This window comes from Heterodontus francisci, chromosome 6 (genome assembly GCF_036365525.1).
Source record: "Heterodontus francisci isolate sHetFra1 chromosome 6, sHetFra1.hap1, whole genome shotgun sequence".
Lineage (NCBI taxonomy): Eukaryota > Metazoa > Chordata > Chondrichthyes > Heterodontiformes > Heterodontidae > Heterodontus > Heterodontus francisci.
In genome coordinates, this window is record NC_090376.1 from 41,898,404 (window position 1) to 41,970,492 (window position 72,089).

General features: G+C 43.5%; 1 protein-coding gene across 2 annotated transcripts; it reads left to right on the forward strand.

Moving 5' to 3' along the window:
- The first annotated feature begins 10,324 nt into the window (after positions 1 to 10,324).
- katnal1 (katanin p60 subunit A-like 1) lies at positions 10,325 to 40,800 on the forward strand. 2 transcript variants are annotated; one of them, XM_068032831.1, is made up of 11 exons: positions 10,325 to 10,409; positions 12,639 to 12,814; positions 16,815 to 16,978; positions 21,571 to 21,736; positions 30,860 to 30,987; positions 31,075 to 31,180; positions 35,346 to 35,504; positions 36,400 to 36,526; positions 37,385 to 37,519; positions 37,879 to 38,005; positions 38,429 to 40,800. In XM_068032831.1, exons 1-11 carry the CDS (start codon positions 10,343 to 10,345, stop codon positions 38,625 to 38,627), a joined length of 1,554 nt encoding a protein of 517 aa, XP_067888932.1. In that variant the 5' UTR covers positions 10,325 to 10,342; the 3' UTR covers positions 38,628 to 40,800. The 2 variants fall into 2 exon arrangements, with proteins under 2 accessions (XP_067888932.1, XP_067888933.1); XM_068032832.1 differs by lacking the exon at positions 10,325 to 10,409 and adding an exon at positions 10,534 to 10,594.
- The last annotated feature ends 31,289 nt before the right edge of the window (positions 40,801 to 72,089 follow it).

The window sequence follows — 72,089 nt, forward strand, 5'->3', positions numbered from 1 at the left end:
GGCTGGGACTCTGGAACATCAGGCAGCAATCAGGCTGGGTCTCTGGAACACCAGGCAGCAGTCAGGCTGGGACTCTGGAACACCAGGCCACAATCAGGCAGGGACTCTGGTACACCAGGCAGCAGTAGACAGGGACTCTGGAACACCAGGCAGCAGACCGGGACTCTGGAACACCAGGCAGCAGTCAGGCAGGGATTCTGGAACACCAGGCAGCAGTCAGGCAGGGACTCTGGAACACCAGGCAGCAGTCAGGCTGGGTCTCTGGAATACCAGGCAGCAGTCAGGCTGGGACACTGGAACACCAGCCAGCAGGCAGGCAGGGACTCTGGAATACTAGGCAGCAGTCTGGCAGGGGCTCTGGAATACTAGGCAGCAGTCAGGCAGAGACTCTGGAACACCAGGCAGCAATCAGGCTGGGGCTCTGGAATACCAGGCAGCAGTCAGGCAGGGACTCTGGAACACCAGGCAGCAGTCAGGCTGGGGCTCTGGAATACCAGGCAGCAGTCAGGCAGGGACTCTGGAATACCAGGCAGCAGGCAGGCAGGGACTCTGGAACACCAGGCAGCAGTCAGGCAGGGACTCTGGAACACCAGGCAGCAGTCAGGCAGGGACTCTGGAACACCAGGCAGCAGGCAGGCAGGGACTTTGGAACACCAGGCAGCAGTCAGGCAGGGACTCTGGAATACCAGGCAGCAGTCAGGCAGGGACTCTGGAACACCAGGCAGCAGGCTGGCAGGGACTCTGGAACACCAGGCAGCAGTCAGGCAGGGACTCTGGAACACCAGGCAACAATCAGGCTGGGACTCTGGAACACCAGGCAGCAATCAGGTTGGGGCTCTGGAACACCAGGCAGCAGTCAGGCTGGGACTCTGGAACACCAGGCAGCAGTCAGGCTGGGACTCTGGAACACCAGGCAGCAGTCAGGCTGGGACTCTGGAACACCAGGCAGCAGTCAGGCTGGGACTCTGGAACACCAGGCAGCAGTCAGGCTGGGACTCTGGAACACCAGGCAGCAGTCAGGCAGGGACTCTGGATCACCAGGCAGCAGTCAGGCTGGGACTCTGGAACACCAGGCAGCAGTCAGGCTGGGACTCTGGAACACCAGGCAGCAATCAGGCAGGGACTCTGGAACACCAGGCAGCAATCAGGCTGGGAATCTGGAACACCAGGCAGCAGTCAGGCTGGGTCTCTGGAATACCAGGCAGCAGGCAGGCAGGGACTCTGGAATACCAGGCAGCAATCAGGCAGGGACTCTGGAACACCAGGCAACAATCAGGCTGGGACTCTGGAACACCAGGCAGCAATCAGGCTGGGACTCTGGAACACCAGGCAGCAATCAGGCAGAGACTCTGGAACACCAGGCCGCAATCAGGCTGGGACTCTGGAACACCAGGCAGCAATCAGGCTGGAGGTCTGGAACACCAGGCAGCAATCAGGCTGGAGGTCTGGAACACCAGGCAGCAATCAGGCAGAGACTCTGGAACACCAGGCAGCAATCAGGCTGGGACTCTGGAACACCAGGCAGCAATCAGGCAGAGACTCTGGAACACCAGGCAGCAATCAGGCAGAGACTCTGGAACACCAGGCCGCAATCAGGCTGGGACTCTGGAACACCAGGCAGCAATCAGGCTGGAGGTCTGGAACACCAGGCAGCAATCAGGCAGAGACTCTGGAACACCAGGCAGCAATCAGGCAGGGACTCTGGAACACCAGGCAGCAATCAGGTTGTGACTCTGGAACACCAGGCAGCAATCAGGCAGGGACTGGAACATCAGGCAACAATCAGGCTGGGACGCTGGAACACCAGGCAGCAATCAGGCAGAGACTCTGGAACACCAGGCAGCAGTCAGGCTGGGACTCTGGAACACCAGGCAGCAATCAGGTTGTGAAGCTGGAACACCAGGCAGCAATCAGGCAGGGACTCTGGAACATCAGGCAGCAAGCAGGCAGGGACCCTGGAACATCAGGCAGCAATCAGGCTGGAGGTCTGGAACATCAGGCAGCAATCAGGCTGGAGGTCTGGAACACCAGGCAGCAATCAGGCAGGGACTCTGGAACACCAGGAAGCAATCAGGCTGGGACTCTGGAACACCAGGCAGCAATCAGGCTGGGACTCTGGAACACCAGGCAGCAATCAGGCTGGGACTCTGGAACACCAGGCAGCAATCAGGCAGGGACTCTGGAACACCAGGCAGCAGTCAGACAGGGACTCTGGAACACCAGGCAGCAGACAGGGACTCTGGAACACCAGGCAGCAGTCAGGCAGGTGTCTGTAACACCAGGCAGCAGTCAGGCAGGGACTCTGGAACACCAGGCAGCAGTCAGGCAGGGATTCTGGAACACCAGGCAGCAATCAGGCAGGGACTCTGGAACACCAGACAGCAGTCAGGCAGGGACTCTGGAACACCAGGCAGCAGTCAGGCTGGGACTCTGGAACACCAGGCAGCAGTCAGGCAGGGACTCTGGAACACCAGGCAGCAGTCAGGCAGGGACTCTGGATCACCAGGCAGCAGTCAGGCTGGGACTCTGGAACACCAGGCAGCAGTCAGGCTGGGACTCTGGAACACCAGGCAGCAATCAGGCAGGGACTCTGGAACACCAGGCAGCAATCAGGCTGGGAATCTGGAACACCAGGCAGCAGTCAGGCTGGGTCTCTGGAATACCAGGCAGCAGGCAGGCAGGGACTCTGGAATACCAGGCAGCAATCAGGCAGGGACTCTGGAACACCAGGCAACAATCAGGCTGGGACTCTGGAACACCAGGCAGCAATCAGGCTGGGACTCTGGAACACCAGGCAGCAATCAGGCAGAGACTCTGGAACACCAGGCAGCAATCAGGCAGAGACTCTGGAACACCAGGCCGCAATCAGGCTGGGACTCTGGAACACCAGGCAGCAATCAGGCTGGAGGTCTGGAACACCAGGCAGCAATCAGGCTGGAGGTCTGGAACACCAGGCAGCAATCAGGCAGAGACTCTGGAACACCAGGCAGCAATCAGGCAGAGACTCTGGAACACCAGGCAGCAATCAGGCTGGGACTCTGGAACACCAGGCAGCAATCAGGCAGAGACTGTGGAACACCAGGCAGCAATCAGGCAGAGACTCTGGAACACCAGGCCGCAATCAGGCTGGGACTCTGGAACACCAGGCAGCAATCAGGCTGGAGGTCTGGAACACCAGGCAGCAATCAGGCAGAGACTCTGGAACACCAGGCAGCAATCAGGCAGAGACTCTGGAACACCAGGCAGCAATCAGGCAGGGACTCTGGAACACCAGGCAGCAATCAGGTTGTGACTCTGGAACACCAGGCAGCAATCAGGCAGGGACTCTGGAACACCAGGCCGCAATCAGGCTTGGACTCTGGAACACCAGGAAGCAGTCAGGCTGGAGGTCTGGAACACCAGGCAGCAATCAGGCTGGGACTCTGGAACATCAGGCAGCAATCAGGCTGGGTCTCTGGAACACCAGGCAGCAGTCAGGCTGGGACTCTGGAACACCAGGCCACAATCAGGCAGGGACTCTGGTACACCAGGCAGCAGTAGACAGGGACTCTGGAACACCAGGCAGCAGACCGGGACTCTGGAACACCAGGCAGCAGTCAGGCAGGGATTCTGGAACACCAGGCAGCAGTCAGGCAGGGACTCTGGAACACCAGGCAGCAGTCAGGCTGGGTCTCTGGAATACCAGGCAGCAGTCAGGCTGGGACACTGGAACACCAGCCAGCAGGCAGGCAGGGACTCTGGAATACTAGGCAGCAGTCTGGCAGGGGCTCTGGAATACTAGGCAGCAGTCAGGCAGAGACTCTGGAACACCAGGCAGCAATCAGGCTGGGGCTCTGGAATACCAGGCAGCAGTCAGGCAGGGACTCTGGAACACCAGGCAGCAGTCAGGCTGGGGCTCTGGAATACCAGGCAGCAGTCAGGCAGGGACTCTGGAATACCAGGCAGCAGGCAGGCAGGGACTCTGGAACACCAGGCAGCAGTCAGGCAGGGACTCTGGAACACCAGGCAGCAGTCAGGCAGGGACTCTGGAACACCAGGCAGCAGGCAGGCAGGGACTTTGGAACACCAGGCAGCAGTCAGGCAGGGACTCTGGAATACCAGGCAGCAGTCAGGCAGGGACTCTGGAACACCAGGCAGCAGGCTGGCAGGGACTCTGGAACACCAGGCAGCAGTCAGGCAGGGACTCTGGAACACCAGGCAACAATCAGGCTGGGACTCTGGAACACCAGGCAGCAATCAGGTTGGGGCTCTGGAACACCAGGCAGCAGTCAGGCTGGGACTCTGGAACACCAGGCAGCAGTCAGGCTGGGACTCTGGAACACCAGGCAGCAGTCAGGCTGGGACTCTGGAACACCAGGCAGCAGTCAGGCTGGGACTCTGGAACACCAGGCAGCAGTCAGGCTGGGACTCTGGAACACCAGGCAGCAGTCAGGCAGGGACTCTGGATCACCAGGCAGCAGTCAGGCTGGGACTCTGGAACACCAGGCAGCAGTCAGGCTGGGACTCTGGAACACCAGGCAGCAATCAGGCAGGGACTCTGGAACACCAGGCAGCAATCAGGCTGGGAATCTGGAACACCAGGCAGCAGTCAGGCTGGGTCTCTGGAATACCAGGCAGCAGGCAGGCAGGGACTCTGGAATACCAGGCAGCAATCAGGCAGGGACTCTGGAACACCAGGCAACAATCAGGCTGGGACTCTGGAACACCAGGCAGCAATCAGGCTGGGACTCTGGAACACCAGGCAGCAATCAGGCAGAGACTCTGGAACACCAGGCCGCAATCAGGCTGGGACTCTGGAACACCAGGCAGCAATCAGGCTGGAGGTCTGGAACACCAGGCAGCAATCAGGCTGGAGGTCTGGAACACCAGGCAGCAATCAGGCAGAGACTCTGGAACACCAGGCAGCAATCAGGCAGAGACTCTGGAACACCAGGCAGCAATCAGGCTGGGACTCTGGAACACCAGGCAGCAATCAGGCTGGAGGTCTGGAACACCAGGCAGCAATCAGGCAGAGACTCTGGAACACCAGGCAGCAATCAGGCAGGGACTCTGGAACACCAGGCAGCAATCAGGTTGTGACTCTGGAACACCAGGCAGCAATCAGGCAGGGACTGGAACATCAGGCAACAATCAGGCTGGGACGCTGGAACACCAGGCAGCAATCAGGCAGAGACTCTGGAACACCAGGCAGCAGTCAGGCTGGGACTCTGGAACACCAGGCAGCAATCAGGTTGTGAAGCTGGAACACCAGGCAGCAATCAGGCAGGGACTCTGGAACATCAGGCAGCAAGCAGGCAGGGACCCTGGAACATCAGGCAGCAATCAGGCTGGAGGTCTGGAACATCAGGCAGCAATCAGGCTGGAGGTCTGGAACACCAGGCAGCAATCAGGCAGGGACTCTGGAACACCAGGAAGCAATCAGGCTGGGACTCTGGAACACCAGGCAGCAATCAGGCTGGGACTCTGGAACACCAGGCAGCAATCAGGCTGGGACTCTGGAACACCAGGCAGCAATCAGGCAGGGACTCTGGAACACCAGGCAGCAGTCAGACAGGGACTCTGGAACACCAGGCAGCAGACAGGGACTCTGGAACACCAGGCAGCAGTCAGGCAGGTGTCTGTAACACCAGGCAGCAGTCAGGCAGGGACTCTGGAACACCAGGCAGCAGTCAGGCAGGGATTCTGGAACACCAGGCAGCAATCAGGCAGGGACTCTGGAACACCAGACAGCAGTCAGGCAGGGACTCTGGAACACCAGACAGCAGGCAGGCAGGGACTCTGGAACACCAGACAGCAGTCAGGCAGGGACTCTGGAACACCAGGCAGCAATCAGGCTGGGGCTCTGGAATACCAGGCAGCTGTCAGGCTGGGACTCTGGAACACCAGGCAGCAGGGCAGGCAGGCACTCTGGAACACCAGGCAGCAGTCAGGCTGGAGGTCTGGAACAGCAGGCAGCAGTCAGGCTGGGACTCTGGAACACCAGGCAGCAGTCAGGCAGGGACTCTGGAACACCAGGCAGCAGTCCGGCTGGGACTCTGGAACACCAGGCAGCAGTCAGGCTGGGACACTGGAACACCAGGCAGCAGTCAGGCAGGGACTCTGGAACACCAGGCAGCAGTCAGCAGGGGTCTGGAACACCAGCCAGCAGTCAGGCTGGGACTCTGGAACACCAGGCAGCTGTCAGGCAGGGACTCTGGAACACCAGGCAGCAGTCAGGCAGGGGTCTGGAACACCAGGCAGCAGTCAGGCAGGGACTCTGGAACACCAGGCAGTAGTCAGGCAGGGGTCTGGAACACCAGGCAGCAGTCAGGCAGGGACTCTGGAACACCAGGCAGCAGTCAGGCAGGGGTCTGGAACACCAGGCAGCAGTCAGGCAGGGACTCTGGAACACCAGGCAGCAGTCAGCAGGGGTCTGGAACACCAGGCAGCAGTCAGGCTGGGACTCTGGAACACCAGGCAGCAGTCAGGCAGGGCTCTGGAACACCAGGCAGCAGTCAGGCAGGGACTCTGGAACACCAGGCAGCAGTCAGGCTGGAGGTCTGGAACACCAGGCAGCAGTCAGGCAGGGACTCTGGAACACCAGGCAGCAGTCAGGCAGGGACTCTGGAACACCAGGCAGCAATCAGGCAGGGGTCTGGAACACCAGGCAGCAGTCAGGCAGGGACTCTGGAACACCAGGCAGCAGTCAGGCTGGAGGTCTGGAACACCAGGCAGCAGTCAGGCAGGGGGCTGCAACTTCAGGCAGTACTGAGTGAAGGGATATCAGCCCTTTAAATATGGAACCTTGAGTTCCCGCGGCATTACCAGATGCCACCATTGCAGCCTCCACTGCCACCTTCATCCTTTCACTGGATGGCCCCCACACCTCCTGCTCTTAATTGGCTGGCCACCATTTAACTGTGTTTGGCCGGCTACTCATTGCCCCAAATGATGCCACACCCACATCCAGTCCCCATGTTGGGTACTGTGGCCTACCAATAAAATTCAGCCTATTTGTTTATGTATTAAGCAGAGTAAATCTGGAATGACTTTAAATCAACAATCCTATTTAGAGAGTGTTACTCGCATTTCGGTTAATTGTACTAGGTCCTCACAGAAGGATGATGTCATATCTAAAAAAAGAAGTGAAGCTTGATTGGTCAGTTGAACTGGTTGGGCACTCAGACTAGACCAGATGCTAGTTTTGTTGATTTGGAGTTAAGTACTATGATGAAACACCCTAAACTGGAGAATGTTTTAAGGGCATATAAAACAATTTGAAAAATCAGGATTTTTGTGTTCTTACGTTTTGCATCCTTAGGTGACCTAAAGAACATGAAACTAGTCATTTTTAGTGATGTTTCACATGCTAATCTTCCTTATGGATATTCTAGTGCAGCTGGTTTCATAATATTTCTTATGGGTGAAAATGGGGAATGTAGTCATTTGGTTTGGGAAGCTAAGAAAATAAAAAGAGTTGTTAAAAGTACTTCAGCTGCTGAAAAACTGGCTCATGTGGAGACAGTGGATATGAGATTCTAATTGTCAAATATTAAGTAAGATTCTGTAGAATCGGCAAACTGAAGATAGTATACGTATTGAATGTTAAGTACATAATCATTCATTGTGGGATAATGTACACTTCACAAAAAGTGCGAGTGAGAAAAGGTGACAGATTGAAACAAATGCTGGAGAGAAAGGAAATCTCTAAAATTAAATGGGTGAATGCAAGTCATCAACTGTCTGATTGTTATACAAAAATAAATGCACAAAAAAATTGTTAGGGGTCCTAGAGTAGGAGTGTCTCGCAATGTAATGCTTTGTACAGAATATGGATGTCCTTGATTTAATTTGTTTTGAAATTTTAGTTGTATATATAAACTCTAATTTTTATTTAAAGGGAGAGAAGGGAATCTGTTAATTGTATATTAATTGTCTTTAATGGTATGCAGATTGTGGGCATTAACTGGGGATTCACTTCTGCCCTTATAAATCGACACAGACTGAAACTGTGGTAGTTGGGTTAGGTGGAAACTTGTAATGTGTAACCAGACTGTTCCCAACCTTGGTGTCACATTTGACCCTGAGATGAACTCCCAACCACATAGCTGTGTCATCACTAAGACTGCCTAATTCCACCTGTTTAACAATGCCCGACACAGTCCCTGCCTCAGTTCATCTTCTGCTGAAATCCCCCATCCCTACTTTTGTTATCTCTAGACTTGACTATTCTAATGCACTCCTGGTTGGATTCCCTGGTTCTACCCTCCATGAACTTGACACCATTCAAACCTCCGCTGCCCATGTCCTAACTCACACAAAGTCCCCTTCCCCTAACACCCTGTTTTTAATTTGTTTTATTCGTTCAGGGGATGTGAGCATCGCTGGCAAGGCCAGCATTTATTGACCACCAATAATTGCCTTTGAGAAGGTGGTGGTGAGCTGCCTTCTTGAACCGCCGCAGCCCATGTAGTTAGGTACACCACAGATCTATTAGGGAGGGAGTTCCAGGTTGTTGACCCAGAAACAATGAAGGAACGGTGACATAGTTCCAAGTCAGGATGGTGTCTGGCTTGGAGAGCAACTTGCAGGTGGTGGTGTTCTCATGCATCTGCTGCAATGTCTTTCTAGGTGGTAGAGGTTGAGGGTTTTGAAGATGCTGTCAAAGGTGACTTGGCGATTTGCTGCAGTGCATCATGTATATGGACACACTGCATCCACTGTGTGCTGTGGTGAAGGGAGTGAATGTTTAAGGTGATGAATAGGGTGCCAATCAAGCTGGCTGCCTTGTCCTGGATGGTGTTAAGCTTCTTGAGTGTTGTTGGAGCTGCACTCATCCAGGCAAGGGGACAGTATTCCATCACACTCCTGGCTTGTGCCTTGTAGATGGTGGACAGGCTTTGGGAAGTCAGGAGGTGAGTTACTCACCGCAGAATTCTCAATCTCTGACATTCTCTTGTAGCCACAGTATTATATGGCTGGTCCAGTTAAGTTTCTGATCAATGAACCCTCAGGATGTTGATGGTGGGGGATTCAGTGATGGTAATGCCACTGAATGTCAAGGGAAGATGGTTAGATTCTCTGTTGTTGGAGATGGTCATTTATCAGCTCAAGCCCAAATGTTGTCCAGCTCTTGCTGCATGCGGACACTGACGTCTTCAGTATCTGAGGAGTTGCGAATGGTACTTAACCGTGCAATCATCAGTGAACATCCCCACTTCTGACCTTATTTTGGAGGGAAGGTCATTGATGAAGCAGCTGAAGATGGTTGGGCTTAGAACATTACCCTGAGGAACTCCTGCAGTAATGTCCTGGGGTTGAGATGATTGGTCTCCACCAACCATAATAATCTTCCTTTTTGCTAGGTATGATTCCAATCAGTGGAGAGTTTCCCCCCTGATTCCCATTGACTTGATTTTGCTAGGGCTCCTTGATTCCACACTCGGTCAAATGTTGCCTTGATGTCAAGTGCAGCCACTCTCACCTTACCTGTGCTTGCTGATGTACATTGGCACCCGGTTAAGCAATGCCTCGATTTTAGAATTCTCATCCTTGTTTTCAAATCACTGCATGGTCTTGCCCCTCCCTATCTCTGTAATCTCCTCCAGCCCCACAACCCTGAGATATCCACATTCCTCTAATTCTGGCCTCTTGAGCATCTTCAATTTTAAGTGCTCCACCATTGGTGGCTGTGCCTTCAGTTCCCTAGACCCCAAGGTCTGGAATTCCCTTCCTAAACCTCTCCACCTCCCTTTCTCCATTTGGACACTCTTTAAAACCTACCTTTCTGACCAAACTTTTGGTCACTTGTCCTCATATATCAAATAGCTTGGTGTGAAATTTTGCTTTATAATGCCCCTGTGAAATGCCTTAGGGCATTTTATTGTGTTAAAGGTGCCATTTAAATATAAGGTGCTGTTATAGTCATTTTGTGGGTGAGAGGTGGAGGACGTGGTGTTATTTGCAGACATCTGAAAGTGGAGGAGGAAGCGAGGTCTGTGGGAAGGAGAGGAGGGTGCGCAGAGTGTATTCTGAGAAGAGGAGCTTTTTAAGATCTGTTTTTACTCAGAAGAGAAAGTATAAGATCTGTTTTGAGGGTTGCAAGGGGGAACACAAGGCCAACATTTTTTGGTTGTATCTTTTTTAAAAAATGTGTAGAAATTACAAACGAATAGAAAAGGAAGTAAATCTGTCACCCAAGACCCATCCATTACCCTGCCAATTGTTACAATCTTAAGTGCTTTATCTGTTTTCGAGAATTCCGCCCGCGCCTATTCATACCTCGCCCGCTGATTGGTCCGTTTACCCTGGGCCGTGTTTGTGACGTATGAGGGTTCCACAGCTCGCGCTGTGCCGGCTGTCAATGGTAACGCCTGCTGCCCTGGGTAATAGGATAACGGACTGGGAGCGGCCAAACATCAGTGCGTCAGGTAAAACCCGCAGCGGCCGATGTCGGCACCATGGCCACATGACACTGCAACATGGACTCAGGCGGGCAGGTGTGAAGTAGTAGCCTGCCGTCAGTCCAGCTGGCACCCAAACTCCAGAGTGGGCTGCCGACTGGCGCGGCCTAGTCGCCGCCCTTTGAAGATTAGGCGATGGCTGAGGCACGAAGGTTTGTGGGGTTTGTAGTCCAGTGAGGGGGTTCCTCGCACAGGGGAACCTAGTGGCGGGACTACAAATCCCAGTATGCGTCGGCCGATTGGGGCTGCCGTGAAACTAGTCACTAATTTACAATTATTTTCAATCTGCACGATAAAATATATGGAAGGAATTAGAGTCCGAGAAAATGCCGAGTGAGGTTTGAGGCTTTCGCGTTTTCTTATGGTTTTTGAAGACGCTGGGGACTGGACGGTTGTCCTGGGAGACGTGATGCATTAAGGGGCTCGCCAGTCAAAAAATATTCTCCGGTTTCAAAAAGCAGGGCACCACCGAATTATCTGTGAAGCAAAACTGTGATAAATTTCATTATGACATGCGAGCAAATTCTGTTGTGTATTTTCTCTGAAGGGTGGCCAGGCAACCAGATCTCATAACATATTCCCTACTCTGTACATATGTATGAAAATGGTGAATTCCTGTGCATTTAATCCATTGGCTGCGCATTTAATAAGTTTCTTTGTCCACGGATGAATTTAATTAATGAGTAGTTAAAAGCAAACTTCCCAAACTCAAAAGCCCTAATAATGTCAAAGCGTTTTCTTCCAGATCAATCTAGGTGCTTTCTTTGCCTATTTATCTTGCCCAACTGCATACTGTACAAAGGAATAATCCTTTCTTTTTTCCTTTTTTAATATTTACTTCTAGGCATACTTAATTTCTCATCAGTTTAATAGTGTTTGGTTATAAATCTAATGTAAGCAGTTTCTAAACTATTTTACCATTGACAAATTCACAGCAACTTCCATGCCTTTATTACCTCTAAACTTGACTCTTCCAATGTACTCCAGGCTGACCTGTCACTTTCTACCATCCGTAAACTTGAGGTCATCCAAAACTGCTGTCTGTGACCTAATTCACACCAAGTCTATTCAGCCTTCAGCTCGTGCTTGCATTGGCTCACTGTTGAACAATGGCTTGATTTTAAAACTCTCATCCTTGTTTTCAAATCCCTCCATGGCGTCACCCCTCCCTATCTCTGTAATCCCCTCCAGCCTTACAACCCTCTGAAATACCTGCACTCCTCCAATTCTGGTCGCTTGAGCATTCCTCATTTTAATTGTTCCAAGGTCTAGAATTGACTCTTTAAACCCCTCTGCCTCGCCTCCTTTTAAGACTCCTTAAAACCTATCATTTTGACCATGTTTTTGGTTATCTGACCTAATATTTTCTTATGTGACTCAGTGTCAATTTTTGTTTGATAACTGTCCTGAGTGCCTTGAGATACGTTACTACATTAAATAGACTATATAAATACAAGTTGTTGCTGTTGTTTATTGCATACAGGTTAAATAGGCAGAAATGTCCTAACACGTACAATCATGCCTCATAGGCTCGAACATTACTGCTGCATTTTTATTTGTGCTGACGCAGTATAGCTAAGAGGAGATTTAGTAAAGGTTTTCAAAATTATGAAATGTTGCTGATCGAGTGAATAGGGATAACTATTTTCTTGCTTGGAAGTCAGTTGACAAGTTTGTATCATCAATCTAAAATTGGCACTAAAAGGGTGAGTTGAGAGGTTAGGAGAAAATGTTTTACACAAGACTGTTGGGGTGTGGATGGAATGCTTCGGCACAGGAGGTGTTTGAGGCCGAAACCAATGCATCTGTTAAGAGAAAAATTGGATAAATATTTGAAGTGGAGGAAGACACTGGGCCAATGGAACTGAAGCTTACAGTGTGATTAGTTTTGGATTGCCCGAACAGAAAGCTGGCATTGCAATGATGGACTAAATTTCCTCCTCCAGTGCTATAAACATCTATGGGTTTTATAAAAGATTACACATAATCTATCAACATGTTATTGAGTGAAATATTCTGAAACTTGTCCACAATAAGTAAAACCAAATTAATAAAAAATGCATATTTTAACTAACGGGAGTGTCAAGCATTCAAGACTTTAATATTAACCAAAGTGGGGCTGCAATTTTTTGATTTCCTTCTGTAGATATGTGTATTTCAAAGCATGTTCTAAACTGTTATATTTTAATCTTTTAGGAGTGTGGAGCACCATGAGTTTAGCAGAAATTTATGATAATGTGAAAAAAGGGAGGGAGTATGCTCTTTTAGGAAACTACGATTCTTCAATGGTTTACTACCAGGGAGTGATCCAGCAGATACAGAAGCACAGTCAGTCAATCAGAGATCCAGCATTAAAGGTGAAATGGCAGCAGGTATGATGATTTCCACTATCAACTTTTCTATTCATCTTTTACTTTAATGGGATGCTTGTTTACACAGCTGTCTCAACTGCTTTATTGTTTACTGGAGATGGTGGTGGGGTGAGAAAGAAATTTAATAGTGAAAATATTTGGAGATTTTAAGAAATTTGGGTTGGACCTACTATTCAAGCCATGAGTTGAGGATGTTTGTCCCTACATGGGTTTTGAATTTTATTCCTCACTAAATAGTACATATCTCTCTTTCTATTAAGATAGATGTGGGTGGGTGTTCTGTTCCAATTGTTTAGTACATTGTGATATAATGTTGATGGATTTGTGCTGAAATAAAAAGGAGATTAATTAGATTGAACATGGAGAAAGGTGAGAGCAGAAATCCAGATGGGGGAAGAGAGTTGGAATTTGAGACAAAGAAATGGGGAAGGAGAATATAAAAGCAATTGATTAAGACCAATCATTGTCATTGTATGCTCCTTTACTGCTTCACCCTTTTGTGGACTGCAATTGCATGATTTCAGTCATACTTGTCCCAATGCTGCCAGTATATCTCCCAGCATGACTTCTCATCCCACCCCACAGTGATTCCCTGGAGTTCCCCAAGGATCCACTTTGCCCTCTTTTTCTTCATCCAGATGCTGCTTCTTGTTAACATTATCTGGAGGTCAGTTTCCATATATATGCAGATAACACCCACCATTTCCCTCGATCCTATACAACCTCCATTCTGTCAAGCTGCCTGTATAACATTAAGTCCTGTTAAATTAAAATATTCTCAAACTGAACATCAGAAGGAACAATGCTATATATATTTGGCCGTGCCATATATTTTACTTCCCGGCACTGACACCATCATCCCTTCTTGACCACGTGTTCTGGCTGAATTAGGACACATGGAATCTAAGTGTCCAGTCTGACCTAGGGCAGCTGAGTTTCAGATCCTGCAATCTATCCACTACCAAGTGTACTTATTTCCATATTTGATAATATATACTGCCTCACTTTGCTCTGATTACTGTTGAAACTCCAATACATTCCTTGTCAGGCTCCTATCTTCCAGTCTTCATAAATTCTCGGCTCATCTAAAACCCAACTGCATGGTATGCAGTAAGTCCCTCTTGCCCAAGACCCTGAGCTCAGTGATCTACACTGACCTTGTCCTTATCTTCAAATCCCTCCATAGCGTCAGCCCACCTTCTCGTGCAATAGCCTCCAGCCCTGGATCTTGTCCAAATTCTTTGGTCCTCCAACTCTGGTCTTCTGCAGATTCTCCTTTCCCTGCATCTTACCATTAATGGCAGAGCCTTCATCCTCCTCAACTCTACTGTGCGTTACTGAATCTCTCCACTGCTTTACTTTTTGTTGTTCCTTTAAAAACCCACTTACACTGATTTTCTCAACCAAGCTTGGCTTTTGTACCTTTATTTCCCCCAGTAAACAACAATAACTTGCAGTTATATTATGCTTTTAATGCAGAAAAAAACTCTAGTACTTCAGAGGTGAGAGGAAAAACTAATAACATGCCAAAGAGAGATTAAGAAATGTGACTAAAAATTTGTGTTGTAAGAAGAGTCTGGAAGGAGGAGAGAAAGAAAGAATGGCAGAGGGGTTCAGGAAAGATTCCTGGAGAGTGGAACTAGGAAACTGAAGGCACAGCTACCAGTGGGGTGGGATGGGTGTTGCAAAAGAGGCCAGAGTCAGAGGAAAGGAGTATTCGGTGGGTGGGGGAGGCAGTAAGGAACCAGGAGCCAATGTAGGTGTGTGAAAATTGGTTGATAGACAAGTGGGACTTGGTGCAGAATAAGACATGGATAGCAGAATTTTGCAAGTTCTGGAATTCATGGAGGGTGGAGGCCAGCGAGGAGAGCATTGGTTTTGCCTTGAGGTGACAAAGGCATGGATGAAGGTTTCAAAAGCAGATGGGCAGAAGTAGGGACAGATGTAGGTAATGTTGTGGAAGTGGCTAAAAGTAGGCTGTCTTTGTGATGGATGAGATATGGGGTCAGAAACTCCGCTTGGTGCCAAATAGGATGTCTTAGAATGTTTTTTCCACTGTATTCTATGCCAGGAAGTGTGTGTTTTTGATGTTTTGGGGAAGTGCATAGGGAAATGAGCTGCTTTTAGTATGAGCTCTTTAGTGGCACTACAAAATAAATATTTTAAACTGAGGATTCAATTAGTCAAAAAAAAGTCCACAACCAGGACTGTCCTGGTAGACCTATCATATCAGTCTGTTCCTGACCCACTGAACTTATTTCTTTCTATCTTTTTTCCCATAGTCCAGTCTCTTCCCACCTACATCCGTGACTCTTCTGACACCCTACATCATTTCGACAATTTCTAGTTTCTGGCCCCAGCTGTTGCCTCTTCACTATGGACGTCCAATCTCTCTACACCTCCATCCCCCACCAGGACAGTCTGAGGGCTCTCCGCTTCTTCCTTGCACAGAGACCCAACCACTCCCCATCCACAACACCCTTCTCTGCCTGGCTGAACTTGTTCTCACATTGAACAACTTCTCCATCAATTCCACACACTTCTTTCCAATAAAAGGTGTTGCCATGGGTACGCGCATGGGTTCCTAGTTATCCCTGTCTTTTTGTGGGATACGTCGAACATTCCTTGTTCCAGTCCTACTCGGGCCCCCTCCCCCAACTCATTTTCTGGTGCATTGATGACTGTAATTTTGCCGCTTCCTGCTCTTGCCCGGAACTGGAAAACTTCTTCAACTTTGCTTCCAATTTCCACCCTTCTCTCACCTTTTACATGGTCTATCTCCAAAACTTCCTTTCCTCAACTTCTCTGTCTCCATCTCTGTGGATAGGCTGGCCTCTAATATTCATTATAAGCCCACCGACTTGGCTACCTTGACTACACTTCCTCACACCCTGTTTTCTGTAAGGACTCCATTCCATTCTCCCAGTTTCTGCCATCTCCAGTGCGATGCCACCACCAAACTCATTTTCCGCTCCCCTCCCCTGTCAGTACTCCGAAAGGATTGTTCCCTCCGTGACACCCTGGTCCACTCCTCCATTACCCCCAACACCTCGTCCCCTTCCCATGCAAACATAGGAAGTATAATACCTGCCCTTTTACCTCCTCACCATCCAAGGCCCCAAACACCTCTTCCAGGTGAAGCAGTGATTTACCTGTACTTCCTTCAATTTAGTATACTGTATTAGCTGCTCACAATGCGGTCGCCTCTACCTTGGGGTGACCAAACGTAGATTGGGTGACTGCTTTGCAGAACACCTCTGCTTAGTCTGAAAACAAGACCCCGAGCTTCTGGTTGCTTGCCATTTCGACTCACCACCCTGCTCTCATGCCCACATTTCTGTCCTTGGCCTGCTGCAGTGTTCCAGTGAACATCAACGCACTTTTAATTAAGCACTCTACAGCCTTCCGGACTCCTCATTGAGTTCAGCAATTCAGTGCATGACTGGCTTTTTTTCCCTCCAAAATTAAAAAAAAAAATTAATTCTTTTATTTTAATTTATTTTTTAACCATGTGCCTGCCTTAAACTTGGCTTTTCATGTTGTGCTTTTGGACAGAGCTGTTCATTATTCTGCCATTAACACTCTCTCTGGACTAATGCTTTGTCTTTCACCACAGCTATAAACCCCCTCTTTGCCTTTGTCCAATGACAGCTTTGTTATTTAATCTCTCCTGCCCGCTGCCCTATCACACACCTTCCCTTTTGTTCTCTTCCCCAACCCCCACCCCCTCACTTACTTAAAACCTAATACATTTCTGACCTTTGCCTGTTCTGATGAAAGGTCAGACCTGAAACATTATCTCTGCTTCTCTCTCCACAGATACTGCCTGACCTGCTGAGTATTTTCAGTACTTTCTGTTTTTATTTCAGATTTCCAGCATCTGCAGTATTTTGATTTTATTAAAGAAAAATCTAGTGTTTGAGGAGTTCAAGACTGGACTCAAAGGCATTCTGCCACAGAAATAATGGATAGAAGAGTATTGCTGTGATTTGTTTTCCAGGTGCGTCAAGACTTAGTCGAAGAGTATGAGCAGGTCAAAGGTATTGTTAACACTTTGGAAAGCTTTAGAGTAGAGAAACCTCCAACTGATTTCGCTGCACCTCAGCAAGATGAGTCTGCCAAGGATCCCAGTGTTTGGCCACCTCCCATTCCAGTTGAACACCGGTGTGTAAAGTTAATATTAAATGTTAGTTTTGTGAAACTGTGAGTTACTCTTTCCACTAATTTTCTCTTTGTTAGTTAACACAACTTATCTATATCTAACATCAGTTAGATATATTTATGATGATGCAAAATATAAAGGCAATGGCAATACAGATCTAATGTTGATATACCAACAAAATAAATTATGCTAAGTGGTGGGTCAATAACATAAGAAATAGGAGCAGGAAAAGGCCATACCATCCATCATGAAGCTGCTCTGCCATTCAGTAGATCATGGCTGAACTTGAACATCAACTCCACTTTCCCACCTGATCCTATATCCCATGGTTTCCTTAGTGCCCAAAGATCTATTACTCTCAGTCTTGAATATACTGATCGACTGAGCAGCCACAGCTGTCTGGGGTAGAGAATTCTAAAGATTAACAACTCAGTGAAGAAATTTATCCTCATCTCTGTTCTAAATGGCTCACCCTTTATTGTGCAAATCCAACCCCTAGTTCTAAGCATTCCAGCCAGGGAAACAATCTCTCAGAGCATCTATCCTGTCAAGCCCTGGAAGAATTTTATCTGTTTCAATGAAATCATATCTCCTTTTTTTTAAACTAACGCAAATATAGTCTCATTCTACTAAGTCTCTACTCATAGGACAGCCCATCCCAGTAATCAATTCAGGACCATAGGAGCAGGATTAGGCCATTCAGCCCATTAAGTCTGCTCCACCATTTAATTAGATCATGGCAGATCATTTACCTCAACACAATTTTCCCGTGCTATCCCCATATCCCTTGATGTCGTTAGTATCCAGATATCTATCTTGAACATGTTCAATGATTGAGCTTCCACAGCCCTCTGGGGTAGAGAATTCCAAAGATACACCATCCTTTGAGTGAAGAAGTTCCTCCTCATCTCAGTCTTAAATGGTCTACCACTTATTCTGAGATGATGTCCCCTGGTTCTAGACTCAGCAGCCAGGGAAAACATCCTGTCTACATCCATCTTGTCACGCTTTAAGAATTTTATAAGTTTCAATGAGATCACCTCGCATTCTTCAAAACTCTAGAGAATACAGGCCCAGTTTCCTCAATCTCTCCTCAAAAGACAATCCCGCCATCCCAGGGATTAGTCTGGTGAATCTCTGTTGCACTCTGTTTGACAGGTATATCCTTCCTTAGATGAGGAGACCAAAACTATACATGATACTCCAGGTGTGGTCTCTCCAAAGCTCTATACAATTGCAGCAAGACTTCTTTACTCGTGTACTCAAACCCCTTGTGATGGTAAACCTTTCTTGCAACCCATCTAGGGCAACTATATCTTTCCTTGAGTAAGGGGACCAAAACTGTACACAGTACTACAGATGTGATCTCACCAAAGCCCTATATAATTGCAGCAAGACAAACCCTTTTGCAGTAAAGGATAACATACCATTTGCCTTCCTACTTTCTTGCTGGACCTGCATGTTAACTTTCTGTGATTCATGTGCAGGGGCCTCTAAATCCCTCTGCATACCAACATTTACTAGTCTCTCACCTTTTTTTAAAAAAAAATTCTACTTTTCCATTCTAACTGCCAAAATGGATAATTTCACACTTCCCCATATTATACTCTTATCTGCTACCTTCTTGCCCAATCACTTAACCGGTTTGTATCTCTTTGCATTCTCCTCACAGCTTACTTTCTCACCTAGCGTTGCATTGTCAGCAAACTCAGGTATATTACGCTTGTTCCCCTCCTCTAAGACATTGATATAGATTATAAATAGCTGAGGCCAAAGCACTGATCATTGTGGCATTCCTCTAGTTACACCCTACAATCACGTAAATAACCTTTTCTGTCTGTTAACTAATCCTCAATCTATGCAAATATATTACCATGAATCTGATGAGCACTAATTTTGTGTAACATCCTCTTGTGTGTCATTTTTATAGAATGCTTTCTGAAAATCCAAATTTACTGCATCTACTGGTTTCGCCCTTAACTACCCTGCTAGTTACACCCTCAAATCCTCCACCAACATCCTGGGGGTCACCATTGATAAGAAATTTAACTGGACCAGCCATATGAATACTGTGGCTACAAGAGTAGGTCAGAGGTTGGGACTTTTGCGAGTAACTCACCACATTACTCCCAAAACCTGTCCACCATTTACAAGGCACAAGCCAGGGGTGTGACAGAATACTCTCCACCTGCCTGGATTAGTGCAACTCCAACAACACTGAAGAAGCTCAACATCATCCAGGACAAAGCAACCCCTTTGGTTGGCACCCCATCCACTACCTTGAACATTCATTCCCTCCACCACTGGCGCACAGTGGCGCAGTGGTTAGCACCGCAGCCTCACAGCTCCAGCGACCTGGGTTCAATTCTGGGTACTGCCTGTGTGGAGTTTGCAAGTTCTCCGTGTCTGCGTGGGTTTTCTCCGGGTGATCCGGTTTCCTCCCACATGCCAAAGACTTGCAGGTTGATAGGTAAATTGGCCATTAGCAATTGCCCCTAGTATAGGTAGCTGGTAGGGAAATATAGGGACAGGTGGGGATGTGGTAGGAATATGGAATTAGTGTAGGATTAGTATAAATGGGTGGTTGATGGTCGGCACAGACTTGGTGGGCCGAAGGGCCTGTTTCAGTGCTGTATCTCTAAACTAAACTAAACTAGTGTATGCCATCTACAAGATGCACTGCAGAAACTTGCCAAGGCTTCTTCAATAACACCTTCCAAACCTGTGACTTCTACCTGGAAGGACAGGGCAACAGATGTATGGGAGTACCATTCACCTGCAAATTCTCCTCCAAGTCGCACACCATCCTGACTTGGAAATATATTGCCATTCCTTCACTGTCACATGGTCAAAATCCTGGAACTCCTTTCCTAATAGCACTGTGGGTGTACCTACACCACATGGGCTGAAACAGTTCAAGAAGGCAGCTCACCACCACCTTCTGAAAGGCAATTGGGGGGTGGGAAATAAATACCAGCAAAGCTCACATCCCATGAATGAATATTAGAAAAAATTTTAAGAGATTTGTCATACATGATTTCCCTTTCATAAAAGCGAGTTGGCTGTGCCTAATCTTCTTGTGATTTTCTATGTGCTCTGTTCCCACATCCTTAGTAATAGATTCTAGCATTTTCCCTACTACCGATGTGAGGTTAACTGGCCTATATGCATGCACTCCTCCTCTAGACACATCCTTTGTTTCTTTACTTGTCCCATTACCACTCCCTTTGGCCTTGCACTATGAAACCTTTTGTCATTTAATCTCTCCTGTCTTCCACCTATCTCAGATCTTCCCGTTTATTCTTCCCCTGCCGCCACCCACCTTTCACTTGCTATTCTACCTATTCTAACTTTTCCCAGTTCTGATGAAAGGTCATTGACCTGAAACATTAACTCTGTTTTTCTCTCGCAGATGCAGCCTGACCTGAGTATTTCCAGCATTTTCTGTTCTTATTATGGCCTCTCTCCCTTTTTTGAACAGTGTGGTTACATTTGCTACCTTCCAATCCAAGGGGAGCATTCTAGGATCTAGAGAATTCTGGAAGATTATAACCAATGCATCCATTATCTCTGCAGAATTCTATTTTAAAACCCTAGGTTTTGGGCCACTAGGATATTTGTCAGCATTTAATCCCATTAATTTTTCAGTACTTTTTCTTTACTAATATCAATTACTTTAAGTTCCTCACTCTCATTAGATGCTTGGTTCCCCAAAGTTTTAAGTATGTTATTTGTGTCCTCTACTGTGAAGATAAACACAAAATATTTGCCTTATAAGTATGGTTTTAAATTAGTGATCGAGTAGTCTTAGTGTAATAGGAAATGAACAAATGTCAGATGACAGACTGAAATTAGTAATTCTTCTGATTTAGTGTCTAGGGAAGCTACTTACATAGTACTGTTCAAAGATTGGCCATTTTGTCAGAAATGAAGGTGATTTGTAAGCTTGAGCCATTTCTATTCAGACATTTATGATGGCTTCTTTGGTTGTTAGGTGTCAAAATTAGATGCAATGCTCAGTTGTCCAAGGATTACATTTTGCACCTGATTTATTGTCAACTTGACTCAGTGGTAGCACCTTGCCTTTGATTTGTAAAATTGTTGGTTCATGCCCCACTTTTGAGCAAGTAATCTATGATAACACTTTGAGTGTTACTGAGAGAGTGCTGCATTATTAAATGTGCCATTGTTTGGGTGAGACATTAAGCTGAAGTCCAGGTGGATGCAAAAGATTTTTTGGAAAATATTTCAAATAAGTTCATTTAAGAAATTTTTATGTTTAAAGACCTAGAATTAGATAGCCCATTTTTATTTTGAGTACGGTTTGAAATACTGTTTTAAAGAACAATGATTAAAACCTGCGACATGTAGTATGAGTTTATAGTATTTTCTAGTGGATATCACATTTTACTGCATTAACATTGAATAAGCTGGTGAAAAAAAATACATTTTTTTATGATCAATACTTTCACTTTAAGTGAAGCCTCTCGGAAAAATGTTCAGTTGGTGCTGATCACTTAGTAGCTTATTCTCCTGGCATCACCTGACGGGCACATGAGTGTTCTACCTAACAGTGTCACATTGAATTTCACAGAGCTCCTCTGATGAAGCGGCAGAATCGTGATGTTAAGCCTGTGCGTAAAGAGTCACCAGTTGTTCAGGCACGAGGACTCGTGGGTCGTGGTCAGCAGGCTGGTCGAGCTGAAAAGTCTAGCAGCAAACATAGTAGTGATTCCAGAGTAAAAGGAAAAGATGACAAGGTAAAAATCTGAGTTCTGAAGAAGGGTCACTGACCTGAAATGCTAACTCTGCTTCTCTCTCCACAGACGCTGCCAGACATGCTGAGTATTTCCAGCATTTCTTGTTTTTATTTAAAAATCTGGGGCTACCAGTCGTAAACTTGTTGACTTTTTTTTTTATTCGGACAATACGACGGGTTATTTTCTATAGTTTAGTTATTAGGACAGTCAAATCGTACGCCTCTTCAAAACTGCAAACTTTACATTATTTTCGTTATACTTTTGATTGATTACATTTCACTTTTTCTCTTTGGTGCCATCCTAAGAGAGTGGTAGCCTATTCGTCAACTATGTGAAAGGAGTTTTTTAAAAATTCATTCTTGAGATGTGAGCATCACTAATGAGGCCAATATTTATTGCTCATCCCTAATTGTCCTTGAAAAGGTGGTAATGAGCCACTGCCTTGAACTGCTGCATTCTGTGTGCTGTTAGGTAGTGGGTTCCAGGATTTTGACCTTGTGAAGGAAGGCCATATGGTCCATGTCAGGATGGTATGTGACTTGGAGAGGAACTTGCAGGTGGTGGTGTTCCCCTTTGCTGGCTCTCCTTGTCTCTCTAGGTGGTAGAGGTTGCAGGTTTGGGAGGTGTTTTCGAAGAAATCTTGGTGAGTTACTGCAATGCATCTTGTAGGTGTACACAACAGCTGTGGTGCCCTGGTTGTGGAGGGATCGAATGTTTAAGGTGGTGGTGGGGTGCTAGTCAAATGGGCTGCTTTGTCTGGATGATAAGCTTCTTGACTATTTCTCTTATTTAGACAAGTAGCGAGTATTGCATCATGCTCCTGACGTGCCTTGTATATGGTGGAAAGGCTTTCGGGAAGCAGGAGCTGATTTACTCGCTGCAGAATTATCAGCCTCTCAGCTGCTCTTGTATTTATGTGGTTGGTCCAGTTAAGTCTCTGGTCAATGGAGATCCCAGAATTTTGATGGTGGTAGATTTAGTAATGATAATGCCACTGCACAGGAGGGAATAGCAAGGAGTATCCGTACAGTCGTTATAGGAGATTCTGTAGTTAGGGGGACAGATAGGAATTTCTGCAACTGTCAACGTGAGTCTCGCATGGTGTGTTGCCTCCCTGGAGCCAGGGTAAAGGACATCACGGAGAGGGTGCCGAATATTCTGCAGGGGGAAGGGAGTGTGCCAGAAGTTGTGGTACACTTTGGTACCAACGACATAGAGCAGGTATTGAGAACCTACGGTCAGATTTTCAGGAGCTAGGGAGGTAGTTTAAAAAGTAGGACCTCAAAGATTGTAATCTGGATTACTGTCAGTGCCATGTGCTAGTGAGAGTAGAAATAGGAAGATAGAGAGGATCAATGAATGGCTTGCGGCGTGGTGCAGAGGGAGGGCTTCAGATTCATGGGTCATTGGAACCAGTTCTGGGGCAGGAGGCATCTAGCCAAAAGGGATAGGTTGCACCTCAACAGAACTGGGACCAGTGTCCTCACGGGGCGGATCATTGGTGTGATTGGGAGGGTTTAAACTAAATTGGCATGGGGATGGGCACCAGCATATAGAAGTAGAAAAGAGGAATAAGCTGCATTAGGGAGCGAGAGTGTTGGATAGTGCTAGAGAAGGAAGTATACTATGTTAGGTAGGAGCAGACTAAGAAGGACTATGAAGAATACAAAGACATGTTTACAATGCATGTATGCAAACGCACAAAGTATGATGAATAAGATTGGTGAGCTACAAGCACAAATAGCCATGTGGGAATATAATGTAATGGCAATAAAAGAAACGTGGCTTAAAAATGGTGAGGACTGGGCGCTTAATATTATAGGATACAAAGTGTTTAGAAAAGATAGGGAAAGAAAAAAGGGAGGTGGGGTGGCAGTACTGATTAGGGAAGACATTGTGTTGGAAAGAGAGGACGTCCTTGAGGGGGCAAAGACTGAAGCCATTTGGTTAGAATTGAGAAGCAAAAAGGGAATGATCATGCTACAGTGAGTATTCTATCGGCCTCCAAATAGTGTGAGAGAGAGAGGAGCAAATCTGCAGGGAGATGGCATAAGATGTACAAGGACTATAGAGTGATGATATTGGGGGGCTTTAATTACCCAAATATCGATTGGGACCATGTTGGAGTAAAGGGAAAGGAGGGAGAGGAATTTCTGATGTGTTCAGAAGAAACCTTGACAGTATGTTCTTTGCCTAACTAAGAAGGAAGCATGCTGAATCTGGTGCTAGGAAATGGGTGGGGGCAAGTGGACCAAGTGTCTAGTGGGGGAACACTTAGGTAAGAGTGATCATTGTATCATAAGGTTTAGATGAGCAAGGAACAATCTAAAGTAGAACTTCTAAATTGGAAGAGGACAGACTTCAGTGGCATGAGAGGGGATCACGCCTGGGTAGAATGGAATCAAAGATTGACCAGAAAAACTGTAGTGGAGCAATGGGTGATCTTTAAGGAGGGGATGTTACAGGTACAGGGTAGGTACTTTTCAACTAGGGCAAAAGGTAAGGGAACCAATGCCATGGCTCCTTAGATGACGATGGAGATAGAGAATATGAAGAAACAAATATAGATGGTGTATGATGCATGTCAGGTGAATTCTTCAAGCAAGAACCAGGCCAAACACAAAAAGTTGAGAGGGGAAGTGAAGAGGAAAATACAACTGAAGAGAGAATGAGAGGAGAATGGCAGTTAACATAAAGGGAACCCAAAAATCTTCTACCGGCATGTAAATGTTAAGCGGGTAGTAAAAGGTGAGGTGAGACCTATCTGGGACAGAGAGGGTGATCTATGCTTATAGGCGCAGGGCAAGGCTCAAACACTTAATGAGTACTTTGTATCGGTTTTTAATAAGGAAGAGGATGCTGACAAATTTATGATGGTGCTTCTATATTTTTAAAGTTTTTTTTTAAGGGCTATCATATTTTAGAATTATGGACATTGTTTTACTTGAGAAAACTGAAAAGGATTCCATGGATGTTTTTTTCGCTGGGGTCATCGGAAGGTCTTTTGCACTTGGTTTGTAAGCAACCCCTACTGGAAGTCACCTGTCTTCAGATAATTTACCCAGCGGGGGCTTTTTGACCTGGGGAAGATTTATAGGGGTCAGGAGGCTTGACTCTTGAGATGTTTTTGGTTTCATTATGGACAGTGTGTTGGGGTGTGAACTGTTTGAAGGCAGTTGGAGAAAACTAGTCAAGAGAACAGTCATCAGAGCTCAAAAAAGAAAATCTCTCTTTTTTTTTTCAGTTAACCGGTGTAGGTGGGGTGGGTGAGGGTGGGGTGGGCGGTGGCTAAAGTAAAAAGGAAACTTTCATATTTCAATCTGTGTTAATGCTTTGCTTCATTACTGGTTCAGTCTTGTTTTATAATAAACGGATAATTTTGTTGTTTATTAAAGAAACCTGGTTGGTGTATTTTATTTTGGGATAAAAATAGAGGCTATGATTGACTGTATCAGTAAAGATATAAATATATGTTGTGACCTGTGGAGTTGTGGAATTAGAAAAAACAGTGCACTTCTCCTGTGTCGGTCGTAACACAAAATATCAATAGAAGCGGGGATGGTAGAAGTAATAGATGAGGTCATAGAGTTATTTACGGCAGAGGAAGAGGCCATTTGGCCCATCAATTCCATGCAATAAATTAAAAGTTGATAGGCAGGATGTACTGGAAAGGCTGGCTATGCTGTTAGTGGATAAGTTGCCTGATCCAGAAGGCTTGCATTCCAGGTTGCTAAAGGAAGTGGGAGTGGAGATAGCAGAAGGGCTTGCCATAATCTTCCAATTTTCCCTTGATACAGGGGAGGTGCCAGAGGATTGGCGAGTGGCAAATGTGACATACTTATTCACGAAAGGGTGTAATGACATTGCTAGTAACTACAGGCTAGTCAGGTTAATGTCAGTGGTGGGTGAAGTTTTGGGAACAATTCTCAGGAAAAAAATCAACAGGTACTTGGAGAGGTTTGAGTTAGTTAGGGAGCGCCAGTGCAGATTTGTAAAAGGCAGATTGTGTTTGACTTATTGATTTTTTTTTTTTTTGATGAAGTAACAGAGAAGGTTGATGAAGGGAAAGCAATGGATTTTATCTATATGGATTTTAAGAAGGCCTTTTACAAAGCACCATATAAAAGGCTGGTTACCAAAACTGAGGCTCATGGAATAGGAGGGTCAATGTCAACTCGGATAAAAAAAAAAAATTAGCTTAAGGACAGAAAACAGCAAGTTGTGGTGAATGGTTTTTCAGACTGGATGATGGTAGACAGCGGTGTTTCCCAAGGTTCAGTGTTAGAACCACTACTTTTTTTAAATATATGTTCCCGACACCACCATCCCTGGGTATGTCCTGTCCCACCGGCAAGACAGACCCACCAGAGGTGGCAGCACAATGGTATACAGTTGAGAGGGAGTTTCCCTGGGAGCCCTCAACATTGACTGCGGACCCATGAAGTCTCATGGTATCAGGTCAAACTTGGGCGAGGAAACCTCCTGCTGATTACCACCTACCGCACCCCCTCAGCTGATGAATCAATGCTTCTCCATGTTGAACACCAAATCGAAGAAACGCTAATGGTAGCAACGGCACAGATTGTACTCTGGGTGGGGGACTTCAATGTCTATCACCAAGAGTGACTCGGCCAGCTCGGTCAGTAGTGGTATTACCGAGTCTGAAAGGACATAGCTGCTAGACTGGGTCTGCGGCAGGTGATGAGGGAACCAACAAGAGGGAACAACCTACTTGACCACCTCCTCACCAATCTACCTGTCGCAGATGCATCTGTCCATGACAGTATTGGTAGGAGTGACCACCGCACAGTCCTTGTGGAGACGGAGTCCCATCTTCACATTGAGGATACCCACCATAGTGTTGTGTGGCACTACCGCTGTGCTAAATGGGATAGATTCCGAACATATCTAGCAACTCAAAACTGGGCATCTGTGAGGCGCTGTGGGTCATCAGCAGCAGAATAGTATTCAACCACAATCTGTAACCTTATGGCCTGACATATTCCCCACTCTACCATTACCCATCAAGCCGGGGGACCAACCCTGGTTCAATGAAGAGTGCAGGAGGGCATGCCAGGAGCAGCACTAAACATATCTAAAAATGAGGTGTCAGCCTGGTGAAAGTACAACACAAGACTACATTTATGCCAAACAGCAGAAGCAGCATGCGATAGACAGGGCTAAGCAATCCCACAACCAATGGATCAGATCTAAGCTCTGCAGTCCTGCCACATCCCGTCATGAATGGTGGTGGACAATTAAACAGCTGACATGAGGAGGAGGCTGCACAAATATCCCCATCCTCAATGATGGGGGAGCCCAGCACATCAATGCAAAAGACAAGGCTGAAGCGTTTGCGTCCATCTTCAGTCAGAAGTGCCGAACCTTTTATAAAGCTGTGGTTTGGCCACAGCTAAAGTATTGCATCCAGTTCTGGTCACCACACTTTAGGAAGGATGTGAGGGTGAGAGAAGATTTACCAGAATGGTTCCAGGGATGAGGGATTTTAGCTGCAAGGTTGGGTAGGAGAAGCTGGGATTGTTCTCCTTGGGACAAAGGAGATTGAAGGGAGATTTGATAGGGGTGCACAAAATTATGACGGGTTTGGACAGGGTAAACAAAGAAAAGCTATTCCCATTATCTGATGGTACAAGGACTAGGGAATGCAGATTTGAAGTTTTGGCCAAGAGATGCGGAGGGACGTGAGGAAGAACTTTTTTACACAGCGAGTGGTAATAACCTGTAACTCGCTACCTCCAAGGGTGAATGATTTCAAAAGGAAACTGGATGGGCACTTGAGGGAAATAAACTTGCAGGGCTTCGGGGATAGAGCCGGGAATTGAACTGATTGGGTTGCTCTACAGAGAGCTGCATGGACTTGATAGGCCGATTGGCCGCCTCCTGTGCTGGTATGCTGCTACAACTCAATGAATATCAAGCAGAGATGGTTAGACTTTTTTGTTAGCGTTGTCATTACCTGGCATTTGTGTGGTACAAATGTTACTTGCTACTTGTCAGCACAAGCCTGAATGATGCCCAGATCTTGCATGGGCATGGACTGCTTCAGTATCTGAGGAGTGTGGCTGTTCACGTCAGATTTGCTTTCTTCCCTTTCCATTTCTTGTAAGGATGCATGTGGCTGCCATTTCAGGCCTTTACATGTCCCTTTTATTTTCTCAATGATGCACTTAATAGGTAACTTGCCATGTCGGGAATTGTAATTTAACCCTGGCTTTACTGCGAGGCCCATGGAAACTGCATGTTGCCTGATCTGTCCATGTAAGTTTTCAGCTTACAGTGTGATGATGAAACACAGTCACTCTTTTTTTATTTTGAACTTTCCATTGTTATTGTTTTCTCTGCAAACTAATGGTCAATAAAGGTGACTTGGGCAAATCTAATTGTAGAAAAGCACCAGAAGAACCAATTGGTGCTAGGGAAACCAAGACTGAAATTCTATAAAGCTGTTTTTTTTTAATTTGGGAAAAGAAAATTACACATAACTGAGCAGATGAACAAAAATTTTAACGACCAGTGGTAAATCAACATTCTTTTTACTGTGCTTTTTTAACTGCATTGATTTCGAAGCATTTAAATAATGGTTGTTGAAATCTTCTGCCTGAAAAGTAAAAAGAAGCTACAGAAACAGTTTAAAAAAAAAAATAAATAAAACTGAACAGAATAAACATGCTTTTTTCTGGAAATTGGCTTCTTTAGCAGCACCGGAATTTCATGTCCAGCAATGATATTGGTTCGGATTTTGCGGTCAGTGGCAAAGTGATGCTGCTCGTCACTGGCCTCAAAGCAAAGTGCAAACATACCTAACACGGTGGTGGGGACAAAAGTTTCACTTGGGACTTGGTGTGGCTCTGCAACGTTTACTAATGCTGGCGAAAAGGAAAGAACAATTGGTGCAGTGAATAGAAGCCACATCCACATGATCTGTCAAAACTAAATTGCTGCAGTATAGATTCATACTAAAAAGTCATCAAAGCAAAAGAATAAATGTGAACGGAACCATTTTTAAAAAACATCATAAAATTACAGTTTTGAAAGTCAAATGAGTCATTTTTAAAAAATCATAAATTTATACATAGTTTTAAAAAATCAAATAAATTGTATCAGAATCATGTTAAAAAGACTTTAAGCCATTTAAAAATTGAGATCTCTCACGCAGCCAGTTTGAAAGTTGAAATGTGTCTTTGTTGGCCTGGATTTTTTAATTATTCATGAAGTGACTCTGGAGTCTCTTTCCATCTGGAAACACCAGCCCTAAAATGTTGTACTAAAAATATTTTACTAGTGGGCAGACAGCCCAAATTCTTGCCAGTGCCATTTCTTCCCTTTTTTAAATCCTGAGTGCCAAAGTGAAACCTCCAGAGCAGCACTGCAACTTCGGGATTTACGTGCTACAGTGTGCATGAAGTTGCTGGGCCTCTCACCTGTGCAACGACAGCAAATGCTGACAGCTTTGCTGTCATTTGCACAAGATAAATCCGGTTTGTTGACTTTTGATTACTTTATTAGTGGGAACCATATGTTTAAAAATGCCCTATAAGAACTTAAGAACATAAGAAATAGGAGCAGGAGTAGACCATACGGCCCGTTGAGCCTGCACCACCATTCAATATGATCATGGCTGATCTTTGGCTTCAACTCCACTTTCCTGCCCACTCCACAACCCTCTAGGGTAGAGAATTCCAAAGATTTACAACCCTTTGAGTGAAATAATTTCTCCTCATGTCCATCCCAAATGATTGGTCCCTTATCCTGACACAGTGCTGCTGTTTTCTAGATTCCCCAGCCTGGGATAACAACCTCTCAGTGTCTACCCTGTCAAGCCCCTTCAGAATCTTCTGTGTCTCAATGAGATAACCTCTCACTCTTCTAAACTCCAGAGAATATAGACCCAATTTACTCAACCTCTTATCCATAGAACAACCCTCTCATCCCAGGGACTAATCTAGTGAACCTTCGCTGTACTGCCTCCAAGGCAAGCATATCCTTCCTTTAAATATGGAGACCAAAATTTCACACAGGTTTCCAGGTGTGGTCTTGCCAAAGCCCTGTACAATTGTACCAAGACTTCTTTATTCTTGCACTCCAATTCCCTTGCAATAAAGACTAACATGCCACTTGCCTTCCGAATTGGATGTTGTACCTGCATGCTAACATTGTGTTCCTTGTACGAGTACACCCAAGTCCCTCTGGACATCAACATTTACAAGTTTCACACCTTTTTAAGAAATATTCTGCTCTTCTATTCTTATGACCAAAGTGAATAACCTCACACTTCCCCACATTATACTCCAACTGCTACCTTGTCTTCCACTCACTTAACCTGTCTGTATCTCTTTGCAACCTCTTTGTGTCCTCCTCAAAGCTTACATTCCCAACTAGCTTTGTATCCTCCTCAAAGCTTACATTCCCACCTAGCTTTGTATTGTCAGCAAACTTACTCTCTGTCTCTTTGTCTAAGGCATTAATATAGATTGTAAATAGCTGAGGCCCCAGCACTGATCCTTGCGACACTCCACTGCCAACTTGATGCCTCATTTATCTCTACTCTTCACTTCCTGTCCGTTAACCAATCTTCTAGCCATGCTGATATATTACCCCCAACTCCATGAGCCCTTATCTTGCATAATACCTTTTGTGTGGCACCTTACCGAATGTCTTTTTGGAAATCCAAGTATACTGCATCTACTGGTTCCCCTTTATCTACCGTACTAGTTACATCCTCAAAATACTCTTAATAAATTTGTCAAACACTATTTCCCTTTTGTAAAACCATGTTGACTTTGTCTGATCATACTATATTAAAATGTAATTTAACAATTTCATATTCTCTTTTTTAAATTACAATGGTCATTAATATTCCATTCCTCAGTTTAAAGGAAAGATAAATGATTTTCTAGTGTTCTGGCAATCTAAGTGGCCAAGGGCTGGGTTACTCAACTTTTGTGTTTTCCTACTCACCATTTGAGTGTCAGAAGGTGGGACTAAAATGGAACAGTATCTGTCTTCTAATATGAACTTTGAAAATCTACTTGGTGTTTTTATATGTGTACTGATAGATGGCAATCATAAAGTATTAATGATCTCTTGTCAACTTGATTACAGGGCAGAAGAAATCTGCAGGAAGCAGCAGGAGATGCAGATGGCAAAAGATTTGATGGAACTGGTTATGATAAGGACTTAGTTGATGTTCTGGAGAGAGATATTATTTCCAGGAATCCCAATGTCCATTGGTATTAATATGTTTCTATACTGGGGTTTTGAAAATACTCAGGTTTTGGTCATGGTTGCAAAACTTAGCATGTTCATTTTCTGTTCAGGGATGATATAGCTGATTTAGAAGATGCCAAGAGACTTCTGAGAGAAGCTGTAGTGCTACCCATGTGGATGCCTGACTTCTTCAAGGGAATAAGGCGACCCTGGAAGGTAGGAATTAGTTTTATTTTGAGATCTTTTTAGGATCTTTCAGCACAGGAGGCCATTTGGCCTGTTACAGCTGTGCTGGCTCTTTGAAAGAGCTGTACAGTTTAGTCCTACACTCCAACTTTTTCCCCATAACCCTACAAATTAGTCCTCTTCAGGAACATGTTGAATTGCCTTTTAAAAGTTCCTATGAAATCTGATTCCACCACCTTTTCAGGCAGTGCATTCCAGATCTCAACAACCCTATGTGAAGAAATTTCTCTGCATTTCCCTCTTGTTCTTTTGACAATTATCTTGAATATATGATCTCTGGTTACTGACCCACTGGGCAATAAATGCTGGCTTAACCAGCAATGCCCACATCCCATGAACAAATAAAACTTGCCAGGGGAAATAGAGCAAGTAGGGAGAAACTATCAAAACCCCTCATAATTTTGAATACCTCTATTTGGTCTTCCCTTAACCTTCTCTGCTCAAAGGAGAACAATCTCAGCTTCTCAGTCTCTCCATATAACTGATGTCCTTCATCCTGATATCAGCCTGGTAAACCTGCTGTCTACCCTCTCCAGGGTCTTGACATTCTTCCTAAAGTATGGTGCCCAGAAATGTACACAATGTTCCAGTTGAGGCCTAACCAGAGATTTTTGAAGGTTTAGCATGAATTCCTTGTTTTTGCATTAATGCTCCTATTTGCTAAGCCAAGTATCCCATATGCTTTCTTAACTGCCTAATTAACTTGCCCTGCCACCTTCAACATGCACTCCCCCATTCCCTCTGTTCTTGCACCAGTCCTCATAATAGTATCATTTACATTATGTTGCCTTTCCATGTTGTTTATACTTTTATGTTTTAAATGTAGATTAATGGGAATGTAAGAATAGTTAACCTTCCAAATTAAATCAGGATGTCATTTTAAATCAAGACAGCATTTGATCAAGTGTGCTATCAAGGAGCCCTAACCAAATTGAAGTCAAAAGGAATCAGGGGGCAAACTCCCCACTGGTTGGAGTCATAACTAGCACAAAGGAAGATGGTTGTGGTTGTTGGAGGCCAATCATCTCAACCCCAGGACATAGCTGCAGGAGCTCCTCAGGTTAGTGTCTGAGGCCCAACCATCTTCAGCTGCTTCGTCCATGACCTACCCTCCATCATAAGGTCAGAAGTGGGGATGCTCGCTGATGACTGCACAGTGTTAAGTACCATTTGCAACTCCTCAGATACTGAAGCAGTCCATGTCCCTATGCAGCAAAACCTGGACAACATTCAGGCTTGAGTTGATAAGTGGCAAGTAAAACAAGTGCCAGACATGACAATCTCAAATAAGAGAGAATCTAACCATCTCCCCATGACATTCAATAGCATTACCATTGCTGAATCCCCCACTATCAACATCCTGGAGGCTACCATTGACCAGAAACTGGGCTAAGAGCAGATCAGAGGCTGGGAATTCTGCAGTGAGTAACCCACCTCCTGACTCCCCAAAGCCTGTCCACCATCTACGAGGCACAAGTCAGGAGTGTGATGGAATACTCTCCACTTGCCTGGATGAGTGCAGCTCCAACAACACTCAAGAAGCTCGACACCATCCAGGACAAAGCAGCCTGCTTAATTGGCACCCCATCCACAACCTTCAACATTCACTGCACCACTGATGCGCAGTGGCAGCAGGGTGCACCATCTACAAGATGCACTCCAGAAACTCATCACGCCTTCTTCAACAGCACCTTCCAAACCCACAACCTGTTCCACCTCGAAGGACAAGGGCAGCAGACGCATGGGGACACCACCATCTACAATTTTCCCTCCAAGCTGCACAGCATCCTGACTTAGAAATATATCACCATATCTTCACTGTTGCTGGATCAAAATCCTGGAACTCCTGAACAGCACTGTGGGTGTACCTGCAACAGATGGGCTGCAGCAGTTCAAGAAGCAGCTCATCACCGCTTTCTTAAGGGCAATTAGGGATGCAAACAAATGCTGGCCTTGCCAGTGATGCCCACATCCCATGAAATGAATTAAAAATAAAAAATCCCAGTATTGTGCTACTGCCTTGTAACTCTTAACAGTTTCCTTCCTCTACTCTTGTGGCAACCAACCTGAGATCAACTTGCCATTTGCGAGAAGAGGGAGAATTCTCACTGCAATTTGAGCCCAATACCAGTCAGACACAAAACATTGCTGATTGTTTATGTCCAACTGTACATAACCTTGCTGTCCCAAGTCTGTTGATTTACATTTATATACAAAGCAAGTTCTGTGCTTCCTTTGATTGTCACCAAAATAATAATGTGATTGGATGACCCCCCTTCTGGGTTAAGAATTACCACAAAAGTTACTGTAATTATTCTTTTTAAATAAATATTTATTTCTTTTACAGGTTAGTGGGCATGTGTGGTTTGAGTTGAAAGGTTCATATTTTCCAAATTATAATCATGTATATAATCATGTTTTCCTCTATTTCTGAAAATAAATTTTTTTAACTGGCAAATTCTTTGGCAGTATTATCAGGTAATTTTACAGTTCTAGTGGTTACATATGCCTTCTAATAAAGATTATTGCTAGGAAAAGGAATGGGCTGTTCAAGCCTTCTAGCCGTTAAATTAGATAATGGCTGATCGTTCCACAACTCCACTTTACCTGTCTTTGTTCTAAATCCCTTGATACTCTTACTGAATGAAATTCTATCGATCTCAGTGTTCAAAATTTCAATTGACCTAGTATCCACAGCCTTTTGGAGGAGAGAGTTCCAGTAGCTTTTGTGAAAAGTGCTTCCTGACTTTACTACCGAATGGGTTAGCTTTAATTTTAAGGTAATATCCCTGAGTTCTGGATTCACCATTAGAGGAACCTGGATAGCAATTCAAAAGAAAAAAATGACTTGCATTTGTAAAGTGCCTTTCATTACCTCAATGTCCGAAACCGCTTTACAGCCAATGAAGTACTTTTGAAGTGTAGTCATTGTTGTAACGTAGGAAATATGACCGCAAACTCCCACAGACAGAAAATCAGTTTTCTGTGATATTGCTTCAGGGATTAATAGTGGTCAGGATATTTGGGATAACTCCCCTGATCTTAGAAATAGTGCCATGGGATCTTTTACATCCACCTGAGAGGGCAGATGGAACCTCGGTTTAATGTCTGATCGGTAAGATTGGGCACCTCCAACAGTGTAGCACTCCCTCAGTACTGCACTGGAGTGTCAGCCTAGATGTTTGTGCTCAAGTCCTGGAATGGGACTTGAAACCACAACCTTCTGACTCAATGTTTGCTTTTGGGCTTATGCCACCAAAAGTAACTTTATCCCCAACCCAAACTTCCCCTCAACCTCATATAATTTGCACTTCAACCCTTTCCCACCATCCCCATAACCAATAAAAAGTGTTTTCCCTGCTCACCCTGCCCTGATAATGTGATAATTTCACTCCCCCCCCCCCCCCACCCCCCACCAGCGTCACACCTCGGGAGTTCCGAAGGTGCGGAAGTTCCGGTCAGCGGTTGGAATATCAGCGTGGGACAGCCGCCAGGATAAGCTAAGTTAATTTGCATGGATTAACCTTCATTAACATATTGAAATGAAGGCTCTGCCACCGAGCTGCGGGGATTTGGCAGGGGGGGTGCCGCACTGAGGCCTCACTGCCGGTAAAAGGCAGCAGGGCCTATTCTGCATTGGGGGTCATGGCGGACCTTTTCCGGAAGAATTATCTGGGTCCCCCCCGCCACGATCCCCAACACCGGAAGGCTTGTAAAATTCAGCCCTAAACTCACTCAGCCATCACCCCTGTACTTGCTGACCTACGTTGGCTCCTAATCCACCTATGTCCCAAATTTAATTCTCATTCTTGTGTTCCATTCCCTCCATGCCCTTGCTTTTTCTTATCTCTAACTTTTTTCTAAGCCTAGAATTTGCAGACAAATGCAAAAAACTGCAGATGCTGGAAATTTTAATTAAAAACAAAAAATGCTGGAAGTACTCAGCAGGTCTGGTGACATCTGTGGAGAGAGTAACAGTTAACGTTTCAGGACGATAACCCTTCATAACTGGGGAAAGTTAGGAATGTCATAAGTTTTAAGTGGGTCAAATGGAGGAGGGTGGAAAATTTTGGTACTTGCATCTGAACAGAATTTGGAGTAATATTCTGTTGGTATTCTGCATTACATATTCTAGGGTGTCTTAATGGTTGGACCTCCAGGCACAGGTAAAACAATGCTAGCTAAGGCTGTGGCTACGGAGTGTGGTACAACCTTCTTTAATGTGTCCTCTTCCACACTAACTTCCAAGTACAGAGGAGAGTCTGAAAAGTTGGTTCGTTTGTTATTTGAAATGGTAAGTAAAATTGCTTTAAATCTTTATCTATTTGGTTCCTTGCAGTTATATTAATAACGAGCAAGTTTAATTGAATGTTTTAAAAAAAAAAAAAGTGTTTGCACATTATGGAAAAACAGAGTTTGGCGCAAATATCTAAGTTCTCTTCTCCTCCCCCTCCCCCCACCATCCCACATACTTTCCATCCTGTCCCAAGCACATGAATATGAGGAGAGTATACATCCAAACTTTTGTGGTTAGTACATGGGGATAACTGATGTAGCACCCAATTATCTCTTGCCATGATTTTGGATGCAAGCTTCTGAGTGCTTGTCCTATTTATTTGGGGTAGGCAGTTCCATGCAGCCACAAATCTAGTTTTCCTTTGTGCTCAGGGCAGAATGAGGAAGTCAGCCCCAAAAAGTTTTTTTTCATTTCAACTGGCTAAAAAGCGACTAACATGCACTACTAGTCCATGGCTTTGACCAACTATTCTCCTACTGGAAAGTGTTCATTACAAAACAGTTCAAAGCGATAAATTGGAAACAATGAGCAGAATGTGAAAACAAAACCGAATTGTAGTCAGTCAGAATAAATGTGTGACTAAAACCATATTTTAAGTTTTAAATGAATAACATTCAAAAGGTCAATCAATTACATAAGTGGTGCTATCTTATAAAAGTTTGATCATTTGGTTTAATTGGTAGTTCTCATGGCTCTGCAAAAATTGTGTTGAAGCCTCAGTCTAGAACTTGAAGGCGTAGGTTAGGCTGACATTCAAATGTAGTATTGAGAGAGTGCTACATTACCAGAGATGACATCCTTTGGGTGAGATGGTAAGACTGTAAGACTGTTAAAGTGAATACTTAAGATTTTATGAGATTCTGTGCACTTAAGATTTTTGTTCTTCCTTCAGGCCCGATTTTATGCTCCAACAACTATTTTTATAGATGAAATTGATTCAATCTGTAGTCGCAGGGGCACATCTGATGAGCATGAAGCCAGCCGCAGAGTTAAGTCAGAGCTACTTATTCAGATGGATGGTATGTTTCCTCTAATCTGTAAAAAGCATCAATAAGTTCATTGTGCATAATATTTGAACGTTATCTTTTAATTTAATTACTATGTCTCCCAACTTCTAAAATAGTCCCACCCAGACATACAAATTTGTCTATATGCTCAATTTTCTTCCCTCCATTTTACAATAATTTTACTACTGCTCTGTCCTCTAGAAGCAACTGAAAAAAAACTGCACTGCTAATGTTTAAGGCAAATTGTTTTTCGTAAACTGTTTATTAACTCTTTGAATTAGGTTAACAGTTCTAATGGGGAAAAAAAAGATATGACCTGGCATAAGTTAGGCAAGTTTTGTGCTTATCACATTCCATTCTTTTAGTTAAAGGCCTATTTTATGCTGCTGCTTGCCTTAAAATAAACTTAAATTGCAGTAGCTAAGTCTGCCAAATGCTATGGTTCTGATCGTGGTCATCTTAAAAGTCAGGGGGAGGAATTTGTGTTGGATTCATTACATGTAAATTGAGCTGGCGTTGGTGTTTATTGTCTTATGGTCTGGTCATGCTATGTCAAACCAATGACTTGCAATTTCTTTCTTTTCCCCATCCCTCTACATTAACACTAGGTTCATTTATTAACTTAAAATACTGATAAGTTATCAACTATTTTGGAGCACAATCATGTGGAAAAGGTTGCGATTAGGTAGACTGGATGTACATAAAAGGGACCTAATATGTGTGTATACTTTGTTATTTCTGTCACCAAAGAAAAATCTAAACTACTTGATGGATGTGACCAGCTTAGTTTTTAGATGAGCAGGATGTTGAAAAACGTTATCGTAACACTCATGGTTAAGATGCTTATTGTGACTTTTTTTATTACTACAGGTGTAGGGGGTGCATCAGATAATGAGGATCCCTCAAGAATGGTAATGGTATTGGCTGCCACAAATTTCCCATGGGATATAGATGAAGCTTTAAGGAGGAGACTGGAAAAAAGGGTATACATTTCTTTGCCTACAGGTACAGCTCCTTGAATGCTTTTAATGGTCCACTTGAATTGGAGTGTCTTTTGTGAATAGATATATATTCAATATACTTTTAGTTACTTGAGGTATGAAGCCATTTCTTCTCAGTGATGAGACAATCCAGTTAGTGATTATTTTCTTCTTCCTCCTTGTCTCGAGAGACAATGGGTAAGCGCCTGGAGGTGGTTAGTGCATTAATAAGTGAAGGTTTATAGTCTATTATCTGAAGCCAATACTGAGCTTTATTGATAAACAATGTAAAAGTATTTTTTGCTTCACTTGCGTTCTGGAATTGCTTTGTAATTTGTTGCTGTTTTTAAAAAGCAAAGTAATTTTCTGTTCTTAACTTAACAGCGAATGGGAGGGCGGAATTGCTGAAAATAAATCTCCGAGGAGTAGATGTTGCTCGAGGTGTTGACGTTACAGTTATTGCTGAGAAGATGGAAGGTTATTCTGGTGCAGACATCACAAACGTTTGCAGGCAAGGATTTTTAGCCAAACTAAGATAAGATGATGGTACAAAGGGTGGCCTAGGAACTTCAGAAATAGTGATGTACTCAATTCAGAAAATAAATTGAATCCCAACAATCAATCAAACTTCTTTCCTTTGAATTTAATTGCAACAATAACTTGCATTTATATAGCACTTTAATGTGGGAAATGTCCTAAGGCACCTCACAGGAGCGTAATCAGACAAAAGCTAGTTCACAGATTGCTGTGCCTCATAGGCTTAAGGAAAATAATGGATTGCGTCCATTGACTGACTGATAAAAGGTCAATATCTAAACATATATCCTAGTTGATGAAAAGAGTGATAGTGGGGTGAAGGAAGAATATGATTGCCTGGAAGCTGGGACTTTAAAAATAAATTTACTTCTGTAACTACTGTTTTAACTGCTTTTAGAGATGCTTCCATGATGGCAATGCGACGTCGAATTCAAGGCTTGTCTCCAGAAGAAATCAAAGCCTTGTCCAAAGAGGAGTTGCAAATGCCTGTAACCATGGAGGACTTCGAGCTGTCTCTAAAGAAAATCTCCAAATCGGTTTCTGCTTCGGATCTTGAAAAGTATGCAACATGGATGGCCGAGTTTGGTTCAGTGTAGTTCTTCTAGGTAGTGCACCTCATAAAATGGAAGGTATTGAGTAATACATACTGTGTGAAGTCATAGGACTATGAAGGTTAATTTTGCACATTTGGGTCTTAATAGGCAATACATTATCAATTTGAGCCTTGAGAATCAACTTTACATCAATCCTGATTCGTTACATGCAAGTTAAAGCACTTTAATGCACCAATATTTAAACTAAACTGACACAGTAGGTAAAAGTGAAGTTATTTCAAACTATTTGATGTGATGAACAGTTAGTACGAAAATAAGATTCCCCCTTCCTCTTCCCCTCCTTGTTTATTGCTGGTTAAATTGTTAATTAGCATTTCAAAAACAAAGCTATGCTACATATTGAAAATATTTCATAATGTTCTCATCCCATCTCTACCCTATTGTCAATTACATTCCATAATTCTATACATGTTTCATATCTATAAAATTGTTAACAGCCATATAGTGCATTACAGTAACAGAGCTACTTGTTTGGGGCACCAAATTTGGAAGAAACCATGTTTCTTACCTACAAGGTCTAATGGGACCATGTATTCAACAACCAAGGTTGCATAGTTTGCAAAATTATAGGAATTTATCTGCCTATTGGCAGAAATTTTAAAGCGTTACAATTTTTTAAAAATCAACTCATCTTTTTAAGTAGCTTGAGAATACCCTGATGCGGGCACTATAAAATTCAGATATGTACCTGTTGGGATGATTGCAGTGCGGAACCGTCAAGTAGACCTCTTGATCGTATGAACATAATTTGAAATACAGTTTTACGGATGGTAGTATATTTTCACAATTGTTAAATATTTCTCCGATGAAAATTTTTTTAGTTTTGTGAAATAGGACTGAAATATCTGCAATTCTTTAATTCATTTTCTTAACTTCAGTACAGTGTGAGGATATCTGATTGGTCCGACATGAAATTTGTCATCCATTTCAGGACCCAACCATTCATGTTCATAAGCAAATGTTACACTATTTGAATTTTGTTTTTTTTTTATATCTATTTAATTCAAAATTGCAGGGCCTCATCAAGATACAGCGATCCATTAGCTCTAAAATGCTAATGCCAGGTTGCATATCTCAGACATGGTAGCATAATTTGCTAAGCAGCTATGTGACTTTTTTTTAATAAAGAAAATCAACAAGAAACTGAGAAAACAGTAGACTCTACTCAAAACTAATGGATATCTTCCAAAGTGTCACTTTGTTTTCCCCTTCATACTTGGGTTATGACTGGTGCCATGCAGCATACCATTAAGTTAATTGCTCGTGCCTTGTCTCTTATTGGAAGCCTTTGTCCCCATTTTTGTTGTTTTCAGTCGCCTGTCTAACCTTACTTAGATATTGGCTTCTCTCTTGCCAAAGGTATAATTTTTTTTCTCATTTAAAAAGGGACATAAAGGCACACAATCTGTACTCCTGTGAAACTGTTTTTAATCTTTGGGGCTAATTAGTTCTGTTTTCTTGGAACTAATCATTTTGCTTTCATGTGTACCAACATTATAAAGATTAGTTAATTGTTTAACACAAAGCATACTAATTTATAAATAACCAGAATAGTTCCAGATGTCATCAATACTATCTGTTAGTGCAGCAAATGTATATGAGAACTGGATGTTATATAATGCCGGAAACAAACTAGTATTTTCAAATTGTTTTCTTGTGATGTGACTACAATATAGGTGCAGATGTGAACAGTCCTTTTAACACTCAGCTCATTAATATGTCTACACACTAACAATATGGAAAGCTAATTGTGACTCTGAGTCATCTTTGGATGCACAGTGCAATGCATTGGAACATCAGAGTTTGTGGAAGAAATTTAATGTTTCCACTCTTACTATGGTAAAGAAGGATGAGTGGGCAAGAACATCTTGTAACATTCTCAAGCTTGGTATGTCCTAAAAGCCAATTGATTTTTTTTCCCAGCATTTCAGAGACAAATTTAAAAGTGTCAATTTTGGCTCTGCTGAATGGTGCACTATGCATCGCTAATTCAGTATTAATGTTTAGTTATGAGCATTCTTTTAGTACTTGCACTTTTTGTAACAAAAACTTTATAGAAAAAGGGATACTAATGTTTTATGTCATTTTCAATTGTGTTACATGTACTATTTTGGTAGTGAGCAATTGTATTATTTGCACATATTTGTTTTTATTTGCTGTTATGAAACTATTCTAAATAAAATTTCCATTTTTTTTTTTCTTTGTGAAATCTCTAGTAATATGGGATAATTCTGCCCAGCCTGTTTAGTAAACCTCCGTTGTTGAATTATTTATGGCTTTGCATTTTTTTTGAGGTAACCATATTTAACAATATAACCTGTATTTTATGAAAGAAGGAAGAATTTGCATTTATAAAGCATCTTTCACATTCTCAGAAGATCCCAACTACTTCACAACTAATTAGGTATAGTCACTTGTTGCATAAGCAAAAGCGGCAGCCAATTTGTGCACATCAGGGTCCCACAAACAGCAATGCTATAAAACCTCAGCTAATCTGTTTTGGTATATTGGTTGAATGCTGGCTATTGGGTGGGAGACGAGAAGAATTCCCCTGTTCAGGGGCCAAATCATTCTGCAATTGCAGTATAATATATAAACGTGTGTTAACTGGTAAGTTACTGTATTCCATATGCCACAGTTAGATAAGCTGACAAGAAAAGCTGCGAAGCTACCTATATGATACAATCTGTCAGCTGTGGCTCAGTTGATAACACACTCTCCTCTGAGTGGGAAGGTTGTGGGTCAAGTCCCATTCCAGGTCTTAAGCATAAAAATCAAGGCTGATGTATCCGTGCAGTACTGAGGGAGTGCTGCACTTTGAGGTGCTGCCTTTTGGATGAGACACTGGCCAGAATTTTACAACCCACCCCCTATAAGCAGGTTGGAGGCGTTGGGGTGGGGGGCATTTTACCATCAGTGGGGGAGGTGGCAAATGGCCTGCCCACTCCAGGCCAATTGAGGCCCTTAAATGACCAATTAATTGCCACTTAAGGGCCTTCTCCCACTGCTGCTGGCTGGGCACTTTTCCACCTGGGGACGCCACCCAGTAAAACCTGGTGGCCTCCTTGTGGGCTCGGGGAGTGGGTGGGGTGGGTCCTCCTGATTGGTGCACCCTGTGCCCTACAGGGGGCCCCTCAAGCAGCACACGTTGCCCCTGCTGGAGCACCTCCACCCTCTCGATTGAACCTCCCTCTTTCCCCCCATCCCCACCACACCGTGTTGGGGCCTAGCCGATTGTTTTTGGCAATGCCTGAAACCCTACTCACCTTTTTTGAAGCTGGCATCCTTCTTGCTCTTCAGGCTGGGTACAGTCCCAGCAGTAGCCACCATTCCAGGCGGTGCTGCTGGGATTGAAGAGCTGTTGGCACTCTGGCCAGCAGCTCTTGGAGACCAGACATGCGTCAGAGGGACGGAAGTCCTGACCAAGGCCAATTAAGGGCCTGGACCATGCAAAACAGTAGCGTGGCTTCCAGGCCCAGCAGAGGTGAGCTCACCCCTGACTTTTAAACTGGTGGGTGAGGCTTCTGCCATGGTGTAAAATTCCATCTATTAAACTGAATCCTTCCTGCCTTCAGTTGGGTGCAGAGAATCCCTGGCACTATTTCAATAGAGAATCAGGAATTATCCCCAGTGTCCTGGCCAATATATATCCCACAAGCAGCATCACAAAAACATTATTTGGTTATCACAAAACCGTTTGTGAGAGCTTTCTGTGTGCAAATTGGCTGCTGTATTTCCTAAATTACATCAGTGACTGCCCTTCAAAAGTACTTAATTGATTGTAAAGTGCTTTGGGAAATCATGTGGTCGTCGAAGGTGTTGTATAAATACAAGTCTGTCTTTTTCTGTTAGCTATAATTCTATAAGCATATAAATAGTGAAAGGGTGGTAAAAAGAGGAGTGGGGCTGATTTAGGGACCAAAAAGAGGGCTTGCATATAGAGGGGTATGGCTGAGGTATTAAATGAATACTTTGCATCTATCTTGACCTGCATAGCCTCTTCCTTGGTAATGGTGAAAAAGGAGGTCATTCAGACACTTGAAGGGTTTAAAATTGATGAGGAGGTATTGGATAGGCTGTCCAAAGTTGATACGGCACCAGGACCAGATGAGATAAAGCCAAGGATACTGAGGGAAATGAGAGTGGAAATTGCAGAGGCACTGGCCATAATTTTCCAATCTTCCTTATACTCTGGTAGTGCCAGAGGACTGGAAATGTGCAAATATTACACCCTTGTTCAAAAAGGGTGTAAAGATAAAGCCAGTCAGTTTAATTTCGGTGGGGAAGCTTCTAGAAATGATAATTTAGGATAAAATTAATGGTCACTTGGACAAATTCAGGGTTAATTAAGGAAAGTCAGCATAGATTTGTTAACAGCAAATCGTGTTTAACTTGCTTTAGTTTTTTGATGAGAGTAATACTGTTGATGTGGCATATATTTACTTCCAAGAGGTATTTAATAAAGTGTTACACAACAGACTTGTGAGCAAAGTTATAGCTCATGGAGTAAAAGGGACAGTAGCAACATGGATACAAAATTGGCTGAATGACAGGCAAGAAGGAATGGTAATTAATGGTTATTTTTCAGACTGGAAGCAGGTTTGTAGTGGAGTTCCTGAGGGATTTGTGTAAGGACCCCTGCTCTTCCCACAGGGCACAATTTCAAAATTTGCAGACAATACAAAACTTGGAAGTATTGTGAACTGTGAGGAGGATAGTGTAGCTCTTCAAAAGGATAGAGACAGGTTGGTGGAATGGGTGAAAACTGGCAGATGTGTGAAGTGATTCATTGTGGTAGAACGTGGAGCAACAACATAAAACAGAAGATACAATTCTAAAGCGAGTGCAGGAGCAAAGGGACCTGGGTGTACATGTGCATAAATCATTAAAGGTGGCAGGACAAGTTGAGAGAGCAGTTAATAAAGCATACCACATTGGTAAACTGCCATTTTACCATCAGCGGGGGAGGTGACAAATGGCTGTCCACTCCAGGCCAATTGAGGCCCTTAAATGACAAATTAATTGCCACTTAAGGGCCTCCTCCCACTGCTGCTGGCCAGGCACTTTGCCACCTGGGGAGGCTGCCCAGTAAAACCTAGTGGCCTCCTTGTGGGTGAGGGGGGGATCTATGATGTTGCACGGTGTAGCAAAATGTACCTATTATCTGTATGTCATTTCAAAATAGCATGCACATTTATACCATTTTGAGTTCTTCTCTAATAGGTTAATGTTGTGGATAATTCCAATTAATGAGTTTCATTTGGGCAAACAGCCTACTTGTCATTGGGGAGAAACTCCTCTTGGGCGGTCGTACAAAATGCGGAGGCTGTCAGGTGTATGCCCGAACTGAATTTCTGGTGACATGCAAACGTGGCCGATTTATACTGGTAATTTTGTACCTGCATAAAACGAATTTCAACCCCAAAATTTCTTACAAATAATTTCTGCTACATAGCTGCACTTACTAGGAACTGGCTTGAGACTGCCCAAACCTATTTGATGTAATATCTTTACAGTTTAGAAGGGAGAACCTCCATCCCATCAGTCTGGGATAGATTTGAGCCCAGATCCTAGATGTGAAAGTGCAGTGTCCTAACCAGTTCTGTGCCTTCTTCCCCTGACATGATTTTAACACCTAAGTAGTTCTTGCAGAGATAAGCCTGATCATTGATAAACTCGTATTTTTAATTTTTGAATGGTGTACCTCATTCATCATCACTTTTCTGAATTGATCCTAGAAATTATTGTTGATATTAGGGCACAGTTGCTCAGCTAATTTGTATGAATTTTCTTTGTCTGCTGTTTTAACAAAGAACATCTGTTTAAAATAAATGGGCCAATGCTTGTGTTAAAAACAAGACAGCATAATGGAATCCAAATGTGTTAAGCATCTTCAGTGGAAACTTTTGAACGAGGCATTCTGTCAGCTACCCACACAAACAATGTAAACAAAATAATTGTCGGAAAAGTAATAGAAATGTTCTATTGCATTTCAAGAATTAGTCGCAGTACAATATAATTTAATACAAAATATTATAATTTCTGAAATAATTGAACATCGTGGAGTCTCTCCTTTGGGCCGCTTTAAACATTATTTGATCCAAGCAGATGTTCCAATATTTCCAGACTGTTATGTGTAATTATGCAATGTTGCTCCAAATCAAAAATATCAATTCTGTTTTTTAAGGGAAGGATCCCCCATTTCCACATATGAGGCGGGGAGATTTTTAAAATTGAAATCCTGTACTAGTGTTATTTTTGTAATGCCAATATATGCTGTGGACTACCCGTCTATTCAGCACTATTGTAAATGCTCATGAGTTAATTACCTATTCTCATGATAGATTCCATCCAAGGATGTTGTTCTCTGATTAACCGCAAGAGGCTTTGTGAAAAGTGATGCACCCATACACGCACACACCCTTATTTTAAACTCTCCTCATGTCTTGCCTCTGTTGGATATTGCCGCTGATAGACATTTCATTTGTTTTAAAGAAATTGCATTACTACCAAGGTGGGAGGAGTGCACTGTTTATTCTAGTCCCACTTCTTCACAGACCACAATATATGTTTAAATTTTCCCACTTACCGATACAGTCAACCATATACTCTATTTTTCCCCAGAATAAAACAAATAATAAACAAAAAAAATCAGTTCATTGTAAGCCAAGTTTTAACCAATAATGAACTATAATATACACACAAATTGAAATAGTAAAGCCCCTTAATTATCTTAGCCACACACACACTGGTCAACTGGGAAAAAATAAAAGGGATTTTTTGTTTAAAGTCAGAAAAAACCCCACTTGGGCTGAGTACATGATCATACTTGAAGACAAAAGAATGATATGGAAAGCTGTCCTTTGTTTTGGTATGGCGCCCCAAATGTGTATAGGTGGCTATCACTAGGATCTTCCTAGAATAGTTCCTTCCAGACAATGTTGAAGATTAGTTTGAGTAGGCTTTCCAAGAGATGCAGCTACAGAGGCTCCAAGTAGGTCTTACAGCAGGATTGCAGCAACAATGTTTCAGTTCCCACACATTCAATATGCAAGGTTTCTTTAAACGTGCAGGATTTCTTCAAATACAGGAGAAAATAGGAACATAAGATATCGGAGTAGGCTATTCAGCCCATTGAGCCTGCTCCACCATTCAATACCATCATGGCTGATTATCCACTTCAATGCTTTTTTCCCACACTATCCCCATATCCCTTTATGTCATTGGTATTTAGAAATCTGTCAATCTCTGCTTTAAACATACTCATTGACTGAGCTTCCACAGCCCTCTGGGGGAGTGAACGCCAAAGATTCACAACCCTCTGAGTAAAGAAATTTCTCCTCATCTTAGTCCTAAGTGGCTTCCCTCTTATTTTGAAATAGCGTCCCCTGGTTCTAGACTCCCCAACCAGGAAAAACATTTGATCTGCGTCTGCCCATTCTATCCCTTTAAGTATTTTGTAGGTTTCAATGAGATCACCTCTAGACCCAGTTTCCCCAATGTCTCTTCATGGGACAGTCCCACCATCGTGGGAACAATTCTGATGAACCTTCGTTGCACTCCCTCTATAGCAATAATATCCTTCCTAAGGTAAGGGGACCAAAACTGCACACAGTACTCCAGGTGTGGTCTAACCAAGATTCTATACAATTGAAGCAAGACTTCACTACTCCTGTACTCAAATCCTCTTGCGATAAAGGCTAACATACCATTTGCCTTCCTAATTGCTTGCTACATCTGCATGCTAGGTTTCAATGACTTATTGAAAAGGACACCCAGGTCCCTTTGTACATCTACACTTTCTAATCTCTTACCATTTAAGAAATACTCTGCACATCTGTTCCTACTACCAAAGTGGATAACCTCACATGTTTCCACATTATATTCCATCTGCCACGTTCTTGCCCACTAAGTCTATCCAAATCCCCTTGAAGCAGCTTTGCATCTTCCTCACAACACACATTCCCATCTAATTTTGTGTCATCCGTGAACTTGGAAATATACATTTGGTCCCCACATCCAAATCATTGATATATATTGTGAACAGCTGTGGACCAAGTAATGATCCTTATGGTACCCCACTAGTCACAGCCTGCCAACATGAGAATGACTTGTTTATTTCTACTCTCTGTTTTCCGCCTGTTAACCAATCCTTAATCCATGCCAGTACATTACCTTCTATCCTATGTGCTTTAATTTTGCCAGCCAACCTCCTGTGGGGGACTTTATCAAAAGCTTTCTTAAAATCCAAGTATACTACATCTACCAATTCCCCTTTATCAATTCTGTTAGTAACATCCTCAAAAAACTCCAACAGGTTCATCAAACATGATTTCCCATCATAAATCTATGTTGACTATGCCCAATCAGATCATTATTATCCAACTGTCCATTTATCACATCCTTTAGAATAGATTCTAGCATTTTCCCTACTACTGATGTAAGGCTAACAGGTCTGTATTTCCCTGTTTTCTGTCTCCCTCCCTTCCTAAATAGTGGGGTTACATTTTCTACCTTCCAATCTGCAGGAACCATTCCAGAATCTATAGAATTTTGGAAGATAATCACCAATCGATCCACTATCTCCGTAGCTGCCTCTTTCAACACTCTGGGATGTAGAATATCAGGTCCCGGGGACTTATCAACCTTCAGCCCCATTAATTTCTCCAATAATAATTTCCTTCAATTTTTTATTTTCCCTAGTCCTTTGGATCCCTAATTCTGGATAATTTTTTGCATCTTCCTCAGTGAAGAGAGACACAAAGTAATCATTTAGCTTCTCTGCCATTTCTCTATTCCCCATTATAAATTGTCCTGACTCCTGTAATGGACCCACATTTGTCTTAGCCAAACATTTACTTTTTGCATATCGAATGTAAATAGGAATCTGACACTGGATGCAGCATTTGTTTTCAAGAGAGAGAGCTGAGCTGTTCTTCTGGCAGGCAAGAAGCAACTGACTGTTGTAACAGTTCAAACTGAAATTAAAACCCTTCAGAAGTCAAGCCTCCTGACATCTATAAATCTTGGCCTGTCACTTCTTTGTAAACATCTCCCCAAGTCAAAAACAACCCTGTTGGGTGATCATCCACAGTCAGGTGCTTTCCAGTAAGACTTGTTGGCTAGTCAAATCCAGGAATCTTCTGGTCACTTTTTTTTTAAAAAACACAAAGTTCAGGAATCTCTTCAAGATTCCAGATGAATCAGTGCCCATAATTCAAATCTAAGTCCTTAACATGCTTTACAAAAGAAATAGAAGCAATCTCGTAACACCTCCAACCTTGGAGAAATGAAATGCCATTTTTAAATGCGTTTCATTACAAAGTGTAAAAAACAGAAGATGAAAATATCTTAAAACACATTTTTACACTCATCCCCATTCATTCTTTACCTGCAGTTAATACAATTTTGCTTTGTACCATCTTTGCAATCATATAACTCCAAACAAAGTTAGATCCATGATAAAGCATCTGCAATAACATACTTTTTGTTCAAAAAGTGGATAATCTTTAAGTGACAGGGCTGTAATAGTAAACTCCATTGGAATATTCTGGCATTCTGCATTTAAAATTTTTCCACAAAGGTTAGGGGGTTATGATCAGTATATACCAGTGTCTCTCTGTTGTCATGGCGGACATAGACCTCAAAATGTTTAAGAGCCAATAATGGACCTTTATTTTTCTACTGTTGAATATCTTTTTTGGTGTCAATTTCATTTCTTTGAAAAGTATCCCACTGGCCTTTCTATGCCCAATTCATCATCTTGAAAAACAGGACTGCACAGACCCACAGGTCACTAACAGCAATTGCTATCTTGAAGGGCTTAGTGAAATTTGGAGCAGCCAACACTGGTTCATTAGTCAAAATGGCTTTCAGCTTCTCAGAAGATGCCTGGTACTCCCCTGACCACACTACCTTGGTTTTCTTTTCCTGTAGCAAATCTGTTAGTGGAGCAGCTACAGTGCTGACGTTTGGTACAAACATTCGGTAGAAGCCACACATCCCCAAAAACCTCATGATTTCTCACTTAGTCTTCGGGGTAGGGAATTCCACCAATGCTTGTACTTTTGCTGTTCTTGGCAACACTTGTCCTTGCCCTACTATATGCCTGAGGTAGGTCACTCTTACTTTTGCAAATTCATTTTCGGCAAGGTTTATTACTAAATCAGCTAATTGTAATTTTTTAAACAGAGCTTCTAGTTGTTTCAAGTGGTCCTTCCAAATGTCACTGTATAACAACACATCATCAAGGTAAACTACACAGTTAGGGACACTGGCTACCAATTGGTTCAAGCTCCTTCAGAGAGCTGGCACAGACACGATGGACTGAATGGCCTCTTTCTGTGCTGTTACCATTCTGTGATTCTATGATTAGTCTCTGAAAGTTGCTGGGGCATTTTTTTTCGCCCAAATGGCATCACTTGGCACTGGAAAAGACCATCCAGTGTGACAAAAGCTGATATTTCTTTAGCTTGGGGTATTATCCCTTTTACAAATCTATTTTTGTAAGAAACAAGGCACTGCCCATTCGGTCAATACTGTCTTCCAAACGAGGGATTGGGTAGGAGTCTGCCTTTGTTACTGCATTAACTTTTCTGTAGTCTATGCAAAGTCTAGTTGAACCATCAGCTTTAGGCATCAATACTATTGGTAAACTCCAGCTGCTTTGATAAAAGCAAATTACTGCAGATGCTGGAAATCTGAAATAAAACCAAAAAAGTGCTGGAAATACTCAGCAAGTCTGACAGTATCTGTGGAGAGAGAAGCAAAGTTAATGTTTCAGGTCAGTGACCTTTCATCAGAAAGAAAGGTCACTGACCTGAAACGTCAACTTTGCTTCTCTCTCCACAGATGTTGCCAGACTGCTGAGTATTTCCAGCACTTTTTTGGTTTTATTCCAGCTGCTTTGACTGGGTTCTATTAGGTGCTTTTCCAGCATGTATTGGATTTATGCTTTTACCTTGGCCTGTTTCTCTGGACTTAAGCGGTAAGTGTTTTATAGGAACGGATTCCCCAACATACACATCATGTGTGGCTAAGGTTGTACATCCTGACTACAGACTCCTTTAAATGCTGTGAGTAGCCTTGTTAGGTCTTCTCGTTGTTTTGCATCTAAATATGAAAGCATAGTGTCCAATCTCCCCAGCAATTCAGTATTAGCTAACCGGATAGTAGGAAGTTCAATTTGAGAATTGTCTAGGCCTCCTTCTGCCTCATCCTCACTATCTCTTTCATTCTTCAATGTCCCTACTACCTGACATATCTGTGCTTGCTTGTCCTCTTCCCGGCGATAACACTGTTTTGACATATTGATATGACACAGTCGATTCTTTTTCCAGCGATCTTGGGTATCAATCAAATAATTTACCTTATCAATTCTCTTGACCGCTTTATATGGACCACTGAACCATGCTTTCAACGTTCACCTTGTAAAGGTAGTAATACTGACACCTCTTCCCCTGGTTGAAATGTTCAGGTCTTAGCATGCTTGTCTGCCCGTTTCTTCATAGTTGTTTGGGAAGCTTTAAGGTGTCCCCGAGCCACTTTGCAGACCCTCGTGAGCCATTCCTGGAAGACGGATACATAATCTAGTACAGACGATTCATCCCTCTGTTCTGAAAACCTTTCTTTAATTAGTTTTAGAGGACCTCTTTTCTCATGTCCATAAACTAATTCAAAAGGACTAAAACTGGTAGACTCATTATGTGAATCCCTAGTGGCAAACAAAAGAAATTCTAGCCCTTTATCCCAATCATGGGATATTTATGACAGTATCCCCTAATCATCGTTTTGAGGGTCTGATGGTATCTTTCTAAAGCTTCCTGTGTTGGTGGATGGTATGCTGAAGACTTTGACTGTGTTATACCCAAATTACTCATAACTTCTTGACAAATTTTAGACATAAAATTGGAACCTTGATCCAACTGAATCTCAATCGGTAATCCATATCTAGTGAAGAACTGGGTTAATTTCTCTACCACTACCTTAGCAGAAATTATTCTCAAGGGAATGGCCTCTGGGAACCAAGTAGCCATATCCATGATAGTGCATATCTATTGGTGTCCTGCATTCGTTTTCTGTTAAGGTCCTACAGAGTCAACCAACACCCTATTAAATGGTTCCCCAATAACTGGTATGGGAATTAGAGGTGCTGGTTTTATGGCAGGTTGCGGTTTTCCCACAATATGCCACATATGCCATGTTTTACAAAACTGCAGCACGTCCTTGGAAAGACCTGGCCTGTAGAAATGTTGACTTATACGTGATTTGGTCTTCCCGATCCCCACATGTCCCCCTATAGGAATTTCATGCGCGAACCTTAATAGTTCCTGGTGATACCTTGGCGGTACCACTATCTGATGAACAACTGTTCATTCTTCATCCACAGGTCTGTGAGGAGGTCTCCACTTCCTCATCAGAATCCCATCTTTAATATAATAGCCTTCTGGAACTCCTTTTGCCTCAGCTTCAATTAGAGCTGATTATGCCACTTTATTTAACTCTGCATCTGCTTGCTGAGCCCTGATCAGAGAAGGCTTATTAAACATTTCCTTGGAATTATCCAAACCCCCCAAAGAAAGTTTCAGATATTCAGCTATCTGTCTGTGGTGCCAATTTTACCGCCAACAATGGAACTTGTTTAGCCATTGCTCAGGTTACTACACATGAAGGAAAAATTCCTGGAACGTTTGCCTGTAACTGTTCTGTCTCTTTAACTTCACTTGGTTTTTCCATGACAATTGGAGATGCTACTACTTTCGCTCCAACCAAATCATTCCCCAGGAGTAGGTCAACTCTGTCTACTGGCAAACTCTGGACAATTCCTATGGTTACTGTTCCAGACATTAGGTCACACTCTCGGTGCATCCGATACAAAGGTACGGGTATATACACCCCGCTAATAACATTTACTAAAACTTTAGCATTCTGTGTGCTCTCTGGTGGAAATGTTATGCCTTTCCCCAGCAAAAGAGTATGGGTGGCTCCTGTATAAATATAACTATAGGTTTACCTGCCTCACTTGAGGGATAAGGAGATACTTTTCCTTTTGACAAAAATTCCTTATAACTCTCACATTAGTTTTGTATTTGGCCTTACAGCTGCCGTCAGAGCTACAAGCTGATCTGCTGTACTCTCCATCAGGGCCCTTTTCTCTGCATTGGCCTTGTATACCCCAATAAGTCCCATGGGTTTACCTTGCAACTTCCAGAATTCTGCACGAAGATGTCCCACCATGTGACCATGATAACACTTTGGCTTGTGGACCTCACTTGCACACTCAGCATCTTCCTTTCTGGCCTGAGGAGGAGATCCTGGGGTGTTCCCAGCTGTCCCTTCTTGTCCCCGGCTACTTGCCTTCCTTTCACCCTCCCACCTTCTATCCTTCTCGGTTTGTGGGGGTGATAGACAAAGGGTTTGGGCTTATGCATAAGCTCATAATCATCAGCAATTTCTGTTGCCTGTCTGGCCGTTGAAACCTTCTGGTTCTCTACATGGGTTTTTACTAATGGAAAATTAGTTCCCTAAGGTTCTCATATGTGGCTTCCATCTTTAGTGCCCATATCCAACGAGTAAAATTAATTTGCTTTACCCTCTCAAATACTATATAAGTCTGCCCAATCTCCGGAGGTTCCGAAATTTTTGTCGGTACGCTTCAGGGACTAACTCATACACAGCGAGAATAGCCTTTTTTGCCATCTCATAATCTGCAGAAGTGCCTCCTCAGAAAGCATGGCATAAACTTCATGAGGTCTGCCCATCAACCTGCTTTGCATAAGCAGTGTCCAGCTTTCCTTTGGCCATTTCATCTGTTTTGCTATCTTTTCAAAAGAAATGAAAAATGCCTCTACGTCCCTTTCCTCAAACCTTGTGAGGGCTTGTATAAATTTAAACAGCTCTCCGCTGGGTCCTGGGCTGGATTCAGATCCTTCATCACCAGAATCTTCACTGGAGTCATGACCGCCCTTTTGTCTTAGTTCCATCTTTTTAACTTCGAATTCCCTTTCTTCTCTTTCTCTCTGAACTGCTCTCTCTTTTTCCTTTTCCTCTTTTTCAAATTCAAGTCTCTTTTATTGTTAATTCGTTCTCAAGCTCAAGTTTTCTTACTTATTTTTCTTTTCCCCGTTGAAGCTTAAGTTTTTCCATATCTATTGCTTTTTTATTTCCTTGTCAAGCTTAAGTCTTTCTATTTCCTGTTCCTGCTCAAGTTTTTTCATTTGTAACTGAATTTTAGCTATTTCAACTGCACAATCCTCTGTAATAAAAACAAGAAATGCTGGAAATACTCAGCAGGTCTGGCAGCATCTGTGGAGAGAGAAGCAGAGTTAACGTTTCAGGTCAATGACCCTTCATCAGAACTGGCAGATATTAGAAATGCAAAAGGGTTTAAGCAAGTAAAACGGTGGTGGGTGGGGGGGGGGGGGGCGTGGGTGGGGCAAGAAATAACAAAGGAGGTGTTGATAGGACAGAGGGTCACAGAAAATAACTGACCAGAAGGTCATGGAGCAATGACAAATAGTATGTTAATGGTGTGCTGAAAGACAAAGCGTTAGTACAGAAAGGGTGTGAATAGACTGTAAAGCACAAAGCATTCCAAGCACAAACATTAAAAAAAACAGAAACAGTGGGTAGGCACAGGAGAAACAAACCAAACAAACTAAAAAAACTAAAATAAAATAACTAAAGAAAAAAAATAAATAACTGAACTTAAAAAGGGGGGCCTTTCATGCTCTGAAATTATTGAACTCAATGTTCAGTCCAGCAGGCTGTAGCATGCCTAACAGGTAAATGAGATGCTGTTCGTCGAGATTGTGTTGATGTTCACTGGAACACTGCAGCAATCCCTGGACAGAGATGTGAGTGGGGGTGGGGGATGGGGGTGGGGGGCGCGGTGGTCGGTGGTGTTGAAATGGCCAGCAACTGGAAGCTCGGGGTCATGCTTACTGATCGAGCGGAGGTATTCCGCAAAGCGGTCACCCAATCTGCGTTTGGTCTCTCCAATGTAGAGGAAACCACATTGTGAGCAGCAAATTCTTCTTCTCTTCTTCTTCTTTGGCCTCCTTGGCTTGAGAGACAACGGGTAAGCGCCTGGAGGTGGTCAGTGGTTTGTGAAGTAGATCCTGGAGTGGCTATAAAGGCCAATTCTAGAGTGGCAGACTCTTCCACAGGTGCTGCCGATAAAATTGGTTGTCGGGGCTGTTACACAGTTGGCTCTCCCCTTGCGCTTCCCTGCCAACTGCTAAGTCTCTTCGACTCACCACACTTTAGCCCCGCCTTTATGACTGCCCGCCAGCTTTGGCGATCACTGGCAACTGACTCCCAAGACTTGTGATCAATGTCATAGGACTTCATGTCGCATTTGCAGACATCTTTAAAGTGGAGACATGGACGGCCAATGGGTCTGACACCAGTGACGAGCTCACTGTACAATGTGTCCTTGGGGATCCTGCCATATTCCATGCGGCTCACATGGTCAAGCCATCTCAAGCGCCGCTGGCTCAGTAGGGTGTATATGCTGGGGATGTTGGCCGTCTCGAGGACTTCTGTGTTGGAGGTACGGTCCTGCCACCTGATGCCAAGGATTCTCCGGAGGCAGCGAAAATGGAATGAATTGAGACGTCACTCTTGGCTGACATACGTTGTCCAGGCCTCGCTGCCGTAGAGCAAGGTACTGAGGACACAGGCTTGATACACTCGGACTTCTGTGTTCCGTGTCAGTGCGCCATTTTCCCACACTTGGCCAGTCTGGACATGGCAGTGGAAGCCTTTCCCATGCGCTTGTTGATTTCTGCATTGAGAGACAGGTTACTGGTGATAGTTGAGCCTAGGTAGGTGAACTCTTGAACCACTTCCAGAGCGTGGTCGCTGATATTGATGGATGGAGTATTTCTGATGTCCTGTCCCATGATGTTCGTTTTCTTGAGGCTGATGGTTAGGCCAAATTCGTTGCAGGCAGCCGCAATCCTGTCGATGAGTCTCAGCAGACACTCTTCAGTGTGAGATGTTAATGCAGCATCATCAGCAAAGAGGAGTTCCCTGATGAGGAATACAGTATACTAAATTGGAAGAAGTACAAGTAAATCGCTGCTTCACCTGAAAGGAGTGTTTGGGGCCTTGGATAGTGAGGAGAGAGGAGGTAAATAGGAAGGTATTACACCTTCTGCGACTACAGGGGAAGATGCTGTGTAATGGGGACGAGGTGGTAGGGGTAATGGAGGAGTGGATGAGGGTGTCGCGGAGGGAGCGATGCTTTCGGAATGCTGACAGGGGAAGGGAGGAGAAGATGCATTTGGTAGTGGCATCATGCTGGATGTGGCGGTAGTGGCGGATGATGATCCTTTGGATCTGGAGGCTGGTGGGGTGGAAAGTGAGGACAAGGGGAACTCTTTCGCGGTTCTGGGAGGGAGGAGAAGGGGTGAGAGTAGAGGTGCGGGAAATGGGCCGGACACGGTTGAGGGCCCTGTCAACCACATGGGGGGGAATCCTCGGTTGAGGAAAAAGGAAGACATATCAGAAGCGCTGTCCTGGAAGGTAGGCATCATCAGAGCAGAAGCGTCGGAGCCGGAGAAACTGGGCGAATGAAATGGAGTCCTTACAGGAGGCAGGGTGTGAAGAAGTGTAGCCGAGGTAGCTGTGGGAGTTGGTGGGCTTATAATGAATATTAGTAGACAACCTATCCCCAGAGATGGAGACAGAGAAGTTGAGAAAGGGAAGGGAAGTGTCGGAGATGGACCATGTGAAGGTGAGAGAAGGGTGGAAATTGGAAGCAAAGTTGATAAAGTTTTCCAGTTCCGGGTGGGAGCAGGAAACGGCACCAATACAGTCATCAATGTACTGGAAAAAGAGTTGGGGGAGGGGGCCTGAGTAGGACTGGAACAAGGAATGTTCGGCATATCCCACAAAAAGACAGGCATAACTAGGACCCAGACAGGTACCAATAGCAACGCCTTTTACTTGAAGGAAGTGAGTGGAGTTGAAGGAGAAGTTGTTTAATGTGAGAACAAGTTCAGCCAGGCGGAGGAGGGTAGTGATGGATGGGGACTGGTTGGGCCTCTGTTCAAGGAAGAAGCGGAAAGCCCTCAAACTGTCCTGGTGGGGGATGGAGGTGTAGAGAGATTGGATATCCATTAGGGCCAGGAAACTGGAAATTGTCAAAATGACGTAGGGCGTCAGAAGAGTCACGGATGTAGGTGGGAAGAGACTGGACCAGGGGAGAAAAGATAGAGTCAATATAGGAAGAAATAAGTCCAGTGGGGCAGGAACAGGCTGAAACAATGGGTCTGCTGGGACAGTCCTGTTTGTGGATTTTGGGAAGAAGGTAGAATTAGTCTGTCTGGGGTTGCAGGACTTTGAGGTTGGAAGCTGTAGAGGGAAGCTCTCCAGAGGAGTTGAGATCAGTGACAGTTCTGTGCACAGTAGCTTGATGTTCGATGGTGGGGTCATAGTCCAGGGGGAAGTAGGAAGAGGTGTCAGAGAGTTGGCGCTGAGCCTCTGCAAGGTAGATGTCGGTACGCCAGACCACAACAGCACCACCCTTTTCTGCAGGTTTGATGACAATGTCAGGGTTAGACCTGAGAGAACGGAGTGCGGCAAGTTCAGAGGGGGGCAGGTTAGAGTGAGTGAAGGGGGCAGAGAAATTGAGACGGCTGATGTCTCTTCGACAGTTTTCAATGAAAAGATCAAGAACGGGTAAGAGACTAGAGGGAGGGGTCCAGGTAGAGGGGAAATGCTGGAGGCAGGTGAATGGGTCTGCTGGTCGGGAGGGTGGGGGGAACCCCTGGTCAAAGAAGTGAGCACGGAGGCGAAGGCGACTTAAAAAGAGCTCAACGTCATGCCGAGCATGAAATTCATTGAGATGGGGGCATAAGGGGATAAAACTGAGTCCTTTGCTGAGTACAGAGTGTTCAGCATCAGAGAGGGGAAGTCAGAGGGTATAGTGAATACACGGCAAGGGGTCAGATCAGTAAGGGTGGGGTCAGAGGGAAGTGAAGGGGAAGAAGGATCTCGAGGGGCATTAGTCCCCATCAGCTGCTGGAGCTTGGATTCCTTAACACCTGAAAGGAAGAAAAAAAGTTTTTTGTTAATGCGTCGGTTAAGATGAAGGATGAAATGAAACTGCGGAGCAGAACAGCTTTCCGATAAGGTGAGGCGGTGCTTCTGGAGAGAGAAGTCCAGTGTGTACATTTGGCGGCGCATGGCATTGAGTGTGGATCTCAGGATGCGGCGAGAACAGCAGTTCGAGGAACGTTGTATTTCTCGGAGATACCTGTAATCCTGGGTGGATTCAAAACACGAAGGATGAAGCCTCAGTTGGAATCCACGTGGAATAACTCGGAACCAGAGACAGTCACTGAGGAAGGAGATGTGGCTCTGAAAACAAGTTTTGGTACGCACTTTATCAAACACCAGGAGGGAAATAGAAAGCAATGAAGGTGAACAAGGTAAAAGAGACAAACGAAAATCCTGTCGGAGAGAAGAGCAGAACTTCTTCAAGGTAAGCATTCCTGGAAGAGAAGTGGCAGTGAATTAAACACTAAAATAAAAACAAAATACTGCAGATGCTGGAAATCCGAAATAAAAACAAGAAATGTTCTGTTAAAAACAAGCACAACCATCTGGTTTGCGTTCTTTTTCTTCCAATCGTAAATGTTGCGCTATTACTTCAATTATGTCTGCTTTCTTAGCTCCTGGTTTTAACTCTAACCCCAATTTTGCTGCCAATGCTATTTGCTTAACCTTGGTTAAGTACCACAAATCACTCAAAGGTACATCCTTCTACCCAAAATGGTTGCAGCAACTGTTAAAGACATTCCAGTGGAGTAGACTTTACTCTATTACACAAGAAACCTGGTTCTTTTATTTTTCCTTTTCAATTATTATTACCCCACTTACAATTGAACGTTGCTGGCTTTGGGTTTATCCCGACAAAAGCCCCCAATTATATGTTACGACTGAGATGGGAGGAGTGCACTATTTATTCTAGTTCCATTTCTCCATAAGTCATAATATATATTTAAATTTTCACACTTACTGATACAGTCAATCATATACTTTATTTTCCCCCCAGAATAAAACACACCAACCAGATTTCTTTAATAATCAAAAAAATTATCAGTTTATTATAAACCAAGTCTCAACCAATAATGAAGTAAAACATACACACAAATTGAAATAGTAAAGCCCCTTATTTATCTTAGCCTCTCATACACAGACACACACATACATACACACTGGTTATCCAGGAAAAAAAGAGATTTGCTGTTTAAAGTGCAGAAAAAAACTCAAAAAACCCCACTTAAGCTGAATACATAATCATACTTGAAGACAAAAAAAGATCTGGAAAGATTTTCTTTGTTTTGGTTTGGCATCCTAAATGCCTATAGGCTGCCGTCACTAGGATTTACCTAGAACAGTTCCTTCCAGGTGATGTTGAAGATCAGTTTGAGTAGGCTTTCCAAGAGATGCAGCTACAGAGGCTCCAAATAGGTCTTACAGCAGGAATGCAGCAACAAGATTTCAATTCCCACACATTCGATATGCAAGGCTTCTTTAAACATGCAGGATTTCTTCCAATACAGGAGGAAATAGGAATCTGACACACTGGATGCAGCATTTGTTTTCAAGAGAGATCTGAGCTGTTCTTCTTCTGGCAGGCAAGAAGCAACTGACTGTTGTAAGAGTTCAAACTGAAACTAACACCTTCCAGAAATCAAGCCTCCTAACATCTATAAATCTTGGCCTGTCACTTCTTTGTAAACATCTCCCCAAGTCAAAAACAACGCCTGCTGGGTGATTATCTACAGATAGGTGCCTTCCAGTAAGACTTGTTTGCTAGCCAAATCCAGGAATCTTCTGGTGACTTCTTTTTCAAAAAAACCTCCACAAAGTTCAGGAATCTCTTCAAGATCCCAGATGAATCAGTGTCCATAATTCAAATATAAGTCCTTAACATATTTTACAAAAGAAATAGAAGAAATCTCATAATAATTTGGACATCTGTTAAACTGTGTGCAGAATTGGGAGCACTTGGTTCACCAAATAACTGAAGTTATGAAGACCAGGGGAGAGCAAATATTCTGTAATACTCTGCTTAAATAAAATAGATGAGGATTTGAGAATGACGGCTGGAATCATCATGTGTGTGTTCATGTTTTAGCTTACTTTTGTTGTAATTACAGTTCTTTAACATTTTCCTTAGTGAGTTAAATACAGTGATTATTGCACAGTGACTAAAACAGCAGTTATTAGAGGGCAAAACTACTAAGCTAAGCTGCAATTTTCAATCCTTTCTGCATTCATAACTCCTTTGTTTGATTTATATTTCCTATGTGCAAGTAACAAAGATCTCTTCCTTTTGTGATAGAGTATCCTTTAGAGGGTTACCAGCTGTGTTGCAACCCTTTAGTCTTTCTCTTGCTAGCCATGCTATTTACATTGTATCTTGGATGGCATTAGTGCTGTTTTGGGGATTGCATTCTGCAATTCGATCCCAATATAATTATTGCCAATGGTTTATGAGCTAAATAAATCACAAGCCATTTTCATTACATTAGAATATTCCAAAATTCTTTCATTATACCATGAAAATGGCAAATCAGTTGTTGATATTTTTAGTCACTACTATAATGGTATTATTGCCTGCAGACCTGACAAGGAGAATTAAGCCTACATTTGGCTGCAGGATTTTGGCCGGAACCTTATGGTGGGCGGGAGGCCCCACCCACTGGCTGAAACGTTGGTGGCAAGCCTGCCTCCGCCGGGCCTGGGGAGCCAGGCTGGGATTTTTCACTCTCCAGGACCTTAACTGGTCTTGGGAGGGACTTCCACCTCCTTGAGTCCTGCCTAATGGAGCTGCCGGCCAATCAGTGGGCTGGCAGCTCTTAGTTCTAGAAGCACCACCGGGAGCGTTGGCCACCATTGGGACTACACCCAGCTTCAGGATGAAGAGGAAGGACTACCTGGGAAAGAAGATATGTTTTTCGGGCCTCGCCGGGGACAATTGCCCGGGCCCTGGCAAGGCAATGGGGTTGGTTGCCGGTGGGGAGTGTAGTGTTGTGCGTTGGAGCTTTTGGGCGCCCCTTCTGTGGGGATGAGGGGGCCTGATCAGAAGGGGCCCCCCTCCCAACCCACAAGAAGGCTGCCTAGTTTTACATGGCGGTGTTCTTGAGGCCTTTGCTGTCTGGCTGCTGAGGGTAAAATACCCGCGGCGGAGGCAGGAGGCCCTTAAGTGCCAGTTAATTGGCCATTTAAGGGTCTTGATTGGTTTGGGGCAGGCGGGCTGTTTCGTGCTGCCACTGCCCCACGTAAAATTGCAGCGGGGGCGGGAGGGGGTCGGGAACGGCATCCCCGCCTCCACCTCCTACTCAATTTTATGCCCCTCGCCACGAGCCTGCTCACTGGGGGGCTGTAAAATTCCGGCCTTTGTGTCAGGTTCCTGACCACAGGTTGAAGGTGATTTTTTGATGGTGGTTGAAATTATATTTATAACCAATCTTAAATTGCTCGGAAACAATTGACCACGCTCTTTGTAGGTATCTAGTTATCAGAGTCTGAGGCTCTTCTCTAGTGCCTCCACAAGTCTGGCAGTTGAATGTGGTCTTGTTGTTATTGAACCAATTTCTGAAATCCTTATCTGTCCTCTCAGATTGACATAAAAGATCCCATGGCTCTATTTCGAAGAAGGGCAGGGGAGTTATACCCGGTGTCCTTGCTACTATTTATCCATCAATCAGCATCACAAAAGCAGATTATTTGGTCATTATCACATTGCTATTTGTGTGAGTTTGCTGAGCACAAGTTGGCTGCTACATTTCCTACATTACAACAGTGACTACAGTTCAAAAGTACTTCATTTGCTGCAAAGCACTTTGGGATGTCCTGTAGTATTGAAAGGTGCTATATAAATGCAGGTCTTTTTCTTTTACAACTGCTTCTCAGCTGGTCCATTGGCAGAAAGGTATGGTGGAGTTAGTCAGATACAGGAGAAATGCCGTGAACAACAGATGCCCCTCTACATTGCTTTCATTGATCTCACCAAAGCCTTTGACCTCATCAGCAGACGTGGTCTCTTCAGACTACTAGAAAAGATTGGATGCCCACCAAAGCTACTAAGTATCATCACCTCATTCCATGACAATATGAAAGGCACAATTCAACATGGTGGCTCCTCATCAGAGCCTTTTCCAATCCTGAGTGGCGTGAAACAGGGCTGTGTTCTCACACCCACTCTTTTTGTGATTTTCTTCTTCCTGCTGCTTTCACATGCGTTCAAGTCCTCTGAAGAAGGAATTTTCCTCCACACAAGATCAGGGGGCAGGTTGTTCAACCTTGCCCGAATAAGAGCGAAGTCCAAAGTACGGAAAGTCCTCATCAGGGAACTCCTCTTTGCTGAAGAGTCTCATCGACAGGTTTGCGGCTGCCTGCAATGAATTTGGCCTAATCATCAGCCTCAAGAAAACGAACATCATGGGGCAGGATGTCAGAAATGCTTCATCCATCAATATTGGCGACCACGCTCTGGAAGTGGTTCAAGAGTTCACCTACCTAGGCTCAACTATCACCAGTAACCTGTCTCTCGATGCAGAAATCAACAAGCGCATGGGAAAGGCTTCCACTGCTATGTCCAGACTGACCAAGAGAGTGTGGGAAAATGGCGCACTGACACAGAACACAGAAGTCCGAGTGTATCAGGCCTGTGTCCTCAGTACCTTGCTCTATGGCAGCGAGGCCTGGACAACGTATGTCAGCCAAGAGCGACGTCTCAATTCATTCCATCTTCGCTGCATGTGGCAGGACCGTATCTCCAACACAGAAGTCCTCAAGGCGGCCAACACCCCCAGCTTATACACACTACTGAGTCAGCGGCGCTTGAGATGGCTTGGCCATGTGAGCCGCATGGAAGATGGCAGGATCCCCAAAGACACATTGTACAGCGAGCTCGCCACTGGTATCAGACCCACCGGCCGTCCATGTCTCCGCTTTAAAGACGTCTGCAAACGCGACATGAAATCCTGTGACATTGATCACAAGTCATGGGAGTCAGTTGCCAGATCTGGCGGGCAGCCATAAAAACGGGGCTAAAGTGTGGCGAGTCGAAGAGACTTAGTAGTTGGCAGGAAAAAAGACAGAGGCGCAAGGGGAGAGCCAACTGTGTAACAGCCCCGACAAACAAATTTTTCTGCAGCACCTGTGGAAGAGCCTGTCATTCTAGAATTGGCCTTTTTAGCCACTCCAGGCGCTGCTTCACAAACCACTGACCACCTCCAGGCGCTTATCCATTGTCTCTCGAGATAAGGAGGCCAAAGAAGATAGACAGATGGGTTTGATGGGAGTTATAATGGACTAAAGCTCATCTTCTCTGCAGCTTTTTCACAGTAAGTTGGTGCTCCTGGTATGTACATCTTGATTATCTAGTTCATTTAGTAAGATGCTATTTTGCATGATATGATGGCAGCATCACCAAACTGTAAATTATAGATGTCAACTATGTAATTTTTAGTGAGTCAATTTCCTTAAAAGAATGAAAATGTTTTCATTTTATAGCTTAAATTACAATCGACAGTAAACTCCCTGACAAATAGCAGAAAATTCTATTTTAACAATTCAGCAGTAGCTCTGCATAATTGTTGCACAGTCACCACTTAAAATGGCTTCATTGCCTGCAGAGTGAGACAATCAGGCCTATATTTGCTGCAGGATTTTGTCAGGTTCCTGAACATAGGTTGAGAAGTTGATGCTGTAGAGGGCAGTATGAAACAACAATTTGATTTTTCTTGCCGTATTGCTGTTAGAAAGAAATGTGCTGGTGCAATTTTTGTATGCAGAACGGGACCCTTAATAATCACTATGAAGACTGGAATTCTGGTCTGAAAAAGTGTGTTTTTAAAATGTCGAATATCACAGATTACCAAGCTGACTTGAGAGTCATTAAAAGCTTTGTGAATTTATTTTAAAAGGAAAGATCCATGAAAATAGATGTCGGTGCAGCAATTTGTCTGTGGTGGGAGCACAAAGCTGATGGAATTGCATCGGCTGCCTGTTAGATGTCCCTCGTTATTTTGCATTCCATTGAAGTAGATGGAACTGAATATCAGGTGAGGCTTGTAACAAGCATCCAATACGATTCCACTCATTTCACGCTACTGTGCAAGATCAAGTTAAAAGTTAAATAAAATCCTAACATAACAGTGGCGCAGTGGTTAGCGCAGTGGTTAGCACTGCAGCCTCACAGCTCCAGTGACCCAGGTTCAATTCTGGGTACTGCCTGTGTGGAGTTTGTAAGTTCTCCCTGTGTCTGTGTGGGTTTCCTCCCACATGCCAAAGACTTGCTGGTTGATAGGTAAATTGGCCATTATAAATTGCCCCCTAGTAGAGGTAGGTGGTAGGTAAATATAGGGACAGGTAGGGATGTGGTAGTAATATGGAATTAGTGTAGGGTTAGTATAAATGGGTGGTTGATGGTCGGCACAGACTCGGTGGGCCGGAGGGCCTGTTTCAGTGCTGTATAACTCTAAACATTGAAGTCAAATCAGATTTGATTCTGGAACTATGTAACCACCTTTGTATTACATAGAACATAGCACAGTACGGGCCCTTCGGCCCACGATGCATAGATGAAGTTATCTGTCATAAGTTTATTGTATTGCAGATAATTGAATTCATGCAGTTGCATGCAAGCCTAATGAAATGAAGGTATGTGCTGGCTGAAGCTGTGCCTTAAATTGGACATAAATGTTTCAAAAACCATGGCAACACAAGAAGAAAACTGAATGGAATAAAGATAGTGGCACCTGATCATTTAAAATATGACCTCAACAGATTTGGATAATTGTGTTCCTGACTGGGCCCCGGGTAGGAAATGCATAATTTGAAAATGTTTTACCTTACAGTATACATCCCTGCTGTAACATAAGCTTTATCTTGCATAAATTTAGGACAGGTTGAGGGAATTGAAATGATTGTAAATTATGCACCACAATGTTAAGGGGAGGCTCTGTGACTTGCTTAGTTTGATTCTGTGGTTGCAGCTCTCAATCTTCATTGATATAAAGGAACCTCTATTTCATTATGTATTAGTTATAAATGGATGTAAAATTTCAGTTTTGTTGGTTTTACCCAGTTTGCAGGGCAACCAAAATCTCCTATTTCAATTCAATAAACTATCAAGTAAATTGCAGATGACTTTAAATTAATGATTTGCATATAAAGTGATACAGCATAAAGTCATCTTAGCTGTATAGATATGCCTAAAATTGAGATTCAACCTGATCGTCAGATGACAAATGATTTAAACACCTTTGTTCTAATATTGAAATATTTGTCTCTTGTTTCACTCGTGAATCATGGAGAGTCTGCACTTAAACACAGAGCAGTCATAGCAACTATACTTGTCCTTGAATTATGCTGCCACGAACTGTCAAAATATCTGAACACACAATTGTAAAAATAATTACACAGCATTCAATTCCTTTGCACAGAAACTGGGCTGGTGTTTCTTTCATCCAATTAGGTGAGGATCAGGTAACAAAAGAAGAAAAACAATTGCATTTATACAGAGTCGTAACACATCTTCGTGATATCCCAAAGGGCTTCACAGCTAATGAATAGCTTTCGAAAGTTGTTAAGTAGGCAAATACAGCAGCTGATTTATGGACAGCAATATCCCAAAAAACAGGAAATAAAATGAATGACCGGTTAATTTCTTTTGGTGGCAGTTAAGGAAGGAACATTCCCTGTTCCTCTTCAAATGGTGCCATATAATATTTTTTGTCCACCTGAACAGACAAACAGAGCTTTAGTTCAACATCTCATCTGAAAGATGGTACCTCTGATAATGCATTGAAGTGTTAATCTAGTTTACATGCTGTTACAAGGTTTTTGTTTTTGTATTTAAAAACTTAAAATGCTGTGTGTTTTTAAAAAACTGAAAAGGGATTTTTCAGTGGATGTTGACACCGGCAAAAAGCTGAAATTTTTGGATATTTTGAAAGGAAGCTAACTTGTATACAAGGACAGGAAAGCAGACAACTTCAAGGAAACCAGCAAGGGGTTTGGCCTCCCCAGAGCAACTCTTTGAATGACACGGGAGACTCTATGTCTGGACACGTGACCTGTTCAGGAAGGTTTGCTTTCACTTTGGACACTTTGAAAAAACAATGAGTTGGACAGAGCGCAGGCATTTGAAATTTGGTTTTGACCTGCCTGGAGATCAGACAGGAAGACCCAGAGAAAGTGTTACCTCTCTCTGTAAAGGACACTTGCATCTCTTGAAAAGGAATTCTGCATTTGGAAGGTGGCAGATTCCTGTTGCCTCCGGTGTCTGAATAATTCCTGCATCCAGTGGGATTCCTGCTGCCTCCTGTGTACTAAGAAATGCTGAAATCTGAAGAATTCGTCTACTGTAAGACTGCTGCTTCAAAACCCAAGCAGATCTGTTGCTACACCCCTGATGGAAGACCTATGTGATGCTTGCTGCAGTTAAATTGCCAGAATGCCTGCCCATCACAGACTGTTCATCAACCTCGCCTGGAGAGACTTCAAGTGGCATCTGACTATTCGACTCTGGGACTCCTCACCAAACTGAAGAACTTCCTACCAGAACCTGACAACCTAATTTATTATTCTTTTCATTCCTATGAAACAGCTGTAAACTAAAAATCCTTTTCCACCAGTTAACTGTTTTTTTTTAATGTATATGTGTGTGCATGAGGACTAGGGAAATAAGGAGCTTTTCTTATATAGTGTTATCTCATTATTGGGTAAGACTTATTTTTATATTAAATATTTAATGTTGTTATCGATTTAAGAAACCTGGCTGGTGTGTTTTATTCTGGGGGACAAATAGAATATTTAATTGGCTGTTTCTTGGTAGGTGGGAAAATTTATTGATATGCTGTGACCCGTGGAGAAGTGGGACTGAATTAACAGTGCACTCCTAGGTTGTAACATATTTATTGGGGGCTCTTGTCGGGATCAAATCCAACGCCGATAATATTAATTGTAAGGGGAGTAATAATAAATTGAAAGAGAAAAATAAAAGAACCAGGTTTCTTGTGTAATAGGGTAAAGTCTACACCACTGGAATGGCATTAGCAGTTGCTGTAGCTTTTCTGGGAAAGGAGAATGTGTCCCTCAGTGGCTTGGAAACTTTAACCAAGGTTAAACTAAAAGAATTGGCAGCACAATTGGGGTTAGAATTGAAATCAGGTGCTAAAAAAGCAGAGATAATTGATGTAACAGCCCGACATTTGAAATTGAAAGAAGTAGAAGACGATAGTAAGTCAGAGGGTGATGCAGTTGAATTGGTTACAATTCAGTTACAACTGAAAAGATTTGAGCACGAACAAGAAAAATAACTAAGAAAACTTGAAGCTGAAAAAGAATTGAAAAAACTTGAATTGGAAAAAGAGGAAAGGGAGAAAGAGACAGCATTTCAGAGAGAAAGTGAAAGAGAAGCAAGGGAATTCAAATTAAAAGAGATGGAACTAAGACAAAAAGGTAGTCTTGACTCCAGAGAATTTTCTGGTCAGGAAGAATCTGAATCCAGCCCAGGACCCAGTGAAAAGCTGTTTAAATTTATACAAGCCCCTCCTTAGTTTTGAGGAAAGGGATGTAGAGGCATTTTTGATTTCCTTTGAAAAAATAGCCAAACAAATGAAATGGCCAAAGTAAAGGTGGACACTGCTTATGCAAAGCAGGTTGATGGGCAGAGCTCATGAAGTTTATGCCAGGCTTTCTGAAGAGGCTTCTGCAGATTATGAGATGGCAAAAAAGGGCTATTCTCGCTGCGTATGAGTTAGTCCCTGAAGCATACTGACAGAAGTTTTGGAACCTCTGGAGATTGGCTGGGCCGATTTATGTAGAATTTGAGAGGGTAAAGCAAATTAATCGTTTGATCGTTAGATACGGGCAGTAGAGATAGAAGCCACATATGAGAACCTTAGAGAACTGATTCTCTTGGAAGAGTTTAAAAATTCAATCCCTTCAGTAGTGAGAACTCGTGTAGAGAACGACAAAGTTTCAAAAGCCAGCAGGCAGTGGAAATCACTGATGATTTTGAGCTTGTAAATAAGCCAAAACCCTTTGTCCGTACCCCCATAAACCCAAGAAGGACAGAAGGTGGGAGAGTGAAAGGAAGGCAAGTAGCCGGGGACAAGAAGGGACAGTTGGGAACGCCCCAGGATCCCCTCCTCAGGCCAGGAAGGAAGGTGCTGAGAGTAGATGTGAGGTCCGCAAGCTGAAGTGTTATCATGGTCACAACGTGGGACATCTTTGTTCAGAATACTGGAAGCTGCGAGGTAAACCCATGGGACCTGTTGGGGTACACAAAGCTAATGCAGAGAAAGTGGCTTTGACTGAGAGTACAGCAGATCAGGCTGTAGCTTTGATCTCAGCTGTAAAACCAGATACAAAAACCAAAGTGAGTGTAGGGGTTGAGAATAAGATACCTGAAAGTTATAGGGAATTCTTGTCAGAAGGAAAAATAACTCCAAATCCCACAAGTGAGGTAGGTGCGGCACAGTGGTTAGCACTGCAACCTCACAGCTCCAGCGACCTGGGTTCAATTCTGGGTACTGCCTGTGTGGAGTTTGCAAGTTCTCCCTGTGTCTGCGTGGGTTTTTGCCAGGTGCTCTGGTTTCCTCCCACCACCAAAAGACTTGCAGGTTGTTAGGTAAATTGGCCATTATAAATTACCCCTAGTATAGGTAGGTGGTAGGAGAATATAGGGACAGGTGGGGATGTGGTAGGAATATGGGATTAGTGTAGGATTAGTATAAATGGGTGGTTGATGGTCGGCACAGACTCGGTGGGCCGAAGGGCCTGTTTCAGTGCTGTATCTCTAAATAAATAAATAATTATACAGGAGCAATCTAAACTCTTTTGCTGGGGTAAGGTATAACATTTCCACCAGAAAGCGCACTGAATGCCAAAGTCTTAGTTAATGGTATTTGCAGGGAGTATATACCCATACCTTTGTATCGTGTGCACCGAGAGTGTGACCTAATGCCTTCTCCCCAGCCCTACCCTCCTTCCAGCCAACCAACAGGCCAAACCTGCTGGAAGTTAGACCTGTGCCAGGGGAGACAAGGCAGATAAGTTTAAAAAAAATAGGTTTCCTTTTGGGTCAGAAAGAGCAGGAGTGCTCCCTCAAAGAAACCTTGGGCATCTTTTGCACTGGACTTCCCTCACTTCCTCAATCTCATCTAATTGCTGGAGATCATTCCTGGCGGCAGCCTCCTGCTGTTCAAACTTCCATTCCCGTTCACCGGTGAGACATTGATTATGGGGAGAGTCATGGTCTGGATGTAAAAATAAGACTTAGGGGGCAGAATGTCTCCAGACTTCGACATGAGAACTTGTTGCTCGCCCAGGTTTCCCCTCACACAGAACAATTCCATCCCACGATAAAATCAGGGCCCATCTCTCACAGGCACAAGCGGTTAAACCTTTGTTCTTGGATCACCAGGAAGTGTTTCGGAAAAAATATTTACTTCACAAATCAGTTGTCACACGTTTCTGAATCAAGGCTGTCTCATGCCAATCTTGCCAGCATCAAACTTGGGCAGCTTTTGTCAGTTGTTGGCTGGGCTGCCTTTTTGACAGAGTGACTTATGATATCCTGAAGTAGGGCCAGAAAAAGTAATTTATGTGCTTTTTGCTTTTCCTGTGAGGTAGTGTTGCAGCTGTGCAGTCTGCAGCTAAGATCACAATCTATTGCATGCACCACCCTGTCACCTATTTGAAGCCAAGCAGCCAAAAGAGTTGAAAAATTATGGGAGGGGCAATTATTGTTTTTCTGGTTATTGTGAACATTTTTAGATGCTTAGTTTTCTCCCTTTTTAGATGTTCATATTCAATAAATATTGTGGGAGAATTTCCACATGGTTCTCCTGATCGTCTGCTGTAACTTCAGCAGAAGATTGGCAGAAACCCTGCAGACACAATGCAAACTGCCATGTAAGCCATCCCTCTGTGGTTTCTGTTGATTTTCTACCGATGTTACAGTGGACGATTGGGAGACTTCCCTTCCTCCCCCCCACTGCAATCTCTTTGGAAATTCCAGATAAATGTGTTTTTCTCTCATCTCACACAAATTAGTCCCACAATTAGCTTCAATCTTTCATTATAACATCTATCTATATTTTTATGATTATTCCATTAGTCAAATAAAGTTTAACAATGAATCAATGTAGTTTTATTTAATATTTTTAGTCAGCCTGTGTCTGACACATATGGAAACCTATCACCATGTATATGAATCTGCAAATTAAGCTATTGAGAAATCTACACAGCTGGTATTTCTATTTGCCTGATGCATAAAGGATACTGGAGTTAATTTCCACTTTTGGCATGGGTGGATGCAGATCAGTCACCTGTTACACAACCTGACTATATCTCCTTTCTATGGATATCATGCTACTGCTAGAATTTAATAACAACACAACTTGTATTTATATAGCACCTTTAATGTAATAAAACGTCCCAAGGCACTTCACAGGAGTGCTAGCAAACAAAATTTGACACCGAGCCACAAAATGAGATATTAAGGCAGTTAAAAGGTAGATTTTAAGGAATGTCTTAAAGGAGGAAAGAAAGATGGAGAGGCAGGGATATTTCGGGAGGAAATTCCAGAGCTTGGGGCCTCAGCAGCTGAAGGCATGGCAGCCAATGGTGGAGCAAGTAAAATTGGGCATACACAAGAGGCCACAATATGAAGAGCACAGATAGCTTGGTGGGTTGTAGAGTTAGAGAAGATTACAAATCGGGAGGGTTGAGGCCATGGAGGGATTCGAAAACAAGGATGATAATTTTAAAGTTAAGGTATTGTTTAACTGGTAGCCAATGTGGGTCAGCAAGCACAGGGATGATGGGTGAATGGTGTGAGTTAGGACACAGCAACAGAGCTTTGGTTACCTCAAGTTTAAGGAGGGTAGAAAGTGGAAGACTGGCCAGGGACGGTCAAGTCTAGAGATAACAAAGGCGTGGATGAGGGTTTCAGCAGCAGATGAGCTGAAGCAGGGGCGGAGTTGGGCAATGGACTTGATGGGCCAAATAGCCTGCTTCTGTGCCATAATAACTCTATGACTCTATGTTACTGAGGTAAAAATAGACAGTCTTAGAGATGGAGTGTATATGTGGTTGGTAGCTCATATTAGGGTCAAATATAACACCAAGATTGCAGACAATCTGGTTCGGCCTCAGACAGAGGGATGCAGTCAGTAGCTTCAGACTTCCCAATATAACCAGTTAAAACTGTACACCACTTGTAAGGTATCTGCAGATTTTCCAACCTATTGGGACATTGACTTGTAGGTCTATCAGGGACCTTAGATAGGTTTACCCATCCAAGTCTCAGGTTTCATTAATAAACCAGGTGGGGAGGATGGTTAATCATCAACAATGCCCTGCAGTATTTTAGATCTGGCTCAGATATCAGATTATTAAGTCTGTCACAGAGCAGTCAGTTAAGTTTCCACTTCCATCACCAGGCACATGATCTTGGAGCTACTGACTCCAGTGAGATCCCTTTTTCCTTTCCCTTTTCTCCAAAAAAGTATAGTCACTAGTTGGTGGAGGGGGTCATTAATTTGAAGTTATCATTAGAAGAGTGAGGATGAAGGTTAGGAGAAATGTCTTTATGCAGAGAGTTGTTGGATCTTAGAAAACTTTGTCATAGGAAGTGGTTGAGGTAGAGTGAAAATTATTTAAAGTTACAGGGCTATGTGGAGAGCGGTGGGATTAGATTTAGCTTTCTTCAGCAATGAACCATCTCAGTTACCATGAGCCAAATGACCTCGTTGAAAGCTTCCATGGTTCAATGATCATAAAAATTATGGTCAGTTCCGAAGAAGGGTCACTGACCCGAAACATTAACTCTGCTTCTCTTTCCACAGATGCTGCCAGACCTGTTGGGTGGTTCCAGCGTTTCTTGTTTTTATTTCAGATTTCCAGCATCCGCAGTATTTTGCTTTTATAAAAATTATGATTATGTGAGTTGCTTTAAGTTGTTTTTCTGTAACAATCATTCAAATGTTTCCATGAAAAGTATTAAAAGACTGAGGAACTAAGTTTTTTTTCATACTTATTTTGCTGTGTTTTTTCCCCGCTTTCTCCTTTCTGGTAAGTGCTGAATCATCATGTGGTTACAAGTTGTTTCCTGCTGATTTGCTGCACCCTCAGGGAGATAATGTGAAAAACATGGAAACCACCTTATCCACATATATGGGATTCTCTTCCATTGCAGAAAAGTGGAAGGGTGTGCTTTTTGTAACTGGCTTGTACTGCGACACCTAAGTATTAAAAGTTATGCTCTTTACCAGCACTGCAACTAGAAACTGGATGAAGCTGCACTAGAATGTACTCACACATTGAGAAATGTTGTCTGGGTTCTCTGTTAACATTTAACATCTGCATGTCTCATGTGCATCCAATAAGGACTCCTCATAATTATCAACGACACTCGCACACTGATGGAGATCTTTCATTGTCAAAACACTGTTCAGAGTCAAGCAAATTACCTTAGTCGTTTTCGACTCAGAGTCTTTTGTAGGAGCTAAGGAGGGAGAGTTTGATGGGATGCTCCCATGCCGAGCAACTATTCTCCTTTTGTGAGTCTCATTATTACCCTGCCACATAGTCTCACGCAGAGCATGCAGGGAATATGTCACACTGCACATTAGCACTGCACACAATATATTGGCACCTTATTTCTCTGTGAAGCAATTCCACCCCGAAACCTGTGTAATACATCTTTCTTTGCTCTTTGTCTAGGTTTTCTCAAAATAAGAGAATGTCATCTGTTAACAGCTGGGAGCCAAGTTCTTCACAGCAAGTTGTCACAAACTCCACCTGTCTCAAGTGCAATGACTGGAGTGGAGCTCCACTGAAAAACATGAAATTCAACATGGTGTTCAATTACCATAACTTGCAGATTACAATGAAGCTAACACGAGCAAAGCCTCCTATTGTTTTATGTCTTTCTTCATTACTAAATGTAGTGCACTGAGAATCAGGTACACCAGGCCTATAAACTTGATTTTACAACCCATGCTTGATCCTGTGGGTATAGAATCAAATGAAAACATCTCTCGACATAGCAATGTACCTAGTAATACAAATAACTATCCATTAGAGCAGTCCAAAACTTGACCCATTGAAATTTTATATATAGTCATTGTAATATTTCTATTTAATAAACCTTATGAATCATAAGACTCTATAGCTTAGAAATTACAGCTTTAATTATTCCTCTCTCCTCTATGTTAATTGACACAGTAGATCACTTAAAATAAACAAGCTAATGCCCTATTAAAATAGTGAACAGAGAAACATGGTAAACATTTGTTAATATTGCAAACTGTGATGTCCAGGGCTATGTGCTGCACAAGATTAAGTAACAGTTAAAATTGACCATATATGTCTTGGCTAACTGAAAGATTAAGAGTG

Coding starts and splice junctions, on each gene's coding strand:
- katnal1 (XM_068032831.1), top strand. CDS start 10,343: ATGGTAACGCCTGCTGCCCTGGGTAATAGGATAACGGACTGGGAGCGG. Junction 35,505..36,399: donor TTCGTTTGTTATTTGAAATG/GTAAGTAAAATT, acceptor TTCTTCCTTCAG/GCCCGATTTTATGCTCCAAC. Junction 36,527..37,384: donor GCTACTTATTCAGATGGATG/GTATGTTTCCTC, acceptor TTATTACTACAG/GTGTAGGGGGTGCATCAGAT.